Below are 69,988 nucleotides of genomic sequence, written 5' to 3'. Positions count from 1 at the left end.
TTTCTTTCTTTCTTTCTTTCTTTCTTTCTTTCTTTCTTTCTTTCTTTTCTTTTCTTTTTTCTTTTTTTCTTTTAGAGAGAGAGAGAGAGAGAGAGAGAGCATGTGCTCTCCTGAGTGTGAAGTGGGAGAGGGACAGAGGGAATCTCAGGCTCTTCCCTCAGCAAGGAGCCTAATCTGGGGCTCCATCTCATTACCCTGAGGTCACCACCCAAGCTAAAATCAAGAGTCAGGACGCCTGCATAGCTCAGTCGGTTATGTGTTTGCCTTTGGCTCAGGTTATGATCTCAGGGTCCTGGGATTGAGCCCTGGGGCTCCCTGCTCAGCAGAGAGTCTGCTTCTCTCTCCCCCTGCTCATGTATGTGTGCTCTCTCTGTCTCCCTATCTCCCTCTCAAATAAATAATATCTTTTTTTTAAAAGATATTATTTATTTGACAGACAGAGATCACAATTAGGCAGAGAGGCAGGCAGAGAGAGAGAGGAAGGGAAGCAGGCTCCCTGCTGAGCAGAGAGCCTGACACAGGGCTCGATCCCAGGACCCTGAGATCATGACCTGAACCGAAGGCAGAGGCTTTAACCCACTGAGCCACCCAGGTGCCCCAATATCTGTTATTTAAAAAATAAAATAAAATCAAGAGTCAGACGTGAGGCGCCTGGGGTAGCTCAGTGGTTAAGTGTCTGCCTTCAGCTGGGGTCATGATCTCGGGGTCCTGGGATGGACCCCTACATCAGGTTCCTTGCTCAGCAGGGAGTCTTCTTCTCGCTCATCTTGTGCTCTCTCTTTCTCTCTCTCTCTCTCAAATAAATAAATAAATAAAATCTTTTAAAAACCCACAAGAGTCAGACACTTAACGGACTGAGCCATCCAGGTGCCCCTATTCTTTGAATTTTTCTTTTTAGTATATTCATTATACAAGTTATGTAATTTTTCAGTATAGAAAAATTTAGTATATTCATTATACAAGTTACGTAATTTTTCAGTATAGAAAAATTAGCAAATCTAAATAAACCATAAGAAAAGACCTAAAGTCTTATTCACCACCTGGAGATAACCACAATTGACCTCTTAATATATATCCATCCATCTAGAATTTTTTCTTCTTCTTAAGTATACGTAAAATGTATGTGTGTATCTATATGTTTAATTAACATTAAACAAGTCAACTTTTAAAATATTACTCACTGAAATGCAACAGTGGGCACACTCCTTTGGAGATAACACCAAAAGCTTACATTTTGGAACATTTAAAAAAATTTTTGGTCTTTTTTGTATTAAGTTTTTAATTTTAATTCCAGGATAGTTAAATACAGTGTTATATTAGTTTCAAGTATACAATATAGCGATTCAACAACTCTACGTTATTCCAGGCTCATCATAAGTATACTCTTTAATCCCTACCACCTATTCATTTCAGAACATTTTTAAGGAATATAAGCGTTAGCTTGTGGAATAACCCTCATTTGGTTTTGTCTAGTGTTTTCTCATAAGACTCAGGCTTTGAGAATTTTTGGTATAAATTGCATGAGTAGAATGTGTCCTTGTTAGTACATCGCACTAGAAGAGGCACATAGTGTCAATTATTTGGCTTCCCCCAACCGCCCCCTGCACTGCACACACACCAGGCCTTTGTTCCAGCTGTTCCCTCTGTCTGAATGGCCCTCTTCTCTCTTGCCTACTTGACTAAAATTTGTTCCTCCTTTAAGATCCAGCTCAAAGTTCTCGGAGAAGACTTTCCTACCTCTTTGTCTAACCACATTCATGTGGCACCTCCCCCATGATAGTCACTTCCCTGTCATCGCCATACTGCTATGCTGAGTTTCCTGAGGACAGGCTCCCTGTCTTAAGGAGGTAGATCTGTGCTGTTTTCACCTGCTTGACATTCAACATTCTCCTGGGAGCCATACTCTGGTTTTCCTTTGGGGAGATACCCCTCATTTTCCCTATCCCTGTCCATGAGGGTGGCTCTGGGCTGAATGTATGACCTGCGTCCGGTCACTCAGTGCATTTCACTCCAGTGCCAGACAGATTGGTCCAGTGAAGAACTAGCTTCTGAATCAAGGAGGTCGCATCAGGGGCAACCAGGACTTCTGCCAGAATTGCTGGGCCAGAGAACTCCTGGAACACAGAGTAGCCCTTCCATCACGTTCCATTAGTCAAAGAACTGTGCTCGTTGTTTTGAACTGTTCCATTCCACCCTCTGGCCTCATGCTCCTCCCAAGATCCCACGAAGTTTCATTCCCCTACTACATCAGGCTTAGGCTCGAGGTCCAGAATCACGTCTTTAAAAAAAAAAAATATATTTATTTATTTATTTGTGTGTGAGAGACAGAGGATGAGAGAGAGAGAGAGCATGAGAGGAGAGAGGTCAGCGGGAGAAGCAGACTCCATGCTGAGCAGGGAGCCCAACGCAGGACTTGATCCTGGGACTCCAGGATCATGACCTGAGCTGAAGGCAGTTGCTTAACCAACTGAGCCACCCAGGCACCCCCAGAATCACTTCTAAATCAAGTCTATGTGCATGTGAGGCTCCTCAGGTTTAGTTCCTTAGGAAAGGCTGTTCTCAATCTGAACTAAAGACAAGTTATTTACCTGCACCCACCTATACACATACACACACACACACACACATACACACACAGCGTATAATAGCAAGATAAGCACAGGTCCAACGGCCTCTTCATTTTGTATTATTTCTCTCCCTTTCAGGTTGAGCTGGTGGTGCTTCTACCAATACAAGTTTTTTTTTTTTTTTTAAGATTTATTTATTTATTGGGGCGGGGGAGAGTAAGCCAAGAGCGGGTGGGGAAGGGGCAGAGGGAGAAGAGACTCTCAAGCAGACTCCATGCTGAGCACAGAGCCTGATTTGGGGCTCCACCTCATGACCCTGAGATCATGGCCTGAGCAGAAACCAACAGTCAGAAGCTTAACTGACTGCATCACCCAGGTGCCCTCCTCCCCGCAAAGAGTTAAAAACTGTGTGGTTTTTCTCTGAATCTAACTGGGGCTCAGTAACCAGCTTCATTAGACAAGTCGCCCTCATAAATCTAAGGGAAGGCCTCCTCTGTCTTGGACCCCCAGTAAAGCTGCTGAAGACTACTATCTTTAAGCTCTTGAGAAACCCCATTGTCTAGCAAAGAGGCTGTGCAAAAAACAAATTTAAGACTCTTAGGAGTACTTCTATTTGTTGGAAAGATTCTATGAGGCACCATCTTAGATCTTCCTGAGGTCTTAACAAAAGGCTGTGTAATCACACTTTTGGCCTCATCTTTACCAGGAGACTCTGTTTTCCTGATAGTGTCTTGGATTTGATTTTTGCCATGGGACCCTTTAGTACTCTGAGAATTCTTTGCTGGCTTGAAAGACTATCAGGGGCTTCTTATGTCTCCTCTAAATTCTGCTTAAAAACAGAATAATTCCTTCTTTAGCATTCCTCTCACTACCTGTTTCTTAGGATACAAAGCCAGGATAAGCCCATTGCCCCTTCAACATTCTGCCTGGAAATCTTAGCCAGATCCTTCCATTCATTAGGCACTTTCTCTGTTTTGTTTTGTTTTGTTTTTTACATTGGCACAAAGAAGAGTTTTGCTAAACTCTATCATGATGCAACAAGGGTCTTTGTTCTTCCAGGTTCCAAGTACATTTTCCTCAACTTTCCTTTGAACTTCCACCTGCCATCTCCTTGAAGCCCTCTAGGCTGCCCTACTGGACTCATTGAGGCCTGTCAGGCATCTCCTGCCAGATGTTTTAAGTTTGCTTATGGCGGTGTCTCACTTCCAGGGACCAAATTCTGTTCCAGTTATCTGTTGCTGCAAAGCAAACCACTTCAAACTCAGTGGCCTAAAACAGCAACTATTTGATTATGCTCATGGGTTATGTGGATTAGGAATGTGGACAAGGATGGTTAGTCCATGCTCCATGATATCTTGGACCAGAACTAGGAAAACACAAATGGCCGGGGGCTGAAACAGCTAAAGTTATGGACTCTACTTCCAAAATGGCCTCTTCCCTCCCGTGGTTGCCTCTTGATGGGCACGGCTGGAAGACTGGACTCAGCTGGATGTCTTGGCTGGAGCACATGGCCTCCTTAGCATGGAGAAAAGGGAGCTAACAAAGGGGCATAGAGGGACAGGATAAGGCTCACTTCTTTGGCAAGGTTTTCCCAGAAAGGAAAGCAGAGAACTTGGAGAGGATTTGGGGATAGTAGGTTGGGAAGAAAGGATCTTGGCTGTGTGTGTGTGTGTGTGTGTGTGTGTGTGTGTGTGTGTGTGTAATCAGCAAGAGGGCAAACACCCATTTGCTGGGAGTTGCTGGACTTGAGTGAAAGCAGATGGCATATTTATGAGATGGATTAAGTCCGCTCAGCTCTGTAATTTCTCCAGCCTTAACTTAGGAGCCTGGGAATGTGAATGAAGAGTCTTGGTGTGAGGACCATCCCAGGCATGGGGGTGGGGGGACGTGGTTGGAGGCCACCGCTTAAGACAGTAGCTGCCAGAAGGGAACGGATGGTATTACCAAAAAAGAGATGTACAAGTGCTAATACCCTTGTACCTGTGAATGTGACTTTCTTCAGAAATAGGGCCTTGAGGAGAGACCTTGAGACCTTGAGGAAAGATTCTCATCCTGGATTGATGGTGGGCCCTAAATCCATGACAGGCTTATGAGAGAAAGGAGAGGGAGATTCAAGGCACAGAGGGGAGAAAGACTGTGTGAAGACAAGCAGAGATTGGAGGGCAGCCCCAAGCAGGGGAACAGCAAGGATGGCAGCAGTCGCCGGAAGCTGGAAGAGAGGCCTGGAATGGCTTCTCCCTCAGGGCCTCAGAAAGGAGCCAACCCTACTGACCCCTTGATTTCAGGCTTCTAACCTCCACAACTGTGTGAGAATCACTTATTTCTGCAGTCTTAAGCCACCAGTTGGTGGTAATTTGTGACCCTAGCCCTAGGAAACTAATGAAGAATGAATGGGCAGACAGAAGTGCTGGCTGGAAGCAGGAGGAGGTGAGGAGCCTGGTGTTTCCAACCCCGCCCCCACCTCCTGCAGGGACCGTCTTCCCTCCCCTTCCACCAGTGCCCAGGCTCAGCCTTTCATGCGCTTCAGACCCTGACTTGGAGGCCCCCCACCGCCTCGCCACTGTTCCACATCTCCTCAGTACTTGCTTCCCTGCCAGGCCTGCTTTCAAGAGCATTTACTTGGGACCATGAGCTAAGTGGTTAGGAGCTGTCATCTACATTTTCTCTCCTGCAACACCGCTGTCTTCTCCCTCTCCTATCTTTCTTATCTATGGAAGTGCTTTGTACACAGTGGGTGCTTAATAAGTGTTATTTATTCTCTCTTCAGAGTCCCCTAAACATTGCCCTGCTCCTTCCCCTGCTGCGGCTGAATTTATGCCAAAACCTTGTCACAGGCGAAGATAATGTCCCCCTTTGTATCAGTGTGGTGTGTCCCCCTCCCACATGGCACCCTGGGCCCCAAGTTCCCTGAAGGAACTTGGCAATGTAAGCATCACCCCCATGTGTCTTCTAATCTCACTCTTGGCACTAATTTGTGTGTAAACTCGGACAAGTCAAGGCACCTCTGCTCCTCAGTTTCCTGTCAAGTAAAACATAAGGATTGGAGCAGGTTCATTCATTACCCCATTTATACAAAAACCACTGTTGAGACTATTTGTCTAAGTCCCATGAATTCAAGGGTGAACAAGATTTCAAGGAGCTCAAGGATCATACATACAAGCAGACAGGAGGAGAGGTTAAAATGCGCCAGGGTGTTACGGGGCAAGGGGGCTCTGAGGAGGGGATGGCCAGAGCACTGGGGGGGGAAGGGGGGCTGAGAAAGGCTTCATGGGAGAAGTGATGCCTAAAGCTGCCCGTCTTCAGGATCCTTCCAGCTACAACATAGGCTTTCTTTCTAGGGACACGGGTTTTGGGTCAATATAAGGAAGACTCTTCTAACAGAACTAAAAGGAAGGCCTGCTATTGGAAGTCACCTCCAGCCAGGCGGTGACAGGTACAAGCATCCTAAGAGCCACTACAAGGGGTATATATTGACAGAAGGACCAGTGTTTTTTAAAATTTTTATTCATCTGGCGGGGCTCAGGGAGCATGAGCAGGGAGCGGGGCAGAAGGAGAGGGAGAAGCAGACTTCCCGCTGAGCAGGGAGTCTGGAGCAGGGCTCGATCCCAGGACCCTGGGATCAGGACCAGAGCCGAAGACAGATGCTTAACTGATTGAGTCACCCAGGTGCCCCCAGTGTTTCTTTTTCCACATCAAGATAAGTGTGGAGATTTAATTTACACTTAGCTCTTTGGGGACAAAGAGCTCTGGTATGAACATTTCACATCAAATCTGAGTTAAACCTCACAAACGGCCTCCCTGGCCAACTGAGGCGACAAGCAAAAGGCAAGCGAAGGAAACGGTTCAGATACCATAATTTTATTATTTTCTCCTGTCAGTCATGGACCGGGAAGGTGATGCCAGGAAAAGGAACAGACTCGGACCCTGGGCAGCTTGAAGGGGCTGAGGCCAGAGGGGCTGTGTGTGGTGGTGGGTATCTGCCCTCAGTCGCTTGAGGGAAATCTCTGGGGCCGGGTGGCACAGGGTGGTTTCTAGATGGGTGAACAGTGTCCCAGAGATGTGACAACGGTTGGACTAAATGGAACAATTGGAGTCTGATGAGGAGAGAGGTCTGGGGAGGTCTGAGAAGGGTCGTGAATGAATCCTGTCTGAAGACAGCAAGCCACACAGCCCTTCTGCTTCTCGCCCGCAGAAGCAGGCCCTGCTTTCCCTCCAGCGGCCACCGGGAGGCAGCAAAGCGCTTGCGTGAAATCCAGCTCTCGGGAGCAAGGCTAGGTCTTGGGCTAGTCCCAGGAGGGCTAGGGAGGGAAAGGCAGAACCTTTTGAAATAAGGGTATCTGTGGGTTCCTGACTCCCCCGGGAGGAAGAATCAAGATTCCTGGGGCTTCCTCAGACAACACAGGAGCCACACACGTGCCTGGGAATTGGGGCAGGAGTCCGGGGAATTCCCTGTGCCTCCCGGGACCCCAGGAGGATCCCAGGAGAGGATCTCTTGATCTGCCTTCCTCCTGGCAGGAAACCTCCGACCTGACATCACAGATGATCAGATTCCTGGCTGCCTCGAGCTCTATAAAATCCAACCTACCCCTTCCTTGGCCCAGCCCCTCCCCTGCCAAAAATGTGAGGGCCCACAGGTTCTCCTTCTCCTCAGCAGGTTGTGGCACCTGCTTAGCTTTGGTTTCTCAGTTTCTCCTAATCCTGCATTCCTGTTCCTCCGCCCTTCCTCCTTCAAAGGCCCAGCCAGGTGTTCCTGGGCTCCTCCTGGCCTGAGTTGGGGGCGGGGAGGTGGTAAGCAGGGCTCCCAGCCCCAGCTCTGCTGCTGGCTCAGCGTGTTCTGGATCCCTCAGGGGCCTCTCACAGGACAGTCTGCGGCATACTGTCCCTGCTTCCAGAATGCCAAGTTGCCCAGTCACATTGTTTGTTGCTGAGGGCTTACCTCCTTCCCTCAACCTTTCAGAGCTCAGCCCCAGATCGGCTTCTCAAGCCTATTTCTGCATAAACTGTCCTAGGGAGAGGAGAACTTGGACAAGAGGATTCTGGGAAGCATGACCAAGGCCTGGGCTGAATGACCCTTTTGGAACTGGAGAGGAAGTGAACTGACCTTGGAGGAAAGGTGGCAACTGGACCCAGAAGTCAGGGGAAATGTGTTCTGGTCCCTCTCCCTGCACTGCCCAGGCCGAGGTCTTCCATCTCATTAATCTGGAAACTACTCGCAACTTAATACCATGAGCCCTTCGGCAGTGAGGCTGGGAATCAGCCACCAGAATCCTGCTTCCCAGCTTGTGTCTAGAAGGTGGAAACGACAGAGTACAAAATTTGGTGGTGGTAGTGGGGGGAAAGGGGGAGCCAGGGGGGACACAGAAGACAACAAATCCTCTGGAGACCTAGGATGTCTGGCCTGACCACCCGGTCTCATTGCAGCCCCAGTCTAGTAGGTGAGCTGTATGCCCTTGGTCTTGCTCCCAATCCTCTTGACCACTTCAGCTTTGCCCTCTGTGATCAGCATGTGCAGACGACTGCCTTTATAGGATTGCTTTAATGGACTGATTTAGACCAGCACACAGTAGGCATCCAGCCATGCTCCCAGTTGCCTTTGTCTCATGCACAAACACTACCATCCGTTCTTGCTTCCCTCTTTCCTCAAATGCCCAAGGGGGAACAAAATTTCAAATGCTTCTGCAATATTTCTTGAAAGCTAAAAACAGGAAGGGTGGAGAAGGAAGAGTCAAAACAGATTGCTAACATACCTAGTCACTCTCTCCAAGGGCAAAAGAGCCCCCAGCACGGGGAAGAGAGGTGAGCCCTGGAGGGAGAGGCCAAGGGAAGGTCCAGGTATCTGAACCTCCCTGACCCCACCCGGTAACTTTCCACCGCACCGGCGCAGAGCTGGCTGCGAGGTGCGGCTGCACACTTCCCCCTGGTATGGCCCCATCGTACCCTCCCCTGCAGGGGGCTGGGGGGCTGACGTACACCCTGCTGGAGTCTCAGCGGCCTGGAGGCTGATAAGGAGACCCGACCTCATCACATGGGACCAGCTGGAAGGACCGGCTCTGGCTGTTAGCATCAGCTGAATGGCTTCCAGAGTCAAGAGATAAGGAGATAAGGAATTAAGGGGGCGCTTAGGATTCTGGGCTGAGTGGCCAGAGAAGCCAGGGGGAGGGACATGGGCACTGCCAACTGAGGCCTCAGGAGGCCTGGCTTAGGGATCCACCAGCACAGGGCAGCAGTGGATGGGGGAGAGTTTAGGAAAGAAGTGTGGAAAGGCCTCAGGGCAGGGCAAGATTCCCTCCCAGTGGGGCTAGTTCAGCAGCTAGTATAACCCTTCCTCTCTATCGGAGCATCCAATCCTCTAGGGTCCACGCACTCCATTCAGCCTCAGGCCGATGTTGGGGGACAGCCCAGGGGGTCCAGGGAAGAGGGTGAGAGGAAGTCAGTCCTGCCAATTTCAAATGCGCCCCCCCCCCCCCCCAACAGTGAGATGCAGGGCTGGGTGACTTGGTGTTACTACAAAGCCCACACCTCCCAGAGGACCACCTGCCCCCCATCTCCCTTACAGCCCCTGGACAGGTCTGCTGTCCCCACCTCCTGCCCCAACAGAGCTCTTTCATGACCCAGGAGGGTAAACCAAGGCAAGTGCAGATGGTTCTGTCTTCCTGTCCCTCTTCCACGGGCCATAGGGCTCAAGTGCCTAGAATATGCTGCTAGTCTCAAAGTTGCCAGGATGGGCAGCCTGGGACAACCATTGGGTCGATCCACATCACCCCACCTGCAGAACAGCCTCACTTTCTCTCCCAGCTTCCTCACACCCCCTTATAAGTGTCAATGCCTGATTTAGAAGGAAAGAACAGAGGACAGTGACACAGTCACTGTGTACACAGGACAGTGTACCCCACACAGCTGGGGCAGCCTTAGGAGGAACCTCGGTGGGGTATAAACTTCAGCTACGGTCCTGAGATCTCTTTCCCACCTCTGGAATCCTGCTGGACTCCTCCCACTCATCCCTTTGGTCCTCAAACCCAGAGGAGCCTCCAGTCTTGACTGTCCACTTCAGGAGATGTAAGTGGGAGGAAGGAGCAGCACAGAGGGGGAGGGTGTGACCTCAGTTCCGTGGGGACCCTAATGCTGGGGTACAAGCTACAGAGGGTGAGGACAAGCATCGGGCTGAGGGGAGGCCAAAGGATGGGCTGACAGCTAGTTTCACATCTGGGCTTGCAGGAGAGTACAGGGAGGGACAGAGGACCAGCAAGGGGGACACTCTTGTAAGGAAGGAAGGAAGGAAGGGCTCCTCATTCCCGGTTGGTGCCAAAAAGCTGCAGGAAGAAGGTGAAGATGTAGATGATGTCTAGGTAAATGTTGAGGGCTCCAAAAATATACTCCTCGGGGCTCAGTGAGTGGCGTCGGTTACCCATCAGCAACTGGGTGTCGAATGCCAGGAACTGAGGGAAGGGGGAAGAGAGAGAAGTCAGAAGGTCCAGCATCTGTGACATCGACCAAGGGGGCACAGTGTCCCCATCTGGGCCCCCCCCCATCAATTTTGCTACCATCATTTGCTGCTTGGCTGCTCAGTGACCCTCCTGGAATAGCCCAGAATCTGGAACTTTCCCAACACCTTCCATCCCTAATTAACACCTATCTCCCCAAGCACCTACTATGTGCAAAGCACAAGGAAATAGTCAAGAACAAGACAGACAAGGGCGCCTGGGTGGCTCAGTCATTAAGCGTCTGCCTTCAGCTCAGGTCATGATCCCAGGGTCCTGGGATTGAACCCCGCATTGGGCTCCCTGCTCAGTGAGGAGCCTGCTTCTCCCTCTGCCTCCCCCCTGCTTATGTTCCCTCTCTTGCTGTGTCTCTCTCTGTCAAATAAATAAAGTCTTCAAAAAAAAAAAAACAAAAACAAAAAAAAACAAAGAATAAGACAGACAAGATCCCGGCCTTAGAGTCTAGAGTGGAAGTAATCATTACTACGAGTGAAATCAAGGAGAAATGGGAATTGTCCCAGGAGGGTAGCTAATAATAAGGAACTTGACCTATGTGAGTGTGGCAGGGAGTTCGGGAAGGCTTTGAGCTGAGGCCCAGTCTCCTTGCCATTGCCGCAGGGCCCTGCTTTTAGCAGATGAACAAACGCTTCATTTAACAGTGAGCAGAGGCATTTATTCTGTGTTGTGTAGACATTAGCCCACTTAGTCCTAATAACATCCCTAAAGTAGGGATTATTCCTAGAGGAAACCATGGCCCAGAGATGTTAAGTTCTTGCCTGAGGTACAGAGCTGGGAAGCAGCAAAACTAGGATTTGAACCTGAGCAGCCTAGCTCCAGAGGCCCCAGGTTTAGCCATTCTGTTCCACTGTTCGGGAATAGCACCGGGGGTAAGTGTGTCTCCTGACAGGACAAGCCTTCTCCCCAGGGCACCTTCTTGGCCTAACAGACTATGAACAGTGATTCCCTTGGGTACAGCTCTTTGCTGCCCTGCTGCTGCCCCGCCCCCTGCACCAGGTCTTCCTACCACCTACACTGACTCAAGCTCCTCCCACTTGGCAATTCTCTGGGGTCCAAGCACAGGAAGCAGAACCCCCTAGAAACAGATGATGCTTCACAGGCATAGTGTAGTTTTTGGGGAGAAGGAAACCCAAAAGTTCCACCAATGTCTCAAAGGTCATGAACTGGCCCACCTGGGATTGGAATTCTTTAAATCCATTCACATTCTTGCTAACTGGGCTGTGCCCTGCTCTTCCGTCACTCGTGTGTGGAAGACCTGTGTACCTTGGGTCCTCTGGAACATTCATTATGCAATAAATAGGTATGGGGCAAGAGCTGGTGCTGGCCACTTGCTGGCAGAGTCCCCACCATGCCGTGCCTGCCTTCCGGGGCTCATTGCTTCGTAGGGTGATTACAATAAAACTCAGTAAATGCCATCATTAGGGCAGATTGAGCGGAGGAAGGTGGGCCAGGAGAGGTGACATTTTACCTGGAGCTTGAAGGGCAAGTAGGAGTTTGCTAGACTGAGAAGGCCTGGGGAGGTGCGGGCTATGGTGTGAAAAGTGAGGAATTCCGCATGGTGGGGGCAGGGGGCAAGGGGATGGAGGGAGAGGAACTAGAGCCCTGGGGCCAGAGGTTCCTATAGGGAGCATCTTCCCCATCCGGGACATCAAGTCACGACTCCCTGGAACGTGGGGAGGTGGGGGTGGTTATGAGCACGGGCTTGAAAATCAGCCCCAAATGAATTGCGGCCTCAACTCCACTCCTCACTAACTTTGAGCGCCTGGGCAAAGCGGTGTCCCTGAGCTCTGAGCACACATCAGGAAAGGGGAGACAAGTGGGCTTGCCTCCTGAAGTTGCGAGGAGGAAGAGGCACACAAAGGGCCTGGCCTGGTGCCTGACACATGGCAAGAACCTAATGACCACTAGCTCCTAGTGTGGGTTTGTAGTTATCTGCAGAAGCAGGGGTGCCCCCTTGACAGCTTGTCATAGGCGGCTGCAGAGTCCCAGGTGTCCCATCAAGGAGGCCCATCAAGGAGGAGGAAACGTTACTAGGGGACGCTGTGTAGGCTTAACAGAAGGAATGGGGTGGGTGGGGTGATGACTGAGGAGGGGCTGAGGGGGGGTCTTGTGCGGCACAGGTCAGGCTCCCTGAGCTCAGCAGCATTGAGGGGAGGATGCAGGAGCACCCGGGACTGGAGTCAGAACACTTGTATTTGAGCTCTGGTTCCATCCCCCCGTAGCCGTCCCCTCCTGACCTCAGTGTCTTCATCTGCAAAATGGGACAGCAGCTATGACCACACTGTGGTGTGGTGTTCAGGGTAGATGTATGAATGCGTGTGGCTTCAACCATTCTCATTTCGCTCTGCTCCTTTGGATTTGGGATTGGATTCCCACGGAAGTTTGCCCTCTCCAGAGAGAATGAGCAAGGAGAGGGACTGACTCGAATGCTACAGGCTGCTTAGTGGTCATGCTGCCAGCAGAAGTTAATAAATTGCTGATCTGGCTTATCAATCAGTGGCTTGCTTCGTTGATTTCTCAGAGCCCGGTCACTCCTGGGTGAGCTAATGAAATTAAATCTCTCAACCTAGAAGGCTTGGACCTGACCAAGTACGGTGGGTGCAGGGCACTCCTCCAAGGAACCCCCACCCAGGAGGCCTCCTAGAGCAGCCCGCAGGCTTTGCTCGTGCAGAAAAGAGGAATGAAATGATTTCTACTCCTGCCCTTGGCCTGTGGCCATGGATGCTTATCAACGTGGGATAACCTGCCCCAGATTTCAATTGCACTGCCTGGTACCACCCAGCATGGCAGCCTCACACCTGTAAGTCAGCTGACAGCTTTTCACTCATTAGTCCCAACAATATTTATCGAGCACCTACTATGTTCCGGGGAGCTTGCCTTTAGATAACCGAAGGTCTAATGAAAGCAAATGATCAGAGATTCCTTTAGGAGCATGTACTCATTGCAGGGGAAAGGAACCTGATGACCTTGGGTGATGGTGAGCAGTGTTGACTAACATCTTGGTTGAGAGCAGCTATGTTGGTCATAGCTAACGTCTTGGTGCCTAAGACCTGAGTTGAGCGCTAACAGCCAGGTTGACCGCTGATGCCTAAAAGGTCCCAGCTAGAGCCAGGGGGGACTAGGAGGCTACTAACTTAGCCCTGAGTCGCCCTCTCACACACTAATCCTTTCTCTCGGCTCACTCTTAGGAGGTGGGTGTTATTATCACTATTTTACATACGAGGCATCTCTGAGCAAGAGAGTGGCTTGCTAATGATCATTTCCCTAGTGCTGGGTCCAGACCATCTGTCTCCCACTTTGATAGAGAAGCAGGTCGGGGGTGGGGCGGGGGGGCGCTGGCCGAGGCGGCTGGGCACAGAGGGCAGAGGAGCCAAAGGCCAACTTGCCTCAACTTGCCTCGTCCACCCTGTTGGCCAAGCTGGACCTGGTCAGGGCCCCCTGGCCACACACCTGGCCTCAGCCTGCTGTGTCCAGGACCTAGGCTTATGTTTGCTGTCCTCCCAGAGGACATGGGGAGCCATGCCATGCAGAGGCCCACTCAGAGCCATCAAGAAACAGGCACTGAGTACAAAAAGCTGGGGTTACCATGTGTTGAATCAGCAGAACAAAATAACACATGGATGACATCTATCCTACAGAAATGGCGGCGTGAGTGTGCAAAGCAGCACATGCCCCATGGCGCAGCATGGTTCTAACAATGAAGAACTGGAAACCCCAAACACGCAACCAGGGTTGGTTAAATAAACTGTGGGCAGCAGTACTGAGGCAGAAACAGCTCTGAAATAGGCTTTCATGAGAAAAGAACAAGCTGCAGAAAAATCTACATCATAAAATCCCCTTTCTGTAACAACAACAACAAAAACCTGCACAAAACCATGTCATAGAAGTCTAGCTAGCAGATACCTATAAAATGCATACAGAAAGATCTGGGATCTTTTTTTTTCTTTCTTTCTTTTTTTTTTTTTAGTTGATTTTTTTAAATTTATTTTTTATTTTTATTTTTTATAAACATATAATATATTTTTATCCCCAGGGGTACAGGTCTGTGAATCGCCAGGTTTACACACTTCACAGCCCTCACCCCAGCACATACCCTCCCCAATGTCCATAACCCCACCCCCTTCTCCCAACCCCCCTCCCCCCAGCTACCCTCAGTTTGTTTTGTGAGACTACGAGTCACTTATGGTTTGTCTCCCTCCCAATCCCATCTTGTTTCATTTATTCTTCTCCTACCCCCTTAACCCCCCATGTTGCATCTCCACTTCCTCATATCAGGGAGATCATATGATAGTTGTCTTTCTCTGATTGACTTACTTCGCTAAGCACTATACCCTCTAGTTCCATCCACGTCGTCGCAAATGGATTGGAAGAATAAATATTGTGAAAATGTCTATGCTACCTAAAGCAATCTACACATTTAATGCAATTCCTATCAAAATACCATCCATTTTTTTCAAAGAAATGGAACAAATAATCCTAAAATTTATATGGAACCAGAAAAGACCTCGAATAGCCAAAGGAATATTGAAAAAGAAAGCCAAAGTTGGTGGCATCACAATTCCGGACTTCAAGCTCTATTACAAAGCTGTCATCATCAAGAGAGCATGGTAATGGCACAAAAACAGACACATAGATCAATGGAACAGAATAAAGAGCCCAGAAATAGACCCTCAACTCTATGGTCAACTAATCTTCGACAAAGCAGGAAAGAATGTCCAATGGAAAAAAGCCAGTCTCTTCAACAAATGGTGTTGGGAAAATTGGACAGCCACATGCAGAAAAATGAAATTGGATCATTTCCTTACACCACACATGAAAATAGACTCAAAATGGATGAAAGACCTCAATGTGAGAAAGGAATCCATCAAAATCCTTGAGGAGAACACAGGCAGCAACCTCTTCGACCTCAGCCGCAGCAACATCTTCCTAGGAACATCGCCAAAGGCAAGGGAATCAAGGGCAAAAATGAACTATTGGGATTTCATCAAGATCAAAAGCTTTTGCACAGCAAAGGAAACAGTTCACAAAACCAAAAGACAACTGACAGAATGGGAGAAGATATTTGCAAACGACATATCAGATAAAGGGCTAGTGTCCAAAATCTATAAAGAACTTAGCAAACTCAACACCCGAAGAACAAATAATCCAATCAAGAAATGGGCAGAGGACATGAACAGACATTTCTGCAAAGAAGACATCCACGTGGCCAACAGACACATGAAAAAGTGTTCCATATCACTCGGCATCAGGGAAATACAAATCAAAACCACAATGAGATATCACCTCACACCAGTCAGAATGGCTAAAATTAACAAGTCAGGAAATGACAGATGCTGGCGAGGATGCAGAGAAAGGGGAACCCTCCTACACTGTTGGTGGGAATGCAAGCTGGTGCAACCACTCTGGAAAACAGCATGGAGGTTCCTCAAAATGTTAAAAATAGAACTACCCTATGACCCAGCAATTGCACTACTGGGTATTTACCCTAAAGATATAAACGTAGTGATCCGAAGGGGCATGTGCACCCGAATATTTATAGCAGCAATGTCTACAATAGCCAAACTATGGAAAGAACCTAGATGTCCATCAACAGATGAATGGATAAAGAAGATGTGGTATAGATACACAATGGAATACTAGGCAGCCATCAAAAGATCTGGGATCTTTCTAAGGTCGCTTACCTCTGAGGACGGTAGCAAAGGCCATGCAAGTGACATTTGCTTTATCTATATTATGTCAGAGTTAAAAACTGAAATGTTTTATATTTCATTTTATAATACATTTTATACGAATGTATTCATATATAATTTAATTAGAAATTTTGAAAAGAAGGATTAAAGTAACACACACAAAAAAGAGTTGGTGAGAGTTTTCACTGAATCATCACACAAGCCTCCAGGATGGGCGTTCTGTTATTGTGTCCATGGTAAAGCTGAGTCTGGGGCACAGAGAGAGTAAGTGACTCGCCTGATTTACACAGCCAAGAGAACAGACTGCCAAATCCCGTTCTCCTTCCACCATGTAACACTGCTTTGGGGTGTGCGTGCGTGTGTGTGTGTGTGTGTGTGTGCGCACGCACGTGCATATGCGTAGAAGGCTGGAAGAGGTGGGAAGAGAAGCACAAACAGAGCACACAGCCAAGAGCGCTGTAGGCTTCCTGGGGGGGTTGCAGTGAGCACTGGGCCCACCTGGCCCTGCCCCCACTTTCTGGGCTGGAGGGTGAGCCTGGGCATGGGGGAGTCTATAGGAAGAGGCTGCCAGCCTTAAGTCCTTGTGCCCTTGGCAGGGATACAGGACCAGGTGAGAGAGTAGGGGAGCGGAAGAGAGGCAGTGAACAGAGACCTGGGGTCCCTTGTGGTCTGGTGCCAATAGAAGATACTCGTCTTCACTGGCCTGAGTGTCAAAAGTTTCAATGGCACAGACAACATCAGCATGTGGGTCCGAGCACCTCCAGGCGGCCACTGAGGGAACAGGGTCTGGCAGGCACATAAGCCAGAAAGCCTGGCCCAAGATAAAGGGGATGAAAGTGTGTAGGAGAGTGTGTGAAAGAGCCCATGTGTGGTCCTCTAATGCTAACAGGTGATATTATTGATTAATGACCTGCCAGGCGCTTTCCAAATGCTTTGCATATATTAATTCACTCACAAGTCTCAACAACCTACAGGTGGGTACTATTATTATCTGCATTTTAAAGATAAGGAAACAGAAGCACAGGGAGGTGATATGATATTATAAGTCCTCAGGGCTAGAATGTGGTGGAGAATGTATTTGAACCCCAGGTACTCTGCTCCAAAATTTGGTGCTCTGAGGTACAAGGTTAACATTTATGGTAAGGGTAAAAGCTATTATGGGGCGCCTGGGTGGCTCAGTGGGTTAAAGCCTCTGCCTTCGGCTCAGGTCATGATCCCGATCCCAGGGCCCTAGGATCAAGCCCCGCATCGGGCTTTCTGCTTAGCAGGGAGCCTGCTCCCCCTCCACCCCCACCGCCTGACTCTGCCTACTTGTGATCTCTGTCAAATAAATAAACAAAATCTTAAAAAAAAAAAATTTGTGACCAAGGGGCGCCTGGGTGGCTCAGTGGGTTAAAGCCTCTGCGTTTGGCTCAGGTCATGATCTCAGGGTCCTGGGATGGAGCCCTGCATCTGGCTCTCTTCTCAGCAGGGAGCCTGCTTCCCCTTCTCTCTCTGCCTGCCTCTCTGCCTACTTGTGATCTCTCTCTCTGTCAAATAAATAAGTAAAATCTTTAAAAAAAGAGTAAAAGCTATCATGATAGTTTGAAAAAGTACCAAGTTCCAGGTGCTAGACTGTTTTCATTTTTCCTTTCATAAAGTATCTTATTTAATTTTTACCACAGCTTTGTGAACTAGTTCATATTAGCCCATTTTATAGATGAAGCAACTGAGGCACAGAGAGGTCAAGTAACCTGCCCAAGGTCACAGTAGTAAGAGGACGAGCTAGATCTTGATAGCACTTCTTCCCAGCTCTGATCTGGATAAGAGAGCAGCGACTGGTGCCTTCCCTGCCCCAGCATGCCAGTTAGATACTCTTCAGCCCTGCTCCCCACAGAAACTCTGAACCACCCTTCTCCCTGAGTCCCCCATCCCTGGGGGCTGGGAGGGGGGCTTCTTTTGCCTTCTCTGGGTCAAGGTGTAGGTTTCATGGGCTTGATTTGAGCAGGGCGTTGGTTGCTGAGGATATGCGCCTCAGGAAGTGAAACTGAGAAGAGTCCTGGGAGGGGGACACCAAGAGCACTGTCCCCCTGAAGGAGCAATTACACAGCATTCCGCCCTCCAACCTGTAGCCCTCAGAGGAAATAACTGTACTTCCAGAGGCTTCAGATGAGGCCTCAGGTGAGGTGTTAGGGCTGTTTTAGTGACCTGAGGGTGGGTGGCAGAACAGAGAAGGTTCCCGCAAGATCTTTCAGGCTCATGTTAAAAACTGATGCAAAAGAGCTTCTAAGCTCTGGATGAAATAGACTAAAATAAAAAAAATCACACCCTGCCTTGGGTTTGTGTAGCCTCTTTTTGCTTTTCAAAGTGTTTGTCTAATCATGAAGAAGATAAGATATATATTGTGGCCCTGACCAGAAAAGCAGGGAGAGGGGTGGAGTGGGAAGACAATCAGGAGTCTCTTTCTAGAAACTTTCAGACGCTGTGGGGGCTGACCTAGGCCAGTCATGGGGCACAGGGAACACAGATTCTCTGTTGGGGCTGGATAGAAGTAACTGCTAAAAGCCTGGTCTCAGAAGTTGAGAAAGCCTCTCTGGGTCCTTCTGCTGTGGAGGGAGTCAGTCAGGAGGACTCTGTTTTCCCTGTGAAACGGACAGGGAGGTAGAGTTGAAAGAATATTGAGCTGAGAGTCAGGAAAATGGGGCTTTCATCCAGCCTTGGCAGCTAACATTGTGTGCCTGTGTGTGTGTGTGTGTGTGTGTGTGTGTGTACATACATGGTGTGCGGTACGTGTGTGGTGTGTGTGGTACATGGGGTTGTTGTGTGGTACGTGTGGTATGTGGGGGGGTTGTGTGGTGTGTGTGGTATTTGGTGTATGTGTGGTACGTGTGCAGTGTGTGTGCTACATGGGGGGTTGTGCGGCGCGTGTGGTATGTAGGAGTGTATGTGGGGTGGGGGGCATGCTCTCTTGAGGCCTCAGCACAAATATGTCCACGCCAGCTCTGAGGACTCAGTCTCTGCCCTCCTTTCTTCCAGGGGTTGAGGACAGATGGCTGTGCACATCTTCCCCATGGTCAGGGGCCAACACCCAGGGTTGGAGACCCAGCACCTCTATAAACAAAGCATCTTCCTACCTAAGCTTCACTCATCCGAACACCATTGGGCCCTGAAGCATCCAGTTCTGACCAACATATGTTCTTCCTGCCACCCAGTCCCTGACTCTGGGACTCTGCAGTGGCCTCTTATCTGGTCTCTCTGCCTCTTGTCTATCCACACAGCTTCTTGATAATCTTTCTTAAAACACAGAGACTGTGATGTCTTCTGAGGTCCCCAGACTGGCCAGGCTGGGCAGGGGAGAGTTCTGTTCCTACTGGGCTTGTCACCTAATTTCTGAAGTCCTGTGCCTAGTTCCTTTCCTAAGTCTCTTGGCTTGGCTTCCTCATTCAGGTGGCGGAGAGACCTTAGCTTCCCCAGAGGAGGCCCAGCTCTGAGGTAGAGCCGTATAAGCACAGAAGCTCAGCCACAGTGGGCAACCAGCTGGCCAGGCCCTCGGCCCCACCTGCTCTCTCTTTCTCCCTGCCCCAACCCTCCTGCTCCGTCCCAGCCCCTCCACCTTGCCCCATCATCCCAGCCAAGCCCTCACGCTCCCTGCCTGACCTTCCATGAACTTCTACATGAAAGCACTACATGAGAGAAGAGGGAATGCAAAGGGTGAGGAGGAGGAGGCCACCCTGAGGTACCTACCTGTGGGCTGACTCACCTGCTTCTATGGGCATTTGGGTCTGGTGCCCAGTGGGGGGTATGAGATAGGGGTGAGGCAGAAAACCCAAAGCCTCTTGAGAATGCACCAAGGCTCGACAGGTGAGGTGTTGGAGGGGCCTGTTCCTCAAGGCAGGACCTCAGTTCCAAGAAGCCTAGGCTCCCCACCCCCAAGCTCAGCTTCATCCAACCTGGTGGCTCACAGATGCCAAAGACTGTCAGGGAGGTGCTGAGGTCTCCAGGAGAGGAAACGCTTAGATTCTAGCAGCCCTTCCAAGGCCTCAGCTGGGAAGATTGGGTCCGGGAGGGAGCTGGGGTTCTGGACCCTCCTCCGACAGCACTCTCCTTTCTCACACACCCTCCCTGGGCAGCTGGGCACGGAGGCTCTGAGTGCTATCTCCTCATTGGAGCCACAGTGCTGGGAGGACCCCTCATGGTGCTGAGAATTCTCCATCAGCTGGGGTGGGAGAGGCCAGGGTGAGCAGATGAAGAGACTAGGGGACCACAGTTTCCTTAGGACAGAACGGACGCAGGAAGCAGGGTCAGACTGAGGCCAAGGAGATTCCGAGTGGGGGTTAATGGAAAGGCCCCAAGACAGTTCTTGTGGGGCTGGGCCTCTGATGGCCTCTGTCCACCTGAAACTCAGGGGAGGAGGAGAACGAATCCAGGGCCCCTTCTCAGCTCTTTCCATTCCCAGGGGACCCAGGGAACCTGTGGCCTTCAGGGATTGCTTCCCCTCCTGGTGACCCAGGGGAACGAGGAGCAGGGGATGGATCTGGGGGTGTCACACAACGTGCTCCTAACCATTGTTTACATGATCTGCAGGAGGAGCTTGGCCTTGGCCTTTCTGTGTGTTGTTCTCCTAATGAAACATTAACTTGTAATAAGGCGCTGTGGTTTCTCCTCCCCTGTGACTCACTATGCAGCTGAGGCTCTTTGTCCTGCTCTGACCAGCCCCGCAGCCGGCCCCGGCCCCTCAGCCAGCCGGGCTCTCAGGCAGCCATTCATTCCACAAACACCAAGGGGGTGCCTCCTGCGTGCCAGGCACTATTCGAGGCACCGGGGATGCGGAAATCCCTGCCCTCAAGGAACTTCAATTCTGCTGCAGGGAGACAATCAACAAACCAACCAGAAAAATCAAAGCATATGTCAGAGGATGAGAAGTGCTATGGCGAGAAATAAAGCAGGGAAGAGGAGGAGGGAGTTGTGTGCATGTGTGTGTGTGTGCATTCACGTGTGGGCGTGCTTGCGGGCTCAGTCACACAAGATTGTAAACAAAGTGAACACTTGAAGGCGGGGACACGGAGAGCTGTGAGGGGATCCGAGGGTATGGACGGAGGCAGGTGCAGAGGTACTGGGCTGGGTGTGAGCCGGCCATGGTCAGGGGCAGCAAGGACAGAGTGGGGGAAGGGGGCATGGGAGGAGGTGAGGTCAGCAGGGGCTGGCAGGATTGGGAAGCGATCCCTGAAGGCCAAGCAGAGGAATGATCCGACCTCATTCACAGTTAACAGGAACCCTCTAGCTGCTTGCCATTGAGCACAGACTGTGGGGACCCCACCAGTGGGAGCACTTTGGGACATAGCCCAGGGAGTGACCACGTAGGTGGAGACAAGTGGTCAGATTCTGGCTAGAAGGTGGAGCCAACAGAATTTGCTGCGGGGCCAGATATGGTGTGTGAAGAGAGTGGAGGAGTGAAGGATGTCAGCAAGGCGTTTGGCCTGAGTGACTGGAAGGACGGAGTTGCCATTAACAGAGATGGGAAAGCTGTGGGAGAAACAGGGGTTCAGGGAGAGAGCAGGTGCTCAGTTTACTGCATAATAGGTTTGGGGTGCTGTGTATATTTCCAAATGTAGATACTGAGTAGGCAACCGGAAATTCTAGTCTGGAAGTCTGGGCTGGAGATAAGTTTTAGGGCCATCAGCATTAAAAGATGGTATTCAAAGTCTTGAGACAGTCTGAGATCCTGTAGGAAGTGAGGGTAGAGAGAGAAGAGCCGATGGTCCGATGACACTCAGTGCGAGCAGGGAGGCTAGAGGAAACCCGGACAGCTGGTGTCCAAGATGCCTGAGGCAGAAGGCACTTCTGGGCAGAGGAATGAGCAACTGTATCAAAGAGGCTGAGTCTGGCAAGGTGAGGGCTGGGAGATGACCTCTGGATTTAGAAACATGGAAGTCATGGCTGACCTGGTGAGAGCATTAAGAGGGTTGAGAGAACGGGAGAAGGATTGGGAGGAGAGAAGGGAGGAGAAGAATTGGAAATACAGGTCCCCCCTCTTGCTGAAAATTCAAGTTATGCCATTTCATTTTTACAAAAGACCTGCAGTAGCACCTGATTTCGCTAGCCAAAAGAAATCCAAAGAGGATTTTCACTTTTATTAAAAAAAAAAAAAAAAAAAGTAGCCATAGCATCTCCAGCATTTGCTTTGCAGAGAGCTGTAATGGAGACAGCATGCACCCCCAGCAGCGAGAGGAGCCCCCAAGCTCCTTGCCTGGGAACTGTACCCAGCATCTCTGTCATCAAGCAGCTGCAGCTTTGAGCTGCGTCTGTGAGCTCCTGTGCTTTATCTCTATTTATTTTGTGCATAAGGTCGGCAAGATGTGTCCTAAGACAGCAGAAAAACCTAAGAGAGGTCATTTTTGGGGTCTGGGACACTCAAAATCTCTTCCATAGAAATTAATGGTAATTGCTTCTTCACTTTTAGTTCTTCCGTTTACAAAAGGTTTCGTAGGAAAGCTCTACTTCCTGGGGGGGGGGATGCCTATAGTCAGTGTAGATTCCTTAATAGAGTCTTTGCTCTAAATGGGGGTGGCCAGAAGGGGATGTGGGCCAAGAGTGTTGTTGTGTGTGTGTGTGTTTCCAGACAGGAGAAATTCTAGCCTGTTTCCATGCTGACAGGAGTAACACAGGAGAGAGGGCAATGCTGTTGGGGGCAGGAAGCAGGGGGGTGGCTGGAGAGAACTCCCCAGCTTCTTCCCAACTTCCAAGCTAATAAGAGTTGCCTTCTTGAAGGGGGACTGCAGGGGTGCTGGAAATGGCACCAGGCTGGGGACAGGACACCTGGGTCCTGTCCTACATCTGCCACTTACTGGCAGTGGGACTCTGTGGCAGCCTGTAACACCCAGGGTTTCAGATGTGGAAAGCAGGTCTTGTAACATCAGACGCTGCCTCCCTCCCTGAGTTGTGGTGGAGATCCAATGAGGCAACAGGTGTGAAAGTGTTTTGTAAAATGTAAAGGGTGGAACAGATGACTGGGATTATTTTTATTATTCTAATAATACAGGGGATTATTAAACAAATTTAAGAGATTACTGTTTATCCAGCCCTACATGTATATACAGCCTTCCTGCTTAGCAGACACGCTAGCTGTGCCCCGATCCCCATGAAGCCACATAAGCCCCCCAACTCCCCACCGAGGCTCACCCACCTCTCACTCTGCCCAGCAATACTGACCCCTCTTTTTCCATTTGTCCCTGGCAAATGCCGCCCTTTGAAGGCCCCCAGCCTCACTCCCCTCAGTGTGACCCGGCCTCTCTCTTTCCTCCTGGCTGTATTCCCTACCCCATCCTCGTCACTGAAATCTGTTTTAAGTAGGTGCTGCCTGGAGGAGGGAGCGTTGGTGCAGGAGCCAAGAGAAGTTAGCGTGGTGGGGTGACCAACCTTCCCGATTTGCCTAGGACTTAAGGGTTCCCTCAAGAAGTGGGATTTTCAGTACTCAAACTGGGCAAGTTCTGGGTAAATTGGGATGAATGGGTTAACCTAGTTATGACCAAGGCCATGGTTAGTTGATATGCCCTTATCTTGCCAGGAAATGAGACTGGTCATTTAACTTCTTTGTGGTCCAGTTTTCTCCTCTATAAAAGGGAGGGCTTGGAGTTTCACTAGATTCCTTTTCAGTCCCTTCCAGCCTCGGGTTCCAAGCCTGAGGTCATTTCCTCATTCCGCAAATAGTTCCTGAACTCTACTATGTGCCACGCACTGTGCTCTTCCTGTTGACCACTGCACCCTGGGCACAGAGCACTGAGTCTCACACACAGCAGCTGCTCAGTAAAGACCCGTGGAGATGAATGAATGAATCTACCAAAGCCCGTTCCTTGTCCACACTCCTCAAAACCCCTGTTCCTGGTTCTGACCCTTCATTTTTTCCAGTGTGTCACCCACAAGCCTGTGGACCCCATGAATGAGCCTAGAACTCTGGCCAGACTGAGCTGAGCTGAGCATTCCAATGGGGGAGGGACAGGAGGCTCAGGTGGTAGCTCGTGCTGGCAGGGGATGTTTACCTTGTGTGCTCCCTGAGAAGTCACCAAGATGGGCTTGCCCACCTCGGGTGGTAGGGGGTGTCCCGGGGCGGCATCACATTCGGGTGCTTGGAGCCCACCTGAGCAAAGGGCCTGTGGTGGGCTGCTCTAGGCAGTTGTCTGCCCCTGGTGACCTCCTGTCTCCTGGGCCTCTGCTCCAGCCACCCCAGCACCCCCTCTCCATGTGGCCTTACACCCAGATTGGGGCTCTGGAGTCACACCATCCGGGGTCGAAATCCCACCCTCCACTTCCTAGGATTAACGATGTGAACTTGGGCAAGTCGTTTAGTCTCTGAGCTTCAAGCTCCTCATCTGAATCTGATGGTAATAGATCCTATTTTATAGAGTTACGGTGAGGATTAAATGCACATGGAGGGCTTGCTGGTGGGGGGACGTACTCAATAAATATTAGCTATTGCTCTTATTGTCATTGTTATTGTCCCAACACTCTCAGTTCAGTGAGAACCACCAAAAGTGAGCTTGAACTAAGTGCCTCTCTCACGCTTGGGATCTCCCTGGCTCCAAGAAGCCTTCCCAGATTACCCCTAGGAGAGCATTTACTAACTTAGTCCCTGTGGCCAGGGCACCCTCATTCTCCCATCCCCACAAGCAGCACTGGCCTCCCCAGGGCCTAGGGGTGCGTCTTCTCAGCTCTGTCCGAAGCTCTAATCCTGTTCTTATAACCTCCCTCCCTACCCACCCTCTGCCCAGCTAAGCTGGTGTGTCTTGGAGACCAGAGAGAGTTCCCTGAATGTGGCCTTGAGCCCTGACCCGCCCACAGGAGCTTCGTATGGTGTCAGGGAGGAGGACTGTGAGGAAGACAGGGACAGAGGAAGGACCTGGAGAGGTGATCAGAGGCTGAGAAGGCGGGCCCCCCCAGGGAGCCACACTCACCAACGTAAACACGCCTGCTCCCAGCACGGCATACACTGCGTGGAGCCAGGGCACCTGGGGAGCAGACACGAAAAGGGTTTAGGGGGATGGGGTTGACGGAGCAGGGAGGAGGGCTTTGTCCAGAGACCAAAGGACACGGCACAGACCTCCCTGGTGGATTCCATCTCTCACAAGAACTCCCGACCCTCCCAGCCATCCCTAAGAAGCCCCAGAACACAGAGGGGTCCGTGATTCTCTGTAGGCTCCAGGTGGGTCTGGGGAACCCCAGGATGGCAGTGATCATGGAGGGACTGGCAGGGCCGTTCCCAGGTGATGGTACTTGGTCCCTGCACACACAGCCCCAGATTCAGGCTGGATGAGGGAGACTCACCCTGGGGGACCCCTGTCATGCTCCCTGCCTGAGCCTGGCCTCAAGCTGCTGACTTCCCACAGGGCGAACTCATCCCTGTCCTGTGCAGGGTCTGTGTGTTCCTCTGTAGGAGCACTCCTTAGCTTTGTCTGAAGAGGTGAAGGACTCAGGGGGGTGTGGGAGGGTGGGGAGGGTCCTCTGGAGCCCCTGCCAGCCGTGCATGATGGGACTGTTTGCAGAGACAGGAACAGCACCCCTGCCCAACCTTGGCTCCCCCTAGGTCTCTGGGGCGTCCAGATGGGTATGGAAACCCTGCAAGTTTCAGTCGTGCCCCCTCCATAGGGCCTTCCCCCAGAATATTCCTGGAAACACAAGCATCCCATTAGCCTGTCCTGAGTCAATAAAGGGTTCTTTGAAGCTTTGAGGCCCCTTCCTGTAACCGCGCCCCCATCCTAGATACACAGAGGGCCCCCAACCAGCTCCGGCTCCTCCCTTTGTCAACAGGATCCTGGAAAGTGCCAAGGAAATGCTTGAACCAATCCTGATGTCCTGGACTTGAAGCCAATACCCTGGGGGCTGGGGCTGGGCAGGATGGGGTGGGGAAGGGGAGAGTGAGGGATGCTGGCCCTAGCCTGGCAGAAAAGGGGCAATGGGGGATGGGGGGATTGTGCACCAAAGGTGGCTAAGAGGAGCCTTGGGTGGGGGTTGGGGGGTAGAAGCATTGAGCCCTTAGTAGAAGTCTAATAGCCTCATCCCTTGGGTTCCCAGGATTAAACCCCAGTCCCTCCTGTGAGGCCCTCAGTCTGCCCCCTTCTCCATCAGCAGCAGCCTGACTGCCTCAGTCACCACCGGACCCTGTGCAGGTCTAGTTGGATTTCCCAGGGCCAACTGGACAGCTGAGGTGACACTCTAATGGGGTGGGAGATAGGCTCAGAGCCCCACTGCCCCACCTCCTGCCTGCCTGGCCAGCCAGATTCTGTCTCTCTGGACTTGGCTGATCCCTTGAGAGCTCCAGGGCCCTTCCCCAGGGCCCTTCCCCGGGGCCCTTCTGGGCCTTGTGGCCCTCTGGATCTCCTGTGCTCCCTTCTCTGCCTAGGGTTTAAATGTGCTATGCTCCCCCCCACATCCAGCCTCACCTCCCCCCAGAGGGGAGGATGAGAAAGGTGAAGCCGGATGTGGCTCATGGTGCAAGCAGGTGCCCAGGCCTGCCAAGGAAAGCCTCCTTGTTTGTTTGCTTATCCTGCCAACCAGCCCAGGGCAGGTGCCAGGAGGGCTGGACAGGACGGCAAGTTGGAGGCCTTTGGCTCAGGGCCTTCCCTGGGGGGCGGGGAAGGAAACAGCAGCCTTGGGCAAGGGGGGCTCTCCCTCCCTCCCCAGGGCCCGGCTAGAAGACGCGGGACTCACATATTGGAAGGGCAGGAGGACGGCCAGGATGAGGCCACTGAAGAAGAGAGTCATGAGCAGCACGAAGATCACGCTTTGGCAGGAGGTGAAGTCGAACTGCAGGGACAGGACAGGTGTCAGCTGTGGGGCCTGCCCCGGATGGCTGCGCATTTTTGCGGGCCCCCGCTGGGCAGTGTGCTGGCCAGAAGGCAGAGGCCTACACGTCAGAAGCCAGCATTCCTCTTCCAGGAGGCCTCCCCAGACCCCACTCGCCCATTTCACCTCTCCCTAGCCAGGGACCCAAACTTGGAGCTCCCCTCCACCCCCATCCCAGAGGCCTTGCCCTGCCCACGAGCCTGAAGCTGACCTTAGTCTGGAAGCTGAAGACAGTGACAGAGAGGCAGACGAGAGCCGTGATGCCCAGGCACAGCAGCACAGATGTGGTGTTGTAGTAGCTGCAGGATGCAAGGCCAGGAGCTCAGCTTCAGGCAGGCCTTCTGGTCTCCCCGGCCCTCCTCCCAGGCCCACCATCTTCGTTAAGTACCTGATCCCTTGACCTCAGGTCCTCACCCTGCCCCCTTCCCAGTGTCCTCCCTCTCCCTGCTTTCCCAGCCTCTTCCCTGAGAGCCTGCTTAGACTCAAACTTCTGTCAGAAGGATCTTGAGAATGTGGGAGTGGAGGAGGGTGGGGAGGGCTTGGTGCTGCCGCCAAGAGGTGGCTCACAGGGAATGGGGTGACCAGCCAGTCTGGGGTCCTCCAAGCTGCAGCTCAAGAGGTCACCTTGCTCCTCTCCATTCCCCACCTCTGCCCCGCTGACCTGGCCAGGTCCCGCTGTCACTGTTGAGTGGAATGTGTGAGGAGAGGGCTCCAGGCCAATGTTTCCTGCCTGCCTGAACCCCCTCTTCATCTGACTGCTGTCTGAAGGGATGTGTTCGGGAGCAAATCCCCTCAGAGTGTGGCCCTTCCCCCTCCACATGTTCCCTTTACCTGGACAACATCCCAGTGAGGTAGGCCATGGACAGGGTCTGGAAGGAGAAGCAGGATGAGGGAATGCTCCAGAACTCAGCCTTCGGGGACCAGATACCTCCAAGGCCCAGCCTGGGTCTCCACCCCTGGTGTGCACCCCTCAGCTCTGTGTCTGCCTCACCCCCACACACACTCACTTCCACAGCTCAGGCCTGGTTGAGGAGTGTCCTGACAGGCCAGCACTAGCTGTCCCCTTTGTTCTTTGGCAGCCCTGTTTCCACCTCCTCCCCACCTTTCTATGACCTACTCTTCATTATCGGTAGCTCCTAGGATGCCTCATTCAAACCTCTTAAAAACAACATCACAAAGAAGAGAGACAGTGGATAGAGTCGGGGGAGACTAAGCCCATCTGGAAAGAGAGAGTGGGACGTCTCTGTGGCAGAAGTGGGGTGAGGATGCTCTTGCTTCCACCAGTGACCTCACGTTGGCCATCCCCAGCCCAGATTTCCTGGCCCTCGAAGCCCATCCTCTTTCCCTCCCCCCACCATCTCCACTCAGTCTCTGTCCCCAGCCACCCCTACATCACTTACAAAGATGGTCAGAAGAATCAGGTTCCAGGGGAAATGCCTCCTGCAAGGCAAGCCACCAAGGTCAGAGGAGAATGGGGGGTGGGCACCAACAGGCATAGGCCAGGGTCATTGCCATGGGGAGGGGTTCTTGGTCTCGCCCCATCCCCACTCCTCAGAGCCCCTTCCTTCAGCCACATCCTCAGGCACCCCCATCAGTGGATCCATGCCTTCCTGTTGCTACCTCAGAGGCCCCAAGTGAAGGAGGGAGGGGCAGGCTTGACGGAGGCAGAGGATAGAGCCCTCTCAGACATGCATTGTACCCTGGGGGCGGGCAGGACAAGGGCCTGAACTTTCAAGACCCTGCTCTGTTCCCACAAGTTGCTCCTCGAGCCATCACCTACCTAGGTCCAGAACAGCAGGCCAGGGTCAGATAGGTCGCAAAGAATACAGCGCTGTGAGAGACAGAGGGATGGGCCAGTCAGCCCTTGCCCCAAGGTCCCTCCAGCCAATGCCCTGCTCATTTTCTCCTCTCCGCCACCCCTGCCCTCAGGTGTCAGGCAGTAGGATCGGGCGAGGGAAGGGGGTTGAAGACTACAGTCATCCTAGAACCTGGCAACAGGCAGGGGGGCCATCCAATCCCGAAAGACAGGAATGGGCATTGGATGAACTTCAGGAAATACTGGGTCAGGGGTGCCATGGAGCAGCGCAGCTCACACCCGGTCCAAAGTGGCCTCCCCAGCCGCTCAATACTCCCCAGTAAGCTTGCATACGGAATTTCCTGTGTACCAGGCAGAGTGCGAAGTGCTTTAGGACTAATAATTGATGTAATCCTCGAACCTTCTTGCCCCAGAGTCCTAGCTTATAACCACTGCCCTACACTGCCTCAGTCAGTCCTCTTCCGCTCTGCTCACGACTTGTCATCACCTTGTTGCTTTGTTGCTGGTCTCCCCAACTAGACTGCAAGTGAATCAAGGGACGGGCCCTCATCTGTCCTGCCAGCGCCTGGCCCAGGCAGGAAGTACTAGTGACGTGAATGTCCAGATCAGGAGGCCATGTCCCCCGGATGACCGGCTGGGAGCTCAGGTGCCACCCAGCAACAGGGAGGGCTGAGGACTGAGAATTTTCTAGACAGCAGTGGAGGTGAGGACCAGTCTAGGAGGTGGAAGACGAGGGGCTGAGGACTCCAAGGGTGTGTCCATGCCTACCTAGATTGGTGCCATGGTCTCTATCCCCCAGTGGGCCCTCAACAGGGTGCCTGTGCATTCTTGCCCTTCTCCCTCCTTGGTTCATCACCTATCCCACCCACCAGCAATTCCAACCATCTTTCCCCCACCCACAGACATCCCAGGCTGCCTCACTCCTGCATATCTGGCCTGACGCATCCCAGAAAGATTCGAGATGACGTGGGGCTCCCTTGGTTCCCCGCCTGCCATCTGCAAACACCGTACCGTGCATTTGTGTGCCCTTTTTCCTGTCCTTCCATCCCCGGCCCATCGCCCCAGCCTCGGCTCCAGGCCCCACCCACTCAGCTGTCCCACCATCTCTCTCTCTAATACCTCAACCTTTCTGCTGATGCCTCTCCTCCCACACAACCCTCCGCAGCTCTTTCCCATCTTCGGCCAACATCTTCACCAGTTCCAGCTACGGCTACTTCATCCACCCTCCTGGAGAAGCTTCTTGAAACAGCTGTCCCCATTTCACAGTATCCTTCTCCATCCCTGCATTACTCCCCAACCCCACAAACCCAAACCCAGCCCCACTTAATGAGAGCCGGCTTTGCCACAGCCCTGTGACCTTGTTGAGTCCCAGCGACACTTGTCAGTCCCTGTCTTAACCTGACTTTTCAACATCTGATCACTCCCATTGTTCCCCTGGTTCCAAAATGACACACTCCTGGGTCCCCTCCTATGCCCCAGGCCACTCCTTCCCAGTCGCCTTCAGAGAATCTAAATAGTCCCCGTTCCTTTGATACAGCGTCCCACCCAGGCAATGTCCCCTCATGCTCTCCCTGGGGGCTCACTCCCCCACAGGACTCCCTGTAACAGGCAAAGGCTCACGGCTCCCACACCCTTGTTTCTCATCTAGATGTTCCTTCTCAACCCCAGACCTGAACAGGCAACTGCCAACTCGGCAGACACGGCCATTCAGAAATGTGCCAAACCCAACAGGTCAGGAGTGAACTTGTCCTCCTCCCTGCCCCTGATCCTGAGTCTCCTCTTGCAGAGGACACTACGCACATCCAAGTCGCCCAACCAGAGAACTCTGCATCCTTGACTCTCACCTGGCCTCGCCTGATTAATCATGGGGACCTGCCAATACTCCTACCCAGGCAGCGTTCAGATCTGTCACCTTCTCTCCCTGCCCAATATCACCCTTTCAGGTGGGGCCGCCTCTCTCTATCTGGTCCTGTTGCCTCCAGCCCTCCCTTTCACCGTTTAAGCCCCAGATAGACCCGACCCCGGGACTCCCTTGTTTAGAATTCCCAAAGACCTGGCAAAGTCCTGCTTGATCTGCCCTACCAACCTCCTCCCTGCCTCTGCACCCTCTTAACGCGCCCGCCACCCTCTGCTCCTGCTGGGAAGGACCAGCCAGCAGGGATGCCCGAGGCTTGGGTCAGAGGGGGCTCCCTCCGTGCACCATGGACATTCCTCAACTGCAGCCCACGCCCCACACCCTACGGGCCTGTTCATCTGAACCTCCCCCCCCAAGACGTAACATCTGGTGTGACCTACTCATTTTGCATTCCTCAGATTAACCCGGGGCCTGGCAATGGTTAGGTGACCTTTAAATACATCTGGATGAAATCCAAAAGCATAGGGGATGTAAGGGTGGAGGAAAGCCTATTGGATTTAGCAAATAGGACCTCTCCATCATCATCTTCTCCTTTACTTCAGCTGCTCTCAAGTGATGGGGGACAGTTGCCCCAGTGACTGAGGGGTTCTTAGTGCCAGGGACCAGTGAGGGACAGCAGAATCATCCGGTTGAGAAACACTCCAGGATCTGCTCTCTTCTGGTCTCAACTTGAGTCACTGGTCAGTCACGTTGGCAATATTGATGATGATAATAATAATAACAACAACACCCTTGTCTATGTGCGTCCTGGGTGTGAGTCCTGCCTCCCTTGCAGACTGGGAGTATCCGAAGGGCAAGAGCCCACCCAGTCTCTTTCTCTTCCTGGCCCACAGCTCCTCAGCTCTCAAGACCAGGGATCAGAGGAAGGGCAGAGGGACATCACCCCCTCAAGGTTTACGGCACCCTTTTGGAGCCCAACACCCATATTCTTAGCCTAGCTCTACCACTTTGATTGTGTGACTTTGAACAAGTTACCTAATTGCAGAGCCCCCTCGTTTCCTCCTTTGTGAAACAGCAATACTAGTACCGATTCACGGAGCTGTAGCAGGACAGAGAGTGCGCACCCCAACACTTAGCATAGGGCCTGGCACAGGGTAAGGACTTGAGAGTGGGAGTTGTTACTACTATTAGACTGACAATTTATTAGACTGACAATCTCCCAGAGAGGCTCTGACCCACCTCTCCTGGCTCTGGTCTCACCGTTTCCTCCTCTGCCTGCCAACCTCCACCCCCCATGCCCCCAGCCCCAACTCCTTCCCACCACCAGGGCCCTGAGGGAGCAATCAGACAATAATCAGACAATACGGCAGGAGCCCTGCTAAGGGAGATGACTGGGTCCTCGAGAAGGTGGAGAGTGGAGAGGGGTGCTGGAAGGCCGCCATCCCTGGGGGCAGAGAATGAGTCACAGAAGTAAAAGAAAGAAACTTGCTTGTCAGTGCTGGGGCCCCAGGGCCTGGGCTGGAGCCAAGGTCTGTTTACGGAGTGTCAGAACAAGGGAGTGAGGCTCAGGTGGAGGAAAGCATCCAAACCCAGTGTCCTCCCTCGGTGTGTCCCACTCTAGGGCCAATCCCGGGGCAGCAGGGAGGCAGCCAGCACTTAGGGGAAGTGCGCAACACTACGCGGCTTAGGAAGCAAGAACTTCTCCACGAGCCTCACGTCTTCATCTGTAGAATGGGGATAATCCCAGTATCTGCCTGGTAGGCTTGTTTTCAGGATCAAATGATAATACCTGGAAAGCGCTGACACGGTGCCTCACCATGGGAAGAGTGGTCTTATTCTTATTGCTATTAGGGGCTTGGTATGTGGTAGGAGGTGAGACCCATGAGGTCTCAGACTCAGAAGCAGGTGCAGGGGGGCAAAGGGGAGAGAGCTGAGAAGAGAGGAGGGGCTGGGGCGGGGCAGAGCCACAGGCTGGCTTTCTGGAGAAGAGGGCAGCATCCTGGTGGTAGAATTCCCAAGTACTTCCAAGGCTATGTGACACTCCATAAAAAGCGCAGCGTCCATGCCCACTCCCAGCGTCTCTCTGCCCACCCCCTGCTCCCCCGACCTGGGGGGAATAACTCCACTTTCTGTCCAGAGACGTGGAGGTGGAGGACCATTCAATCTCGCCATCCACATCCACATGCCTGCCCTCAGTGGGGTGGACTCTGCCCCCACTTCTGAGTCTGCTCATTTCTGGGCTGTGTCCCTGCCACCGTCTGCTCAGGACGTGGAGTCCTGCCGACCCTCCCACAGAAGGCCTGCTGAAGGGCCTAGGGACTCCATTCCCGAGTCCTCAGGGCACCTGAGTCTGCCAGGCGGTGCTGACGTGCTGGGAACCATGCCAACCTGCCATGTGGGCCGGCCCGGGGGCAGTCCCTGGGGTCTCATTAGCTTACCACACAGTGCCTTCCCGTTCCCCTAGTTGTATACCTTTTCGTCTGGTCTGCAGACAGGCCCTCTGTCCTACGCCTTAAGAAAGGTTCCAGGTGTGAATGTCTCCTCCCCTGGGACTCCCAACTTGACTGAGCCACCTCTCCACTCCTCTGCTCCTCTAAGGAGCTGTAGAGGCCAGGACGACCCTCCTTCCTGTCAGTTTATGGCTGACTTGTGTTAATTCAAAGCCCGCTCTAAGACTGTTCTGGACTTGGGGTGGTCCAGGAGGCCAAGCCAACCTCTCCACCCTATCTCCACCCAAAAGCAGGCCTCGCACAGCTGGAGGGTGCAAGCTCCTCACCAGACATCCAGAACTTCCGCCCAATAAGCCTCCACGGCTCTCTGAGGTGTCTGAGATTCCCTTACATGGAGCCTTCCAGTCCTCCGCCAGTCTCATCCCTTATTTACCAAATGGACCGCAGGCTGAACAAGACTTAGGTGAGAGCAGTTCTGCTTTGAGCCCAGGGTAGTTCTGGCCTAGAATTATCCAGAATGACCCCTAATTGCCCAGATAAGAGGGTCAGGAATTAGCTACCCCATCAAATTTCTTCTCTTAAGTTACCTGCCACGCTCCAGAGGACAAGCAGGAGCTGAGTGGCTCGAGAGGAAGGGAACCTGCCAAGCAGAGTGATGAAGAGCACAGGCCTCAACCTGAACCCTGGATTTGAATCCCCAATCCACCACTGACTAGCTGTGTGACCTTGGGCAAATTACTCAACCTCTCTGAACCTTCAGTTTTCTGAGGTAACCCTTCCCAGTTGACTCGAGGATCGAATGCAATACTGTACATCCAGCACACGGAACAACGCCCAGCCCTTATTAGGCACTCCGTAAGTGGTACCTATTATGATGAATAATTCATAGGTATTAATAACAACATTAATTAGAGTAGCAACATCATCATTAGTATGGGCCAAGGTGTTCCAGGCCCCCTTCCCCTCAGGGCCAAGGTCTGGGTCTCTCCAGCTGGGGCCCCCGCCCCACCCTCCCTTCTTTGTGCAAGCACCAGAACCTCAGTCTGCTTCTTCCCTCTGCCTCAGATCTAAACACCAGAAGGGCCCTTCTGGCCATGCTCTTGTGAGGACAGTCTCCCTTTAGGGTGGAAGGAGCCATGGGCTTGGCTGCTGTCAGGGGAGATTTCCCACCTTGTGCCACTGTGGGTTCTCTGACAAGGGGCCTGGAGGCCTGGGGTATACTCACTAGGATGCCCAGTACCATCCTGGGTTGGCCTGGACGTAGTCCTTAACGGGGTCACTGCAGAGAAAGGAGGGGGGAGAATCAGAAAGTGCCCTCTAGCTCCATCTCTGCATCCACCCTCCATGGCTCCCAGGACTGGCGAGGAGAAAGGGGGAAGGCACCCCTGGGGGCACAGGGAGCCCCTGCCACAGTCCTGGGCTGGGGTGGGGAGGTGCCGGGTTGTGGGGCTGGAAGATCTGAGGGGATGACTGCCTCGTGGACACCTGATGGCCCAGAAACCACCAGGTCCTCTCCACCCCCTGCCCCCGAGTGGAGGACTCCTCTGTGGGCACTCATTGAAGTTCCTTCCCGGCATGAGGCCATCTGCTTAGCCAAATCGCTTAGCCAAACATTCCCAGAGCAGCCTGGCCTTGCCACGGCTGTCCCTGGAAGGTGCCAGGTCCATGCCACCAACTCACCAGAAGGTAAAAAGAGCCACGACACCCAAGGTCACCAGCAGCTGGATCAGCAAGATTGTATAGACCTAGGGGTGGGAGGGAGTTCTGTTCAGCTTTGGGGAGCCCCATTTGTGGCCATGGAGACTTGGCCCCCCACTGAGGCTCGGGGGACCCCAGCTTCCCAGTGACTCAGTCTCCTCTCTAGACCTGCATCCTGTACCCTCCACTCTCCTTCTTGGGGGTCGCTAGAATGGACTAAGGACAAGGTATAAAAAGAGCAAAGATGCTCCAGAGCCCACCCCTACAGGACGAGAGGCCCCAAGCATTTAGAAAGAGGATGAGACGCTGGGTTAGGCACAGCAGAAGGAAGTGGGCTGAAACCTAGGAACATGCTTCCCAGTAGGTACTGTCAGCTGGGGTCATAGGAGAGGGGGAGAGGGATGGCCTCTGTACGAACCTGCAGACAGAAGGATGGGCCAGGGCCTTCCCAAAGGACTCCCCCCACCTAACCCCGAGTCCTGGAGAGTTGGGGGAGGTGGTTACCTTTCTGATGAAGACTCGGCGAACTTTCTGGTCATCCCAGCTGAAGGTGGTGAAGAGCTCATGGTCTCCGGCGGGGAAACCATTCTCATAACTAGAGCTGCCTGGATGGACATGGGGAGGGCCATGAGGGCTCCCAGACATTTAAATCATTTAAATGCTGCTCCCAGTGGCCACCTGTCCAGAGTTGACTTTTGTCAAAGTGGCTCTCAGGACTGGGCATGCCTTTCTCTCTAGCCCCGTTCTCAAACATCTCACCCAAACCCATCCCATCCCCAGATCACTCTCCCCACCTGCTTCTCCTGTCTGAGTCCTGAGAATAAACTGTCATCTCCTCTCCCCTTCCTACATGCTGGTTGGAGCTCTCTGGGGCCAAGCCTTGGCAAACAAATAACCACCCTTTCCTCTTTACGTCCCCCACTGTTTTCCCTGAACCTGCTGGCTGTTCTCCCCTTGTGGCTGAGAACCAGAGAGGGACAGCCACTCTCCCTGAGTCACCTAGCACATCCCAGGGTCAAAGGTCCTACCCCAGCTTGCTCTGAGGTCCTTGGGGTAAGAACTGGGGACTAGCTGGGGAGGAAGGACCTGCTGGTACCCCAGCCTGGAAGCAAGGCAAGGGGAAGATCAGAGAAGGAAGGAAAGCCAGGACAGGGCAAGGAGGGTGTGGATGGAAATGAAGTTTGGGGGCTGCTCCCAGAACCCAGAGCCTAGGTATCAGGCCTGGGGAAGAGCATGGGATCCACAGTCAGAAAGACCAACATGCGGATCCTTCCTCTAAGACTGACTAGCTGTGTGACCTTGAGCAAGTCACCAGCCATCTCTGAGTCTTCTCTCTGCTAGGGTCACCGATACTCACCTCGTGGGGACCAAACTAGATGAAAGTGAAAGCCTATGGCTCTGTGCCTGGTAGGGACTCTGCTGCCCTCTCCTTTCCACCCCTCAGCTGGGCCACTCCTAAGACTCGGCTCTGTATTCGTCCTCTGTCATCTCAGTTCCCATTCTCTTCCTGCCCTTTCTCCATGACCTCACCCTCCAGAGCAAAAACGTCAGTTTTGGTCTTTCAAAGCCGAGCCTGCATCAAGCTCTTTGATGGCTCCCCACTGCCTTTTACTCAAGTTCAAGATCCTTAACAAAGCCTCCACAGCCTCCCCTGAGCCCTCAGCCCTGGTGCACATTCCTCCCTCCTACGTTTCTCCAGCTGACTCTATTTTTCCAGCCGTGTGCTTTCTCGCCTCTGGACCTCTGCAGATCATCATCTCCCAGCCTGAACACTCATTTCCCCGTCTCTTCACCAGGCTAACTCATGTCATCCTTCAGGACTCAGTGTGGATACCCCTTTGTCAAGGCAGCCTTCCCCGACTGCCGAGTGGGTTAGGTCAGCTGTCCAGGCCTCTGTCACTGCATACTTGTCTATGGAGTCAGGTCTGGGAGGGCAAGACTTGCAAATAGATGTTTCCCTAGAAATTTAACAGGGGCTGGACACAGTGCTTGGCACACACTTAAAAATGTTTGTCACATGTGGACTAAAATGAGGTCCCTTCCTGCCCCAGCAGTTCCCTGGAAAACATTACTTAAGGCAGCTAATCTTGGCAACCCGGAAATGGAAACTGAGGAAAGGGGAGAGAGGGGAAACCCACTACAAATCTGGGGCCTGGAGGCCCTCACCCTTTAATGTTCCACTTCTCTTTCACATTCTATCTACAACCCCTGCCAAAGCCTGAATGGCCAGGACACAGAGTGGGAGAACAGGAGAAAGAAAGCAGTCCTGTGGGTATCTGGGGCAGTGAGAAGGGTTCCCACAAACACCAGACCTTCATTAGCCTTCCAATATGTCACAGCAGGTGTAGGGCTGCTTAGCTCTGGGCGGAGGGGGTTTGTGGTAAGGGGTGCGGACCATGGTGGTCACTGCTTGTGAGTAGAGGCTCTGTCTGAGGCGTTATTCTTGAGGTTCCTTCTAGAATCTGCTGGGGAGGGTGGGAATTCATAAGATGGGGGTGGGAGGGTAGGTTTGAGGAGCTGCTGAGGGAGACCATAGGGGCTGAGGAAGGTTTGAAGGGGGCCCTTCCTTATAGCTTGTGGGGAGCTGTATGTTCCCAGCCCTGAGGCAAAGCTCCCACAGGCTGCTCATCTTGACAGAGGGGCTCCCACTGGCTGTGATTCTTGGTCTGCAAAGAGCTGGCATTGGTCTGGGTGAGCCTGCCTATGAATTATGCCTGGCCGTGAGAGGCACAGAGGCTGACATCCACACACCTCCCCCACATCGTGTCCTCCTATCCCCAGCAAAGGCTTGGAAAAGGAACGAGAGACAATGAAAGTGAGGGTAAAGTGAACCTCAGATCCCTGGCCCCCAACAGTCCTGGGGTCTTCATGGGAACATGTCCCCACTAAGGTTTCAGGTCAGCCCACATGGAAACACGCCACACCCACACTCACAGGGAGCCAGCCACGGCTTAATACTGCCCCTTCCTATGTCCACTCTCCCTGCCCTCTTTATGCACCCTGTTCTTTGACGAGATCCTTTCTAGAACAGCCCCTGATTCTTCCCTCCCCCTCCACTCCGATCCCTTTATTTGCCCTAGCTTGGTGACTTGAAAAAAATCCCTTCTTCCTCATCGGAGAGTACTGTGACTGCAGACACTGTGTCTCTCCCTTTTCATGGAGTCCTCCTTGACCTACCTTTGGAAGAGCCCTCCAAATCCCAAGCCTCTGACAACAGAGCCTCATATAACAACCACACAATGCATCTATTTACAGGCAACTTCCTCCTACAGGTTTCTCATCTGGTCCCAACACTCCCCTTAATACTTCTGCCTCCAGGAGCTGAGAGACTTACTAGGGTCCACATAGGCCCAGCTGGGATGGAGAGGCACGGCTGACGGGGGTTGGGGGAAGGCCCCTGCCTTCAGCCCCTCCCCAGAGGTGGCCTCCTCATAGGAGGGCGGGGCTGAGGGCACTGCTGGAGTCTCCTTCTTCTCCCCACTGGCCTGCTGCTGCCCCTCTGTCCCGGGGGCTTTGTTAGCCACGGAGATCTGTGGAGTAGAGGCAAAGAGAGACAGTCACAGACAGTCACCAAGGAAAGGGAGTCTTCCAAGTCCTTCTCACAAGCCCCTAATTTCTGGTACTTTCTCACCTGCACTAGAAAGGGTGGGGGCACAGATGAGAATCTCCCTATTTTATGCGGGATAGGAAATGTTATTCAGCCTTAAGAAAATAAAGAAATCGGGGTGCCTGGGTGGCTCAGTGGGTTGGGCCTCTGCCTTCGGCTTGAGTCATGATCTCAGGGTCCTGGGATCGAGCCCTGCATCGGGCTCTCTGCTCGGTGGGGAGCCTGCTTCCCCCTCTCTCTCTGCCTGCCTCTCTGCCTACTTGTGATCTCTGTCTGTCAAATAAATAAATAAAATCTTCTTTAAAAAAAAAGAAAAGAAAGAAAGAAATCCTTCATTTGCAACCACATAGGTGACTTTGGAGGATGGTTACACTAAGTGAAATAAGTCAGACATAGAAGGACAGAAACTGCGTGATATCGGTTATATTGGGAATCAAAAGTAGCCAGACTCAAAGAAGCACAAAGGAGAATGGTGGTTGCCAGGGGGTGGGGGGGGGGGGGCGTGGGGAATGGGAAGATGTCGGTCAAAGGGCACAAAGTTTCCATTGTGCAGGATGAATACGTTCTGGAGATCTAATGTACAGTACGGTGATTATAGTTAACAATACTGAATTGTAGATTTGAAATTTGCTGAGAGGCTGGATCTTAAGAGTTCTCCTCACACACAAAGAAAGGTAACTATGTGAAGTGACAGATAGGTTAACTAGCTTGATCGTGGTGATCATTTCACAATACATATGTATATCAAAATATCTAGTTGTGTACCTTAAATATGTAGAATTTCTATTTGTCAATTATACCCCAATAAAGCTGGGGTGGGGGGAAAGGCTCTCCCTTTTTCTATAGATGGTTCAACTGGGCTTCAGGAAGGTCAGGGTTGGCCCAGGGCAGACACCGAAGCTGGAATAAAAACTGAGGAAGGAGACATTCTTAGGAGAGCCCACCCTTGGCCGTCATCATCCCTGGAGCAGAGAATGGATCAGAATGGTTCCACTGTCTCCCTGCGGTCCAGGGAAGGGCCTGGCACAGAGTAGGCCCTCAAGAATATGATGAAGTGAGTTTCTTTTCCTTAATCTCCCTGTTACCTTTTGCTAGTTGTATTCTGAGCCCTGTTTTAAAATGAGGGAACTGAGGCTCAGAGGGGAAGAATGACTTGTCCAAAGTCACAGACCGACACATAGACCATTGGGCTGCAGAGCCCAAGCACCCTCCACTGGGACTGGTCTCCTCGGTCAGGCTGGAGATGACACTAGGAAAGTGGGGATGGGTGAGCAGGGAAACAGAGAGGGGTTGGGGGGAGACGGGGACTGGAGGAAGGTCCCTGGTAAAGGATCCTGTTTTGGCCTTGTGTATTGGAATCTTAGCCTCTCTCCCAAACCAGAACAGAATCACAGGCTGTCACTGCTAGAACGGACCTCAGAAGGCACCTGGTTCGGCCCCTTCCTTCATCTTACAGATGAGGAAACTGAGGCCCAGTGGGAAATTTTCCATGACAGGTTGAAAACTTAAGCCTATTTACACTCAGCTCTGCTCACTGCCCCAGAGTGTCCACTTACGCTTTGGTGAGAGGATGAGAGCTAGGAGGGCCTAAAGGCCACCCAGAGGGAAGACTGTGGGGGAGGGGCGGTATGAAAACTGAACCAACACCAAAAAGATTGAAACTCAGAAAATGAATGGGAGGTCGCCTGGGTGGCTCAGTGGGTTAAAGCCTCTGCCTTCGGCTCAGGTCATGATCTCGGGGTCCTGGGATCAAGCCCCACATCGGGCTCTCTGCTCAGCGGGGAGCCTGCTTCCTCCTCTCTCTCTGCCTGCCTCTCTGCTTACTTTTGATCTCTCTCTGTGTCAAATAAATAAATAAAATCTTAAAAAAAAAAAAGAGAGAGAGAGAGAAAATGAATAGGCGTCAGGTCTGGCTGCAGAAAGAATGTGTTAAGCCTGAAGGGCCCTAGAGCAAGGCCGCAGAGTTCGTTCTTCGCAGGATGCTTCTGGCTAAGGCAGCCCAGAGGTGACTGAGCACCAGAAGATCTCTGCCTGCAACGCAGCCCCAAGGACCCCTGAACTAGAGGGTTCTTTTCCACCCCCAGAAAGCCTGTGAGTAGGTGGGGGGAATCAGTGGGGGGGAGGGGGGACGAGGGAGGAGTGGGGGTGAAGTTCTTCATTTTCACCAGCTCTTCATTTCCCCCCTTAGGGAAGGGCTTTACAGAGCCCAGGCCTGTGGGATTGGGGCCCTGGCTCACCCAGGGGCCCTCCCGCTCCCCATCCCCCTTCATCACCCAGACCAGAAAGGTCACATCCAGGAAAATCCAGTTCAGCCCACCAGAACCAAGTCCTTGGAGCCCAGATCCAGGAAATGGGTTATCACCTCTGATTTCAGCCCTGTCCAGAACAGGTGCTGCTCACCAGCCCCCACCCTGCTGATCAGCTCCAGAGCCTCCAGGGCCCTGCCCCCCTACACACACACACACACACACACACACACACACACACCCATCTGGCATTCCCAAGTGAGGTCTGCCCAGTGGCAGGAGGTGGTATCACCCAATGACATCATTTGGAGGTCTCATGAGATCAAAAACAGAGAGAGGAGGGTCTGAGAGCCCAGGGAAGGATGTCATTGGCTCTGAGGCTCATCTTGGTGAGAAGAAGGGGGAGTGTAGGGGAGGGTCCTTTTCTGTTTCCTCTGCCCAATCCTTAGCACCCCCAAAAACAGAGGGCCAGAGGACCCTCCCCCTTTACCCCAGGCCCTGGCTGTTGTATAATTCCACAGGCTGTTGACGTTATGTAACTGTACTAGGCCAGCCAAGTCTCTGCCCCAGCCCCTCCCCTCCATTTCAAACCTAAAAATGGGGAAAAAGAGACGTTTCATCTGGTCCCATCTCGTCCCATGCCTAGCAAAAACAAAACCAAAAATCAGCATCCTGAGGCAGGGTTGTCATGGTAAATGCCTCCCTGGCCCAAACACAAGGGCTGTGTCCAGAGGGGGACTAATGGCAGGGAGTTGGGTGGGGGGTGTCTCTGTGGGGGTGTGAAAGATGAGCGGAGCGGGAGCGGGATTGGGATTGGAGCAGGGGACCGGGCAGGGGAGGCATGGCCCCTCGGACATTAACCCAGGTGCCCTCCACCACTCCCCCCACCACACCGCGGACACCCAGGCTGATTCCTTAAGGGAACCAAGGCACCTGTGAAGGGTCCTAAGATGCCAAAGCGCACGGGGGAGGGGGATATGGAGGTGGGGGGTGGAAGGGAGGGGAGGTGGGCCTGTTGGGCGGGAAGAAGCCCTAACCCATTCTTTGAAATGGGCCTTTAGGTCCTCTGACTTCAACAAGGACCACAGAGGACCTTCGCACAAGCGCCAGGGGCGGATGCTCGAGTGATCCAGAGAGTTCGCTCGGGATGACAGGGAGCTGGAAACCTGAGGATGGAGGGTGGTGCAGGTGGGGGAGATGCCGATACCTTTCCTTGGGTCATGGTGCCGTGTCTCCGGGAAGGGGTCCCTGAGGCAGGGGCGGCCGCTTGGGTCACCGCAGCCTGCCTGCGTCTCTTCCCTCCTCCGCGTGGGTTCTAGCAACATCCACTGCAGCCGGGCCAGGCGGACCGGAACGTACCATTCCAGCGCGGGAGGAGGAGGGGGCCGGGGGCGGGCTGGGAGGCTGCTGCGGAGGCCGCTGCGGATTTACAAGCCCAGGGGGAGGAGGCGGCGCACCTTCCCCTCCCCCGTCCCCTCCCTCCGGTCCCCTCGTCCCGGGACCAGGGAGCGCGCGCTGCGGAGCCGCCCAAGTGGATGGGTCCGCGGGGAGGGAGGAGGCGCGGGGCTCCGTGACACCCGACCAGCTGATGCTGCCTGCCTGGAACCGGAGCTGCGTGTCAGAGCCTCATCCCTCCACCATCTCTGCTGCTGACAGGCTCTCTCCAAGCCTCAGCCTACCCCCTTCCCCCCGCCTCTGGATGCAGCCCCAGATTTCTCTGTCCATCTCCACCTTCCTTCTCCTCTGTTTCACCATCCACCGCAGAGTGGGAAAGTCTCCCACGGCTCGTCTACCTTCCCTGGCTTCTAACAGGGCCCCTGGGCCCTAAGTTCCTAGGGGCCTTTGGGCAAGCCATGTGGGCATCTCTCTTGCCTCCATGTTCCTTCCTGTGAAATGGGAGCAATAGGCTCCTCCCCACCTTGTCACTGAGGCCTGGTGTAGGAGGATGCAGCTGCTGTTTTTTTCAACCATGCTGGACCATTTGACCAGGACTTTACAGAAGGACATCTAGTTCTGTCTCAAAGCCTCTCCAACCTTCATCCCTACCCCTAAACTTCTCCCTTTATGCCTCCATTCTCCGCCTCCATCACCCCCATCTTCCTCCCACTCAGGAGCCTGTCTCATCCCCTTTCCCAGGCTTCTCTTCTCTTCTCTGGGAATCAGCCATCACCAGGCTCTGTTTTCCAAAGCTGCTGCAGCGTCACTGTGGAGTTCGCAAGCTCCAGAGCTGGGCTAGATTCCCAATTTAATCACCCACTGGCCTTGTGACTCTGGCAAGGCCTTAATGTTTCTGAGCTGCAGCATCTCCTATGGAAAGGAGGCACTCTGTCCATCCCAGATGGACCATAAGACACATAAGGTATGGCAGGAGAAGGACACTGAAGGCCACCGAGTGCTGTCAGTATGTGAGTTGTTATTAACTGAGAAATCTCCTACGGGAGTGTCTTGGGGTGCCCCAGGGTGAGGACTCAGAGATCTGCCTAGAAGGATCTGAACCTTATTGGATGGGAATGGGAAACCAAGACCCGATGCAGGGGTGGCCGCTGACCTCCTGCTTCTCTGTCACCTCCTAGCTAGAACCACCTAATGACGGTGAGAAAACAGGTCCCTAGGTGGGCAGGTGGATTACTGAATCTTGATTCCAACTCTGCTCACTCTTTGTGCCCCACCCCATAGCTACCAACTGCCCGCATGCTTACTTAAGCCTAGGCCTTCTTGTCTAGAGGCTCTCTCAGCCCTCGAAACCCCGAGGCCCTCTCCATCGTCCCCACTGTCCCCTCATGGTCCCCCCCAGCCCCTCTCCCAAACCCTTCCTCCTGCAAACTGTCTTTATAAGTCCCCACCCCAACCCGGACACCACTGTGGCCCAAGGGCTAGCTGGTCTACGCTTCCCCTCTCCGAACATGTGTTCTGCAGTGGTTTTCTTCTCCTGTTTGATAGCTCAAGCAACCCCTCCTCCAGGAAGCCCCCTTTGTCCCTGATCCAGGTTAGATGTTTTCTCCTCTAGTCTCATAGCCCCTGGCACATGGCACTGTGGAGTTTCTTTGTCTATCTCCCTGGTACATCCTAAGAGATCCTGTCTAGCAGTTTTCCCATCAGTAGGACTGAGTACTACTGTGCTAGGCACGCGGAATGAGCTCAATAAATCCTCACCATGACTGTTACCCAGACATATGGTGTTACGCAGAGATTGAATTTAGGTAGGCCTGAATTTATTTGTGAATCTCACGTGCTCCCCCTCACCCCATTTACTCCATTCCTGCCACACAAGCCTCTTGGCTGTTCCTGTGGGCTAAGCATGCTGTCAGCTCAGGGCCTTTGCACTTGCTCTACTATCCTCTGCCTGGAATACCTACAGATTACTGCATGGCTCACTTCCTCACCTACTCCTCGGCTCTGCTCACACATTAACTTGTTGCGGTGTCTTCCTGCTCCTGTATTAGTAGCCGTGCTGCCAACACACCCACACCCAGCTCATTGGACAGGCTCTTCCCTGACCCAGCTTTATTTTTCCTTCCTTGGCAATTGTCACCTCTGACACATACCTTTTGTTTAGATTTTTGCTTTCTCTCTCTCTCTTTCTACTAGAATGTCTGCTATATGAAAGGAGGCACTTTGATGGGTTGGTCTATGCCGATGAGTTAAAATACTAGCTGGAATGGATGTGCCAGGTGTCTATAAATGTTTGGATGAGCGAAGTACAATAATATACAAAATCCCTATATTCCTCAGATATTTTTACATTGTCTGTGCTATGATGGCTCTCAGATGTTGGACTCTATTATCTTGACATCACTGATATGTCCCCATTTCATGGTCTTTGGCCAATGCCTGGAGTTTGGAATGTATGTTTCATACTCCGCTGGCTTCTGGAGGCAGTAGGGTGTGGTGTCATGAACTCACACCCCCGAGTCAGGCAGCCTGGGTCTCCCTTCCCAGCTTCTCGACTTGAAAGCTGTATGACTCTGGACAAGTCAGTCCTGTTCTCACAGCCTCAGTTTCCCCATTTGTGAAATGAGAGATAGTGATCGTAGGGACTTCCTAAAATTATAGAGGGGATTAAATCATGATAGAGAGAGAGCTCTCCACACGGTACCCAGAACCTGATTAACTCAGTGTCAGCAGCTAGCATGAGCCTTAAGGGTTCCATAAATGTTATTTAAAGATTTTATTGTTTTATTTATTTGACAGAGAGAGAAAGAGTACAAGCAGGAGCAGCAAGCAGAGGGAATGGGAGAAGCAGACTCCCTGCAGAGCAGTTAGCCCGATGCGGGGCTCCATCCCAGGACCCTGAGATCATGACCTAAGCCGAAGGAAGATGTTTAACCGACTGAGACATCCAGGTGCTCCACAAGTTTTTTTTTTAAAGATTTATTTATTTATTTATTTGTCAGAGAGAGAGAGAGCACATATAAGCAGGCAGAGTGGCAGGCAGAGGCAGAGAGAGAAGCAGGCTCCCTGCGGGGCAAGGAGCCCAATGCGGGACTCAATTCCAAGACCCTGGGATCATGGTCTAAGCTGAAAGCAGAGGCTTAACCGACTGAACCACCCAGGCGCCCCACAAATGTTGTTTAATGAAATAATTAATTTCCACCCTTAGAAGGCAGCTCAGTTCCACTGGTATTCATTCATCACGTGTGTCATGCCTACCTCTCTCTGTGTGACTGTGACACTGCGGTAGAAGCTTTGGTGGTTCAAAGAGCGTTCAGACATGCAGCCATTCTTCAAAGAGGAAAGGTCCATTCAGAGCTCGGCCCTGTGCCATGCTGGGGCGGGAGCAGGCATGGGCAGCCCCTCCCCCCCAGAGGTGCCTGAGGGGAGCCAGGGACAGGGAGGGGTTCTCCAGGGGAGTTGGGAGCTTACTGGGATCACATCTCTGAATCCCTAGCCCAGGGAATGGGCTTTATTCTGTTAACATGAGAAGTGGAGGTGGAGAGAACTTTCAAGGGTTTTTGAGCAGGGGAATAGCAGGTTCAAAAATCATGCTTTAGAAGGACCAAAGTGCTATAGCAACTTTTGTCATTAAAGCATTTTCTTCAGCAAGAAGGGCAGAAGGATCAGCCTGGGAGTAACGTGGGGAGGGCCTGGAGGGGGGCAAGACTGAGGTGCAGAAAGGAGCTTGCAGACTCTGTGAGCTCTTGTGACAGCCCGGAGCCCAGACTTTGGAGCAGACTGGACGAGCCCAAATCCCAGGCCTGGGCAAGGCTCTTTGCTGTGCCTTCATTCCTCATCCGTAGCCTGAAACCTGTGAATTAGTATGCTTAAAGCACTGAGAGCAGAACCAGGCAGCGGACAAGTACCCATGCATATCTGATCATTCAGAAATGAGACAAAAGATCCAGGAGCAAAAAAGATGGAGAGGAGCAGACGGCTTGGGACAGGACCTGAGAAGCGGTTGGATGTGGGATAAAGGGAGAAGGGGGGTCAGAAGAGATGGAGCTTGGAGGCTGAGTCCCTGGGAGAGTCGTGCTTTGGTAAAAGAAAGGAAGGAGCTGATGTGTTTGGGTGGGGTGGTTGAGTTTGTGGTGCCCATGAGACACGTAGGTAGACATGTCCTGTAAGTAGTTAGCTAGAGGCTCCTGGTGCCCAGAAGAGAGGTCCAGGCAGGGCCTTACAGAGCTCAGGGGGCACCTGCATCGCATCCTAGGGGAATGCCTCATCCCTTCCTGCCCCGGAGCCCAACTCTGGGCCCCATCAAGCTGAGCAGTGCAGCAGCTGGGACCAGGCTGGGTTTGGGAGTTTGGGACTCCCTGGTCATTGGTAGAACAGTGGCTGAATCACAGAGTACACAACAACGTCTTGCTCAGTGAGGCCAAGGAGAGAAGAGGGGAGAGCAGGCCCAGAGCAGCACCAGGTGGTGGTGGTGGGGAGTCGGAAGGAAGTTCTTCCCTCTCTCCAAAACCCCCTCACTGTTTCCAATGAGGTGAGAGGGAGAGACTATGGTGACTAATATAACATTAAAAAAATAATTACAAAAAAAAAAAAAGAGAGAGATCACCAGGCAGTGTTGTCAGGACTGCCTCTCAGGGCAGGGGAAGTTGAGGACCTCTGTGTTTCCTCCCCGCTCCTTTCAGGCCAACAACACAAGGCAGCCCACCCCCACCCTCGCTCTGCTCTGCTCATCAGCCAGCTCTGCAGCAAGTGCAGGGGTGGGTGTGAAGGTGTGGACAGAGGCGAGGCTTCTCTTTTCACAGCCATAGCAGCAAAGGGCCAAAGAGAGTGTGTGACTAACTCCAAGTTACATGACATGTTGGGGGCCAAGCCAAGATGAGAGGAGTGCACCTAACCCCAGCTCTGGGGCCAACACGTCAAGAGTGTTTCAGCAACAACACTTATTTTGGGTGTAGATGCACTTGGAGGGTGGTTCTTACATGGACAAAAGCAGAACTCTCCAGGCACTTCTTCCCAGATCCTCATCCATAGGTATGTCTCTCCGAATCCGCAGTAGCCCCTGCCCCCCCAAGGATGGAGAGAACCTGAGGGGTGGGGGAGTCAGGAGGGCATTTGAGACCAGTGAGGAGGAAGGGCAGAGGCAGGGGCTAGAGCCCAGGTCACTCATAGCAGACAGGTGTCTCAGGGCGCTGTAAGAGCTGAAACGCCCTCCTGGCTTTACTGAGCCTCAGCTGTGGCTGCCCACCACCACCACCACCACCACCCCCCCTCGCCCACGCCCCCACCAAATTTCAAAGCCTCTCATTGCCCTGCAAGGCCCTGGCCCCCTGCCCTTCTCACTTCTATCCGTACAGGCCCTTCCCACCTCCCCCTCCAGCAGCCCAGCAGCTAAGATGTGGCCCTCCTATCATGGCCAGCGGTAGCCTGATTGTACCACTCCCCTGTGCTGGGGTTTGCATTCCTGCCCCAAGACCCCTTTTCCCCACGACACACTGCCTCCCCAGATATGGTCCCAAAGCACAGGGACAAGAAACCTTTTGTTTCAGCACCCTGAATCACCCTTCTTCCCAGATGCAGGGATTGCTTACAAATGTGAAACCACATTCCTGTCCCTCTCCTCCCTGCCTCCCAACCCCTGGGCTTTTGCTGATTCCTGGCATGGTCATGCATTCTGTTAGGATCCAGTGTTGAGCTATATAATTTCTATATGAGCATTTCTGCTTCTCCACCGAATGGAAAGCTCCTTAAAGGTAGGACTGCGTATCTCCATCCTTCCAGCCCTGACTCCTCCTCCTCCACCTGGTCCAGAGCTCCGTGATAAGATAGGTTTTGGAATTAGGTCTGTGTGGGTGTAGATTTTGACCTTACCACTTAGGCAAGTCATGAAACCTTTCCAAGCTTAGTTTCCTCATCTGTAAATGGATATTCACTAATTAATTCACCCATTCAGCCAATATTCATTGAGGGCCTACCAATCTCCAGCAACTAACACAAAAGACACAAATCCCTTCCCTGTGGGGTTTGCTTTTCAGTGGGGGCTAGAAGCACCTGTCTCAAAGGGTGATTGGGAGGGCTCGATGCGCTCACTTAGGAAGAGCTTAGCACAGTACCTGACATGAGAGGCCCCACAGATGAGAGCCCTTGTTACGAACATCCGTGCAGAGCCCATTTTGGAGACTTACCAGTGTGCCAGCTCTGTGCTGGGTGCTAGGAGACAAAGATGTGGAACAGCCATCCACATTCTCAAGGAACTCACAGCGTAATGCCCCGATGGCTGTTGAATCAACACTACCCTCATCATTGTTCAGGAGCTTAGGACAAGCACCAGCCTGTATTGCAAACGACAAAGAACCATAACATTCTAGAGTGTCGGGTGTAGCATGGAAGGGTTTATTCCCCGATACCCTTCAGACTAAGTCATATATGATTGATGTACTTGGGGAGGTTCAGAGAAAGGAGAGAGGTTGTATTTGGTTAAGGGATCAGAAAGGATTTGGGGGAGGTGACTTTTTGAACCTCATCTGAAAGAAGAGAATAGGATTCCACAGAAAGAGACAGTGGTGTAGAGATAGGAAGGGCGGCCCTTCAGGGGACCAGAATGGCACACAAATCAAGGCTAGGAGGAAGGAAAACAGGAGGCACAAATGTTGTCCTTAATCCCAACGTGGCTTAGCCCAGGGTAAAGATGGAAGTTGATTCAGGCAAGGCAGTTGTATTCACAAGCACAGGAGGCAACCCTCTGAGAGGTGGGGCTTGACGGACCCCCTGCCTCGCCCTCTACCTTGGCCAAGACTCAGGATTCCACCATTAGAAATTCATTTCTTTGGGCAAGCAGCAGCTTCCAAGAGGCCCCTGGCAGAAGAAAACCACCCCCAGAGGAATAACATGAAAGGGTGGTTCCAGGAGGAGGAGGGAGCAGCGGGGAAGCAGGGCAATGACAGGAATGGGTAACATTTATGCACTGTTCCGTTTCAGTCCTGAAAACAGGGGGAGGTCCCCTTAGCATCTTCCTCTGACAGCAGAGGAAATGGACACGCAGGACCTTACGTGACTTGCCCAAGGTCTACCATAGCTGCCGGTCAGCAGGCAGACCCTAAAGCCGGGCTCTCAACCACCATGCGGGCTCACCGTGCTCAGTGGCCTCACCAATTAAATGGGGTTAATGGCTGCTGCTTCACGGAGCCATGAGTCCTCCAGGATGAAAGCAAACCACCCCCCCAGAGCGGGAGGACACGTTGTAGATAGTCCACACGTACCGTGTCCCTTCCCTGGCTCCTCGGCAGAAAGCTCCATTTCAGGAGCCAGGAGCCTTGTAAATATTTCAGTGGTGTCTGTGCGGCTGAGGCTGTGAAGCGTGTTCTCCGCAGCACTTGTGACAGTGAGGTCTGCGACGTGTCTCAGGCCCTGTTACAAGTGTCTGATCAGCCTCACGTTAAAAAAAAAAAAAGAGCGTTCCCCCAGAACAGTTGACAGTCACTGGCATGAGACAGATCTGCAGACTTTTTCCGGAAAGAGACCAGGATGTGAACAAACAGAGGGTTTCATCTTACCAAAGAGGCCATGGCTGAGGCTGGCCAGCCATGCGTGGGTTCCCCACACCACCCCCCCCACACCCCCGGCCTGTAAACTGGGCCAGGCAAGGGCTTGGTCACACTAGGGGTCCCAAAAGGACTGCAGGGAGCCCAGGAAAGAAAACAAGGGAAACGGGCTGTGCCCATCCATCCCAGACTGAAGCCAGAATTGACAGCAAGCTGACCCAGTCAGTGCCTTTGAATTCTTTTTTTTTTAATAAATGTTTTATTGTGATAAGAACATTTAACACAAAATGTACCCACTTAACATTTTTAAGCATACAATACAATATTGTTCATTATAGGCATGATGGTGTGCAGCAAATCTCTAGAACTTATTCATCTTGCTTAACTGAAACTTTATACTCATTAAACAACAGCCCTCCTTTTCCTCCTCACCCCAGCCCCCCGCAACCGGCATTTGACTCTGTTTCTATGAGTCTGACTACTTTAGAGACCTCATAAAACTGGAATTGTGCAGCATTGCTCCTTTAACGGCTGGCTTATTTCTCATGACATAACGTCTGCAAGTTTCGTCCATGTTGTTGCAAATGGCAGGATTTCCTCCTTTTTGAAGGCTGAGTACTAGTCCATGGTGTGCAAGCCACATCTTCTTCATCCACTCCTCTGTTTGTGGACATTGACCTTGTCTCTCCATCTCGGCTATTGTGAACGACGCCACAACAGACCCGAGTGTCTACATATCTCTTTGAGACCATTTCGCTTCCTAAATTAACTTTATTTTGAAACATTGTCTTCCTTTTGATGTTATTATAAAAGTGATTGCCTTCTTAATTTCCTTTTCAGACACTTTGTTGTTAGTGTATAGAAAAGCAACTGGTTTGTATGTTGATTTTGTATCTCAAAGCTTTACTGAATTCATTTCTTAGTTCTGACAGAGGTGGTTTTTTGTTTGTTTGTTTGTTTGTTTGGTCTTTGGGGGTTTTCTGCCTATGAGATTGTGTCATTTGCAAGCTGATGATTTTGCTTCTCCCTTTCCAGTTTGGATGACTTTTATTCCTTTTTCTTGCTAATTGTTCTAGCCAAGACTTCCAGTACCATGTTAAATAGAAGCAGGGAGACTGGGCATCTTTGCATTATTCCTGATCTTAGAGGAAAAGCTTTCAGTGTTTCAACATTGAATATGATATTAGTGATGAGATTTTCTTTTTTTTTTTTTAAGATTTTATTTATTTATTTGACAGACAGCGATCACAAGTAAGCAGAGAGGCAGGCAGAGAGAGGAGGGGAAGCAGGGTCCCTGCTGAGCAGAGTCCGATGCGAGGCTTGATGCCAGGACCCTGGGACTATGACCTGAGCGAAGGCAGAGGCTCTAACCCACTGAGCCAGCCAGGCGCCCCATAGTGATGAGATTTTCATATCTTCCCTTTATTATGTTGAGATAATTTCCTTCCATTCCTAGTTTGTTGAGAGTTTTTATCATGAAAAGATGCTGAATTTTGTCAAATGCATCTATCGAGATGATGATCATGGGATTTTTTTTTTTTTTTAATCTTTCCTTCTGGGGTGCCTGGGTGGCTCAGTGGGTTAAGCCTCTGCCTTCGGCTCAGGTCATGATCCCAGGGTCCTGGATCGTAGTCCCGAATCAGGCTCTCTGCTCAGCAGGGAGCCTGCTCCCCCTGACCCCCGCCTGCCTCTCTGCCTACTTGTGATCTCTGTGTGTCAAATATATAAACACAAATCTTTTTTTTTTTAAAGATTTTATTTATTTATTTGACAGAGATGACAAGTAGGCAGAGAGGCAGGCAGAGAGAGAGAGGTGGAGGCAGGCCCCCTGTGGGGCAGAGAGCCCAATGCGGGGCTCGATCCCAGGACCCTGGGATCATGACCTGAGCTGAAGGCAGAGGCTTAACCCACTGAGCCACCCAGGCGCCCCTAAATAAAAATCTTTTAAAAAAATAAATAAATATTTCCTTCTGTTAATGTGGTGTATCACATTAATTGTTTATTGTATGTTGACCCGTCTTTGGATCCTGGGATAAATCCCACTTTTAATGTGTTGAGTTAGGTTTGCTAGTATTTTCTTAAGGACTTAAGGACTTAGGAATTTAACATCTATGTTCATCAGGGATATTGGCCTGTGGTTTTCTCTTCTCATGATATCTTTGTCTGGCTTTGATATCAGAATAATGCTGGCATGATAAAATGAATTTGGAAATGTTCCTTTCTCTTGACTTTTTGGGAAGATTTTGACAAGGATTGGAGTTAATTCTTTTTTAAAAAGTTTGGTAGAAGTCACCAGCAAAGCCATATAGTCCTGGGCTTTTCTTTGCTGGGAGGTTTTTGTTGTTGTTGGGTTTTTTAAATTTTGTTTCTGTTTTTTTGTTTGTTTGTTTGTTTTTGCTTTAAGAGAGAGTGGGGGGATGGGAGGGCAGAGGGAGAGAGAGAATCTTAGGTAGGCTCCATGCCCAGCACAGAGCCCAACGTGTGGCTCGATCTCATGACCCTGAGATCATGACCTGAACCTAAATCAAGAGTCGTACACTTAACCGACTAAGCCAATCAGGTGCCCCGTTTGGGAGGTTTTTTGGTTTGTTTGTTTGTTTGTTTTTAAGATTTTATTTATTTATTTGACAATGAGAGAGAGATCACAAGTAGGCAGAGAGGCAGGCAGAGAGAGAGGGGGAAGCAGAGAGCCTGATGCGGGGCTCAATCCGAAGACGCTGAGATCATGACCTGGGCCGAAGGCAGAGGCTTAACCCACTGAGCCACCCAGGCGCCCCTAGGAGGTTTTTCGTTACTGATTCAATCTCCTTATGAGTTATAGTCTGTTCAGATTTTCTATTTATTTATGATTCAGTCTTGGAAGGTTGTGCATTTCTAGGAAGTTACCCATTTCTTCTAAGCTATCCAGCATTTTTGGCACTGGGGGACTTTGAATACTGACATGCTCATAACTAACCCAGGTTGGACTCAAGTGGCTAAAGCATGTAACTACCCAGGAACAGGGAGAGGAGAGGAAGGGAGGAGCATGACCCCGGGTTCACACCAGGGACAGTGTGAACTCTCAAGGTGTGTCCCTGGCTCCTGTAGACTTTGTGACTTGATATATTGGGTGATAGAAATCAGGGAGCCGAGGAGCTTTGCTGGTCACCGCAAAGAAGGAACGGCAGGACTCTGTCAAGCCCTAAGGTGTCCAGTCCCGTCGGAACCCTCTGGGCTCTAGCTTGCATGAATCGTCCATCCCACAACAGGTAGAGAGCCCTGCTGGGTGGCAGACACTGAGGCAGGCGTATGGTGATGCCAAGATGGGACCTCACCCTTGGGAGGCTGGACAGGAAAGGAAGGCCGGTGGTTACACTCAGGACTGGCCAGGCTGTAGTAAGGACCATAACAGAGGAAAGTGAAGCAGAAGGAGGCCCGGGGAGCCCTCAAGGGAGTTGGCATTTTACCTGGTCTTTGAAGACCAGACAGGATTGGCAAAATCTATATATTAATACAGATTTCTTTTTCCAGTTATATATGTCATTGAAATGTGCTCATAATTTTAAAAATTTTAAAGAAAAGGTAGAAAAGTTAGAAAAAAAGAGTTACCGGGTTCTACAACCCAGAGAAAATCATGGTTAAAATAGGGACGTCTGGTTGGCTCAGCAGGTTAAGCCGCTGATCTCGGGGTCCTGGGTTCCCTCCCCACCCCACTCTCTGATTGGTTAATGGGCCACACCCTTAGCCCAGCTTCAGCCCATTTTCCTGCCCAGCACCCTGAGGCTGTGTTCTGGGCAGGAATGTGAGGCTGCAGCTACCCTTCTTCCCGGCACAGGAGACAGAGCCTGTTTCTTGGGTAATGGGGATGCATTTCCAGTGGCAGTTAAGTCAGGTGGACCAAATCCCAAGACTGACCATCTAGATCCATGCTGTCCGATTTCGTAAACCATGAGCCACATGCGGCGGTCAAGCACTTACTACGTGAACAGTCCAAACAGAGGCGGACCTTAAGTGTAACCACACACTGGATTCCCAAGAGAGTATGAAAAGCTAACAACGTAAACTGTCTTCTTCGCAATTTTTTTATATTGACTACCTGTTGAAGTGGTAATATTTTGGGTATATTGGGTTCAATAAAATATATTAAAATTAATTCCCCTTGTTCTTTTGCTTTTTTTCATGTAGATATGAGAGCAACTTAAATTACAGACATGACTCGCACTTGTGTCACATATTTCTTTCTATTGAACTCAGCCGATCTACACGGTTCTATTCTCTGTGCTCTTTCAAAGGGAAAGCCGGTGGGTGGCAGGGAGGTATGGCAGGAGGGAGCTCCACAGAGGGACTGTGACCCATCCAGAGAGGTCACAGGCAGATGGGCTCCCCGGGAGAAGGAAGTGTGGAGCAGTATTCTGTCTGTCGGCCTCCTATTTCTCCGTTCCTGGGTCTGCCGCCCTAGAAGACTGTGAGCTTCCCCAGAGAAAGAAAACCTTGTTCGATGCACACTTATATCATCAGTGCTGGGCCTGCCATCTTGTAAGCCTTTGAAAGCAGGCACTGAATTAATGAAGGAGGGGAGGGAGAGGACAGGGAGAGGGATCAAACAGCAGAGAACTGTGCTGAGATGGGGCCGGCCTGCCTGGGGGTGGGGGGCACAGCACTCAGAATATCTGGAGATTTTAATCCTCCAGTCCTTTAGATTGTCGTCTCCAGAGAGCCAAGAGGCCCCCAAGACAACTGGGAACAGGCAGTGAGAACCCACAGTGTCATCCTCTCCAGCCTCCTGCCTCCATCCCCCCTCACAGGGGAAGGCTCTTCTCATTTCTGCGGTCAGCCTGATGGCTCAGCTAATCCTCCCCATAGGCGCTCACACCTAGGTGAGGGCTCATGGAGGCTCCCCACACTCAGGCCAGGATGGGAACGGCTGCCATAGCAGCCCGGGGAAGGAGGAAATGTTCAGTTACTCCTGCTTGGTGCGTCTCTGCCCCCCCACCCCTCAAGCCGGTGCCACGCCCTTGCCCAATGCAAGTGTTGAGGATTCTCAGAAGCTCTCTTCTCACACACCTCCTCTCTTGAGGTGGGGTCCCTCTGGCAGCTTCCCATCACGGCCTCCTCCTTCTGCCTGGCAGCAGACAAGCTGGGTACAGGAGGGTCAGGGAGTGCCTGTGAATTTGGAAAGCAGCCGGAGGGGCTCTGAGGGACGTGTGGTTAGGACCGCATGCTGAGGCCTCTAGCAGAACTGAGCACCAGGGCTCTAGAACTGGAAGGCCTGAGTTCAGATCTCACGTTCTGCACTTGCTGTGTGCGACCTGAACAAGGGAACTAAGCTCTTTAGTTAGACCTTAGCGTCCTCACCTCTAAAATGGGCACAATACAGGTTTCCTGTCCTTCCAGGGGTTCTGAGAGTCACTGACTGAGATATGAGATCCTAGCACTGTGCCTGGTACATGACGGACACTCATTGCTGCAAACAGGCTAGCTCCCTCACTCCACGGCTGGGGACATGAAACCCCGAGAGGAATAACAACTAGACTCTGTTATAAAGACAAAATTATTTTATATCATTTGGGTTTTTTTCTTGTAGCTTTTATTATGGAAGATTTCAACCATATAAAAATGGAAAGAATAATAGAGTGAACTCCTACGTACTCATTACCCCACTTCAATGATCATCATTGCTTGGCCTGCTGAGTTTCACCTATAGCCCTGCCCTACCCCAGGGTTCTTCTGAAGCAAATCTCAGTTATCACATCATTTCATCTATAAATATTTCAGTATGAATCTCTAAGAGATAAGGACTTAAAAATAGTTCTACTGTCATTCTTATACCTAAAAGATTAAACGACAGCGTGTCAATGTCCTTAAACTATCTGATTGTTCAAATTCTCCAGTTGTCTCATTTCGGAAAGAATCTGCTCAAATTGGGGTTCCAAAGACTCTATATATAATGCACGTGATTGATGTCACTCCAGTTGTTTTTAAATGACAGGTACCCCCTTTTTCTCTTTCCTCCCCCGCCTTGCACTCTATTCGTTGAAAAGACTGGGTCATTTGTCTGTTGGAGTTTCCCACAGTCCGGAGTTTCGTTGTGTCTCTCTCTGTAGAAACTTCATGCAATTCAGGTTCAACATCTGGGATGATTACTCCATAGGTGGTGGGGTGTTTTTCTATCAAGAGATGCACATTGTAAGCAGCTGTTGATAATCAGCGCTCAGCTCCGTGGTTTCATTAGGGGTTGCAAAACCGTGATGGTCTGTCATTCCTCTGGCACCTGCTGGCCAAAACACCTTCACTAAGAGAAACCTCCCCCTCTCAACTGACTTCGTTAACCTGAGTTAACTTTTGTAAACTATCCAGGAAAAGCAGATGAGAGCTTGATTCTTCTCCCTTTCTTTACGGTTTTCAAAATAATGAGTTACTTTCTTAGCCTCTCCAAAAGTGATCCATTTTTTAAAAAATCATAACTGCATGGATTTAAATATATTTGGAGTGCTTTAACTCGTTGTCATTATAGCTAGCATATATTTTTAAACTGTCTTCTGGCTTAAGTTTATTGAAGGAAAGCAAGAAAAATAAGGGAGGGACAACATGGGAAAGCCAAGAGAATTCTGACTTTGGAGCCAAACAGCCCGCGGTGGAATCTTGGCTCTAGTACTTTTAAGTTGGGTGACCTCGGTCAGGTTACTTCATTAATTTCTCTTTTCTTCTGTCTCTTCATCCCCCAAATGGAGAAGTGGTTGAGACCTGCTGAGACGGAGACCTCCTCTCCAAGAATGCAGCTGTCCTTGGCCACTTCTATTTCCACTGTCATTCTGGCTCTCATCCTAATTGCTTTATTAAGCAGTAAAGGCAGGAAAGTTCCCTCTGCTTTCCCAAAGCCTTCCCTCGGGTAGTCTTTGAGGGGTTGGTAGGGAGGGCAGAGATCCTGGGTGCAGCTGGGATGGAAGAGGTGTCGGTAAGCACACTCCAAGCAGCAATATTAGCTGTCATTTCCCAAGCATCTGCGTGTGCCAGGCAGGGGTCAGGCCCCGTGTTATCTCAGTTCATCCCCACAGTGCCCCGAAGAGGTGGGTCTTGTTATTATCTCTGTTTTGCGGATGAGCAAACTGATGCTAAACGAGGTTAAGGAACTTTGCCCGAGGTCACTTGGTGGGGGCAGGTGGCAGAGCCCAGAGTTTAACCCAGACTGTCTAACTCCACCTTGGGTATAGGGAGTCAAGGAAGAAGGTGATGCAAAGGGAGGGGGGCATTCCCAGCAGGAAGAACGGTCTGTGCAAAGGTGTGGAGGCAAGAAAGGGTATGGCCTGTTCAGGGCGGTGACTAACTTTGGCCAGAGTGAAGGGTGTGTAGGGAGGAGTGGCAGCACATGGCTTTGGGGGTTGGGAGGTGCTGGGTAGAAGAACCTCACCTTCAGGACTGCAACTTTGTTCTTGGAGGGTTGGGGGGACGCATGGGAAGCGTTGAGTTAGAGGGCTGATGCATGATAACTGGGGTTTGTATGATGATCTGTGGTTTGCAAGGAACTTCCAGGAGTACACGGTCACATGGAAGCCTCAAGTGGATCCTGGAAGTTAGCCCATTTTACAGATTGGCAAACAGACTTGGAATGGTTATGGGATATACTCAGGCCACAAAGCAATTAATGAGTGACCCTAAGCCTAGTGCTCCAGACACTAGAGAACTTAGCTCCCAAAGTCAGGGCATAATGAAAGAAAGAGGCAGAGGCATCCTCAGGTCCGGATTCCTCCTGCCCTGCTCCTGCTCAGCCTTCTTGGGGAGGGCAAGATGAAGATTAGCTGGGTTGATGTCTAGGTCCCAGGCATCATGGCTTACAAAGACCATAACAGTAAGTAATAAGAACCAATTCACTGAATTCCAACCATGTGCTAGGTTGGCCGGGTTAGGAGAAAGCTAGACAGAGATCAGTACCACCAGGGAGTCTAGTAACTAATATTCTAACCTGAGGGTTCCCACACTGGATTAGGAGGTGCCCAGATCGGCCTGAAGAGTTAGAAAGGGCCCCAGTAGGAGAGAATTGCCAGAATGCTGGCTTGAGCCCTAACTATGCCCTTCTGGGGGCCTGCCTTGCTAAGTGCGGGGACGGCAGCCAAGAACGTGTTTTTATATAAGAAGCCTTAGCAAGCCTTAGCAAGCATCTCAAGCTCACTCAGAAGGTCCAGGAAAAGGTTTCTGTTTGGAGTATTTTATTTTATTTACTTATTGTTTTTTGGAAACATTTTATTTATTTATTTGTTAGAAAGACAGAGCACAAAAGGGGAAGCGGCAGGCAGGCAGGCAAAGGGAGAGGGAGAAGCAGGCTCCCCGCAGAGCAAGGAGCCCAAAGCAGGGCTCCATCCCAGGACATGACCTGAGCTAAAGGCAGACGACTGAGCCACCCAGCCGTCCCCAGTTGGAGTATTTTAATGAGCTCCATGGTAAACTCCAAAATAGAAACATCTAGATTATCAAGGTCCCTTCAAATCCAGTTCAAGTTCAGCACCCACTATGCCAGCTGTTATTCCATAGGTTGGGGATACATTAGTCAACAAAACAAAAGATAAATAAGTAAAATTTCTGGGAAGGAGGAAAGGAGTGCCAGGCAAGAGTGATGAGGCATGTGAGCCTGAGGAGAAGTCACACCATTTGGCAGTGTGGGCAAGGGCCTGGCTCACTGAGAAGCTGATCTGAAGGAGGTCAGGAGTAGCTGGGTGGACTTCTGGGGGGAAGGGCGTTCTGAAGACCAACAGCCCATGCAAAGGCCCTCACGTGGCAGCATGTGTGCAAGGGAACCAGTGTGACTGGAGCCTGTGGGCAAGGGATGGGACTGCACTGGGGAAGGGGACAGCCACGGAATGTGGCTCCAACCCGCTAAGATATTCAGCCCTACCTGAGCATTTTGACCCCGATCTTCATCTTGAACCCAGCCCTGCCCTAACTCCTCTTCCACTGAACTTTAATTTTAGGGACCCACCATACCCTAATTGCCAGAACTGCTAAATCAAGCATAATGTTATGTGCCTAGGTATGCCTAGGTATGCTTTTGATATTTTACCTCCTTAATCCTGAGTGTCTCCAACCTGTCCCAGTCTTCTATCCCACCCAGGTATCTGCCCTTCCTCGACTGACTCCTCTGCAGCCTGAAGGTAAGGGAGCAGAGCAGCTGGAGAGCAGTGGCCAGCAGAAGCCTCACTGCCCTCAGAGAAGCAGTGGCTTAGGGTATAACATCCTGGAAAGAGAGAACACCTTCAAGTAACTTTTTCTGGAATACACAGTTACTAAGCACGTACTCTGAGCTCCAGACTGGGAAAATCTCAAGGGGAATAAGATTTTCCCTGCCCCCTGGGGGCGCAGCCTGAGGTGGGGTGGGAGGAGTAAGCTGGGTAGGGAAGGAGACAGACAGAAAATTCTAATTCATATACAATGGATTGCTTAGGCTTCTCCAGAGGCTGGCATTGTGAGAAGGAGGAGAGGTAGGTGACCCCCAGATTGCAGAGTTCAGTCAGCCATTATCTCCAATGGGAGGACCTGTGCAAATCCCTTCTCCTCTCCTCTAGGGCCTCAAGAAGCACTGAGCTCTATCCATATTTTTTTTTTTAAGATTTTATCCATTCATTTAACAGAGAGGGAGAGTACAAGCAGGGAGGGCAGCAGGCAGAGTGGGAGGGAGAAACAGGCTCCCCGCTGAGCCAGGATCTGGATGTGGGACTTGATGCCAGGACCCTGGGATCAAGACCCTAGATAAAGGCAGCCACTCAATGAACTGAGCCACCCAGGCATCCCATTATCTATATTTTTAAATGAATACACTGCAGTTTCCTTGCATGTAAATGGAAGTAATAATACTGTGGACTGAGGGATTCCCAGAGCCAATCTCCACCCACTTCCAGCTCACTCTCCTGTCGTCACCTCAGCAATGCCTTCATGTCCCCCCACTGCGGTGTCCAGTGTGACCAGCTCACATCTGCTAAAAGGAGGATCATACCAACTGGCGGATGTGACCTTGGCCGCAAAGGGCAGCACACAGCTGATGCAATAGTCATTAAAGTGTCCTACAGGGACGCCTGGGTGGCTCAGCCGTTAAGGGTCTGCCTCCAGCGTAGGCTCAAGGTCATGATCTCAGGGTCCTAGGATCGAGCTCTGCATTGGGCTCCCTGCTCAGCAGGAAGCCTGCTTTTCCCTCTCCCACTCCCTCTGCTGTGTTCCCTCTCTCACTGTCTCTCTCTCTCTCAAATAAATAAGTAAAATCTGTAAAAATAAATAAATAAATAAATAAATAAATAAATAAAAAAAATAAGGTAACCTACAAATGTAAGCTGTGATGGCCCCAACAGACATCATCACGACAGCTGATCAATGGCTAGGGTTGCCAACTTTAGCAAATAAAAATCCAGGACACCTCATTAAATTTGAATTTCAGATAAAGAACTATTTTTTTTCTTTAGCATAAGTGTGTCCCACGCAATATTTGGGACTGCAGGGGAGGCAGAATTCTACTTCTTGCCTCATAGGGGTGTTTGGCCGGGCCTGAGAATGAGATTGACGTAAGACAGATGAATGGGAACAAAGCACACACAGGTACATAAATTTTCCAGGACACAGGGAGCCTCCTAAGGGAGGGAAGACCCAAAGACATGGCAAAAAACCACATGCTTTTATACTGGGTTGAACCAGAGAGAGGCAAATGGGGAAAAGTAAACAAACCAAAATACGGGAAGCGGGGGAAGTTATCTTATTTTTAGCAAAGTCTCTTGGCTTTGACTCACCTTTGAAGAATGTTTCTTGTTTTCCTGGTACAGGGAGGGCATCTTTCACACGGGAAGAAAAGGGAGGTGAGGCTGCTCTTCTCGCATCTGTTGTTTTTCAAGGGCCTTTAGCTCAAAATAGTCTTCACGTCAGAATGGCATCTCGGGGACTGGCGTGTTCTGACACCCTTCAGGACATATTTATACAAAAATACGATTTGTTTGGGGCTCCTGGGTGGCTCAGTCTTTAAGCGTCTGCCTTCAGCTCAAGTCATGATCCCAGGGTCCTGGGATCGAGCCCCTCATCAGGCTCCCTGCTCAGTGGGAAGCCTGCTGCTCCCCTCCCACTCCCTGCTTGTGTTCCCTCTCTTGCTGTCTTTCTCTGTCAGATAAATAAAATCTTAAAAAAAAAAAAATTAAAAGGTGAGTTTCTAAAACAAATATATGATTTGTTTATCTGAAATTCAAATGTAACGGTGCATCCCTGGGTTTTATCTAGAAACCGTTTTGATGACAGTTTATTGGCTGGCTGGGCATGACAGGGATGTGGGGCCAGGAAACAGCTCTGCCAAGGCTGTGTAGACCTGAGTCAAATGTGAGGATGAATTGCCAACATGTCTGCCGGGACCTCAGCATGATTGTCTTAGGCCCTTATCCATTAGCGGGCCCCTCACACTCAGGCCTGTTGGAGTCAGCCTCTCTCCCCTCCAGGTCTGGATGCCCCATCCTCCTATCACCTACCTGGACGCTGCCCTGGGCGACCTCCCAGGCTCCGACAAGGTACGGAATGGTGACATGAATACCTCTCAGCGCATGCTCACAGAGGGCCAGACACCATGCTGGGTGCTGAAGGGATGTGAGCTGACAAAGCCCAGCTCCCTCCTCAGGGCAACACCCTGTGGTCTGTTCAAAGCCTCGAGCATCCAGGATGGTGAGGGAAGGAGCAGGAGTGGACACGGAGTATCCTGAAGTGGCCTTCCACTCTGTCCCAGGCACTGTGAGAATTCACTGAGTTTTCTCACAAAAATCTTGTGAGGTTCATTCTCTAGGACACTCTGGGAGTTAAGTGTCTTGCCCAAGGTCACAGAGATTAAGTGATGGGGCAGGGATTTGAACCCAGGTCTGTCCCACCTCAACACCTAAGTAATTTTGCTCTCCTTTGTGTGTATGCATTGTGGGATGAAGCGGGTACACACTCGAGTGTGTGTGGTCACCTCTAACCTCCAGAGTAAGGCTTTCCAGGCCTCTACGGACCTTCCTGTCTTGGGTTGGATTTAGGGCCCTGGAGACAGGCACACTCCAGCAGTGCTCTCCTGGGGCAGGTTCTCTCGGGGGCTGTGTCATCTGCCCACAGACCCTCAATCAGCAGCTTCTCTTGGGCCTTGTCTTCCAGGCCAACATCTCTAGGGATGGCAGGCCGTTGGTTCCCAGGCCCTTGGGCCTTAAGCAGAGGAGATGGGGGCATGAATCGGTGAGAGGGGGGTGTAACGTTGGCACTGGAGAGACTGAGACACACCACGATCCCTCCATCTCCAGCTCTCGCTCGCACTCTCAGGTGCACGTGCTCACTGTAATGCCTGGAATCAAACAGTATTAGAGCTGGGGGTGTTAGACCTCAGGAACTATCTAGTCTTACCACCTCATTTTATATGTTCTGCCACAAGGCAGAAATGAATTATTAAGATCCCTCCTCCAGCTAATGGTAGGGAGGCTTGGGACCCAGATTGTCTACCTCCCAGCCCAGTGCTTGCATCCACGCCTGTCTCTTCCTGTGCATTGACATCCATCCCAACATACTAGGGCCAAAAGGAGCTTTAGGTTAGGGAAAGGGCTGGGAATGCTAGTGAGAGGTCTAAGCATTTCCACTTCCATCGACAGAGAAAAGAGAATATTCCATAAATGGTGTTGGAGTACCTGAATTATTGTTGGGGGTGGTAATAAAGATGGGCCCAAAACAAGTTCTATTTGGATCAAAGGTTTAAGTGTAATAAATAAAACCATAGAAGTTCCACAACAAAGTGTGGGTGAATTGATTTATAATTTTTTAATTAAATTTTTTAATTTTTTAATAAACATATAATGTATTTTTATCCTCAGGGGTACAGGTCTGTGAATCGCCAGGTTTACACACTTCACAGCACTCACCATAGCACATACCCTCCCCGATGTCCATATTGATTGATTTATAATTTCTAACGCTATGAGACAGGTGCTATTATTATCTCCACTTTTTAAAAAGATATTATGTCTTTATTTGGGAGACAGAGAGAGCACTAGTGGGAGGAAGGGTAGAGGCAAAGGGAGAAGCAGACTCCCCACTGAGCAGGGAGCCCGATGTGGGGCTCGATTCCAGGACCCCAGGATCATGACCCGAGCTAAAGGCAGATGGTTAAATGACCGAGACACACAGGGGCCCTATTATCTCCACTTTATAGATGAGGATCCAAAAGCAGTTTAAAAAGATAGTTGAGGAATATAGACAAGTAGTTTTCAGAAAAAGAACTATCAATAAATCAATAAAAGTATCGATGTATTTACTGAATATAAATAAGGCCAATAAATATTGTGAAGGATGCTTGATATGACTCATAATTGAAGAAACAAAATCCAACTAGAATTTAGGCATCACTTTTGCACCATTTGTCAATACTCAAGCTCTGATGGCTTGGGGAAACACCCTGTTCTGTAACCGTTCCTCTATTCAGAGTTCTATGTTGGTATCAGTAGTTGTCAGCAGAAAACTGTACAACTGAACCACATCAGCTTAGCTGATGATATGCAAAGATGCCTTCAGCCCAGTTCCAGTTTAATGCTGTACTCACAACATCCACTGATGTTTGGTGGAAGAAATGATCATGTAAAAATCACTGCATTATTTTTGCCCTGGAAAAACTAATCCTAAAGGCATTATCTACTCTGGTAATCTATATAACTGCTAGAAGGAAGGACCCACACAGCAAATTATCTTTATTATTTACTACCAGGAAAAAACGATCTCTCCCGAAAACCTGATATGTTTTATTTTACCAGATAATGGTAACTATAAGACCCTGTCTGTTTCTGTCTTTGCTTTGGCTACCAGGAAGCTCAGAGTCATATTTTATGGCCCATTACAGCAACACTCTAACTAGGGAGGTTGACATCTGACTTCTTAACCCAATCTGAGCTCATTTTAGCTGTTTTTTCCCCTCTCTCCTTCAATTTGTTTCTCTCCTTCTACCTGCTTTTCAATTTCCTAATTCTAGTTTAACAAAGCTATTGTAAATGTATAATTAGTTGGAAGTAATCTCAAAATCTTTTGGAAGCAGGTGGATGTAAGTAACAGTCAAATCCCCTCATTTTATCAATGAGAAAACAAGTGATTTACTCCAATCACCCTGTTACTTAGCTCTGACCTCTGTGCACAGGTGACTCTGACACTCTATGGTAAGCTCTTTAAAATTGTACTTAATCTTTGAAACCCTGGTGGCCAACTCTAAGCCAGGTATATGGTAGGTGCTCAATAGATAAATATCTTAGTTGAAAGCAACATAAATGCTATGAGGAAAGAGACCACTTTTGCATGGAGCAAGGTCTGGCAGGTAGTAGGTGCTCATGAGAACTGAATTAGCAACAGGTTTGGCCACAGCCTCTGACCCTCCCCACCACACCCTAGGGTCCCCATCACTCAGGCCTCTTTGGGCTGGGACCCAGAACAGTCAGTCTGCCTCTTACCCCAGCTCTACCTTTATCTCCACCCTTCTCCCTCAGCTCTTTTGCCTGATCCAATCAGCTCCCAAATCTTTTTGAGTTTCACCCTGGGTGGTGACTGGTGTATCTTACCTCCTGGTCTCCTAACCCTGAGATGCCTGAGAGGTAGGAAATGGCATCACCTTTGAACCTTGAGTAGCACCCAATAGAGGTAACTGGTGATGATGATGATGATGAGGAGGAGGAGGAGGAGGAGGAGGAGGAAGAGGAGGACCCAAGGCCATGGCTTTCTCTGTCCTTAACAACACTCAACTGATATATGTTGAGCACAGGGAACAAAAGAGGTTGACAGGGTCACTCTTCTGCCACTTCCTATCCTTCCTTCTGGGCTTGGAGACAAAAATGTGAGACAAAACAAGGAGGTCAAGCTGGACCATGAAGATGAGGTGAAGGGGACAGAGCTTCCTCTGCCGTGCCATTTCCTATGGTGCGAGACACTGAGCTGGTTTCCCATTGGGTGCCCACCGACCAGCATCCTCTATCCCGGGCTCCCCACCTGGCCCTTTTCCTGAGCAGCCCCTATGGAGATGTGGAGAGAGAGAGCTAAGGTCTGGGCAAGGCCTTCTGACCCAGATTTCCTGAGCTGACAGGAAACCCATGTTGAGAAACTGTGCAGGTGATCTTGGGTAGCCACACCTGGCAAGACTCAGGGAGCCTCCAGCCTGGAGCTGCTCTAGCTAGCCACAGCCAGAGACCAAGCCCCACGCAGGGATGATGACTGTGCTCAAGGGAGATGCTCGCCCTTTGTTCTCATTCTGGACTTCATCCTTGCAGCCCACATGAGAGTGCTGGGGGACGGGAAGCGTGAAGAGTGTCCCAGCTGATCTCCCTGTCCCGGTCTCTGCATATATAAAGCGTTTGCCCTACATCACATGCTCCAAGAGGTTCTCTGTGTCTGGATGGACACACGGCTCAGGCAATTCCAGGGAGATGGAAAAGGTGGCAAGCACCACGATTCCAGCCGGGATGTGGATTCCACACCTTCTTGTCTTTTGTTGATAGCAGAACTTCCAGCTTGAGTGGAAAGTGGCTGATTGGGGCTGGGGTGTTGGGATCTGAACATTCTGAAAACTCTTGCCAACTTCTCTAAGAAATGATGACCCAGCGTTTAAGTACCAGGCCCGTTCTTAAGTTTTGCGGGGCTCAGGAAAGTTTCCCAGACCGTGTGTTTAAATATCGAAAAATTATCAGTCAAGCTGACATAGTGTCAAAGTGTTCAATAAAACGTGTTCTATCAGCCTACCTTGATGATAGAGTTTCACAATGACAAAAAAGTGTTTAAATATGTAAAGCTATGGTTATTATAGAGCTGAAAATTGACAGAACATTGGAAACTTAAATTTAATTATTATTGTTCTTGTCTGGGGGTGTTGTTGATGGGCTGGTAATGTTTGGTTGAGTAATAAATGTGTACATAATTATACAGAATTCATAAGCAATGACACGTTTGTTCCATAAAATTTATTTTTCTTGCCTTTGTCGTAGGAAAATCACCAATTATATGGTTACAATTGAGATTTTCACATAATTTGTGTTCTGTTGGCGGTCATGCCACATTAGACAAACTTCCCTGAGTCATTATAGTTCTTAAGTCTTTTATTAACTTCAATTTGGAGAAACTTCATTCTGCTGAGGCTGGAAATTATCAATTTACTTCTCCAAGCAATACTTGGATTCAGAACTCAGCCACAAATTTTATGTTTCATGTACAAACAAAATAATGGGATGGCATACAATACATTTTCACTGTCATAACAAAATTACAATTTTTTTCATTATAGAAACTGCTACCCCTTATGTGGTGAAAATTTTCTAAAAGTAAAATCTAGATCTATAGAATAGCAGTTTTAATTTTTAAAAATTTTTTAAATAAGCCAATTTATTGATTGATTGATTTGAGAGAGAGAGAAATTGCAAGCGGGGGAAGCAAGCACACTGAGCAAGCAGGCTGAGCTCGGAATCCAACACATCCCTTGACTCCGAGATCATGACCCGAGTGGAAATCAAGAGTCAGACTCAACTGACTGAGTCACCCAGGTGTCCATCCCCAAACATTTTTATGTCAGAATTCATTTACACTCTTAAAAATTGAGGGTTCCAAAGAAAACTTTTGTTTGTGTAAATTATAACTATCAGTATTTGTCATATTATAAATTAAAACTGTTAACTTTTATTATTATTATTATTTTAAAAAATTTTTTTTTAAATTTTATTTATTTGACAGACAGAGATCACAAGTAGGCAGAGAGGCAGACAGAAAGAGAGGGGGAAGCAGGCTCCCCGCTGAGCAGAGAGCCTGATGCGGGGCTCAATCCCAGGACCCTGGGATCATGACCTGAGCTGAAGGCAGAGGCTTTAACCCACTGAGCCACCCAGGTGCCCCTTTTTAAAAATTTTTAAGTAGGCTCCACACCCAGCGAAACCAAGACCCTGAGATCAAGACCCGAGCTGAGATCAAAGAATCTGATGCTTAACCAACTGAGCCACCCAGATGACCCAAAACTGATAGCTTTTAAAACATAAGCACACATTCCATTTGCCATCAGAGCAGAGATGACATCACATGCCACACAGCCTCTGGGAAACACTGCACACGAGAGAGTAGGCGTGAAAAGGGCAAATAATGTCTTAATATTACTATGAAAATGGTTTTGACCTTGTGGACCCTCTGGAAGGGCTCAGGGATCTGCAGGAGTCCTTTGACCACACTTCGAGAATGACTCCTGTAGAACAATGTAAAGAATTGGAATCACATTGCCTCCATGTTACGCCTAGACCTGTAACTGTACAGATAAAAGAGTTTAAAGAACTAGTCTCACTGGGGCGCCTGGATGGGTCAGTCGGTTATGCAGCTGACTCTTGATTTCTGCTCAGGTCATGACCTCAGGGTCCTGGGACGGAGGCCGATGTGGGGCTCCACGCTTAGTGTGGAGTCTGCTTCAGGATTCTCTCTCTCCCTCTGCCCCTCCCCTACCTGCATGCCCTCTCGCTCTCAAATAAATATACAAATAGGGCACCTGGGTGGCTCAGTGGGTTAAGCCTCTGCCTTCAGCTCAGGTCATGATCCCAGGGTCCTGGGATTGAGCCCCACATAGGGCTCTCTGCTCAGCAGGGAGCCTGCTTCCCGCTCTCTTTCTGCCTGCCTCTCTGACTACTTGTGATTTATCTCTCTGTCAAATAAATAAATAATTCTTTAAAAATTTTTTTAAAAATAAATATATAAATAAAACTAAAAAAAATTAGTTTCACAAAACATTCCCCAACTGCGGTGTGCAACATTTGTAAATTTTGCTCTAAAACATGCAAAAACCAGGAAGGGGAACATGAAGAGAAGCAAGAAAACGGCTTTTCTGTGCTTTGTCATGTGTCAAATACGGAAATGCCTCTCAACCTCTCAGAGTTTCAGTTTTCTCTTTTGTGGAATGAGGATGGTATCCATCTCTGCTTCCCACCTAGTTCTGTAGATTGCTTGACAGCAGGCCCTGCCTTGGTCTCCACTCTGTCCCCAGCACCCAGGCAGCGCCTGGCCCAGAGCAGGAACTCACTAAACACGGTCAAGGTGAGCACATGTCTTGTGGCTGACGACCAAGGCTGCCCTTATGTGCACCTTGGAGTCAGGCTGATTCCTAGGCGGAAGGCCGACTACTTCCAAGCCTAGAAACTTGGGGAAGCTGCTAACTTCTCAAAAGCTCAGTTTCATCATCTATAAAAGGGAATGATAATAGTACCAATTACCTCATATGGCTGTTGAGAGGAGCAAGTGGGGTATTCTAAAGCACTTGGCACATGACACATAGAAATCACTTGAACTATTTACTTTACTAGGTAGGCAATTTCAGTATGGGGCAGATAGATTTGTTATAAACCAAATCCTAGCTTGGCAAGGGCAAGCACTTTTTCTCAAGTCCAAGTGAACTCCAGAACTGAGCTCCCGGGTCTAACGCCCAGCAGCTACTCACCAAACAGGTGGATGAATGAACGAACAAAGAAATATATGAGTGGATGAAAGTTCTTTCTTATGCTAAAGTGGTTTTTTTGTTTGTTTGTTTAGATTTTATTTATTTACTTGCCAGAAAGAGAGAGTATAAGCTGAGGGAGTGGCAGGCAGAGGGAGAGGCAGACTCCCCGCAGATCCAGGAGCTCAATGTGGGTCTTGTTCCCAGGACCCTGAGATCATGACCTGAGCCAAAGGTAGATGCTTAACTGACTAAGCCACCCAGGCGCCCCTCTTATGCTTAAGTGTTATATCTTCTGCCTGCTAGCAGTGTGGACCTGCCTACCCTCTTTAGCTCCCAAATACTGAGAAACTCCACTCTTGCCTTGGTCCTCTGAACTCCTGGCTCTGCCCGGTTGCTGAAAGTAAAAACCAAATTGCTTTTGAGTTATTAAGGGATGTGTTGATATTGTCTCCCCTTACCCCTGGGTTCACTGGATTCTCCCATGAGTAACCAGAAAATTGGCAAAATGGGATTTTTTTCTCTACCATTTTATCTAAGTTAATGTTTATCTTTATGCCTTTAATTAATACATGTTCATCAAAGAAAAATAATTTTTAAACAGAAAACACAAGACAAAGAAAGTCAAGCTAACTCCACCAAGCAGAGAACTACCAGTAACATTTTAGCTTACCTATCTGCACTCATATATAAAGATGGGGGTTATAAATAACTTTTTAAAAATAAAATCAGGGTCTTACTGTGTTTGCTTTTGTCCCTTAATGTATTTTGAACATCTTCCCATGCGACATTCTCTCCTCCAACTGTAGAGATCCTATTGTTGGACACTGGTGTGGTTTCCATTTTCTCTCTATCATAAATAATGCTGCCATCCCCATTCCTTGTTTACTGTGCATACACACAATGAACACTCACCTGTTTACAGTAAGAACATATTTTCAGCATTCAGTGGGATCCATCATCTTGAAGCCTACATCTGGCCCAGATTCTTGCATGACCTCCTAACTGGGGCCATCTTGGTCTCTCCAGAGCTCTTCATGGCTCCTCCTTGTCCCACATGTTGTCTAAGCTGGCATTCAGGCCCTCCAAAGGTCTGTGCCAGTCGTCCCTGACACCAGCTACACTCTCCCATCTTTTCCCACCTCCTTTGCTGATGTGTCCTCTAGCCTTGACATCATCCAGGTGAGAATCTGGGAGGTGCTTTTTCTTCTTTTTAAAAATAATTTGTTTCCAAACTTACTATGATAAGCATGTTGGTGAAGGTCATTAAGAAGATGGGATCACCCGTTGACCCATGATCTGGACCAGGGTGATCAGAAGCTCCTGCCTCCTCCCCTGTCTTTGGAATGTGGTTCTGCTTATCTTTTCCACTTCCAGAAGCAGCCCCAAGGACATAGCCTTGAGAAAGTGATGTGGTGTTGAAAACACCCACAAGATATATGTGACTGAATCCAGTTAAGGCCTCTTTAAAAACTTTTAAGATTTGATGGTCAGGTGCAGGGATCCATTCATCTTGCTGTTGCCCAAAACAAGCCTTGTTTGTAAGTTCCCTTTGCTTATTAAAACCATCACCTTCCAACCTAGTGTGGCCTGCCTCCGGGCCAGGGGCGGGTTTTTTTGTTTTTTTGTTTTTTGTTTTTTGTTTTTTCAGATTTCATACAGGAAATTCCCAGGAAGGTTATGAACCAAAACTATCTTTTTTTTATCGACAGACAATTCACATAACATAAAATTCACTCTTTTAAAGTGCACAATTCAGTGGTTTTCGTATATTCACAAGGTTGTACCCCCATCACCATGCTTAATTCCAGAATGTTTTCATCATCCTAAAAAGAAACCCTGTACCAGTTAGCAGTCACTCCCCATTCTCCCTCTCCCTAGTCCCCCGACAACCACCAATCTACTTCCTATCCCTGTGGATTTGCTTCCTGGGATATTTCATATAATTGGAACAATGAAATAGGTGGCCTTTTATGTCTGACTTCTCTCACTAGCACAATATCTTTGAGATCCAACCATGTTGCAGCAGGTGTCAGGATTTCCTTCCTTTTTAAGGCTGAATAATATTTCATCATGTGGATATATCACTGAGCTTATCCATGAAGCCGTTGTTGGATACTTGGATGGTTTCCATGTCTGACTATTGTGAATATTGGCACACACCGATCTGTTCAAGTCCTGGTTTTCCACTCTTTTGGGAATGCAAAAGATCCTATAGTCTATATATAATCAATTTAATTAATTAATAAGCTACCACACTGTTTTCTATAGTGGCTGCACCATTTTATACTCTTACCAACAATTTCTGAAGGTTCCCATTTCTTCACACGTTGTTAACACTTGTTAATGTCTGTTGTTGTTTTTTATTAAGCCATCCTAGTGAGTGTGAAG

The 69,988-nt window shown here is 50.4% G+C and overlaps 1 protein-coding gene across 1 annotated transcript; it reads right to left on the bottom strand.

Annotated features, from left to right (window-relative positions):
- Positions 1-9,445: 9,445 nt before the first annotated feature.
- Positions 9,446-41,636, bottom strand: FAIM2 (Fas apoptotic inhibitory molecule 2). Its single transcript, XM_032876839.1, has 12 exons — positions 41,448-41,636; positions 37,722-37,917; positions 34,892-34,992; positions 34,370-34,434; positions 33,915-33,968; positions 28,349-28,399; positions 27,969-28,008; positions 27,400-27,437; positions 26,780-26,867; positions 26,434-26,529; positions 24,681-24,734; positions 9,446-10,003 (listed from the first exon to the last, which is right to left on the bottom strand). Exons 1-12 carry the CDS (start codon positions 41,460-41,462, stop codon positions 9,854-9,856), a joined length of 948 nt encoding a protein of 315 aa, XP_032732730.1. The 5' UTR covers positions 41,463-41,636; the 3' UTR covers positions 9,446-9,853.
- Positions 41,637-69,988: the final 28,352 nt, after the last annotated feature.

The sequence above is a fragment of the Lontra canadensis genome, unplaced genomic scaffold (assembly GCF_010015895.1).
Source record: "Lontra canadensis isolate GAN:19392208 unplaced genomic scaffold, GSC_riverotter_1.0 scaffold59, whole genome shotgun sequence".
Taxonomy (NCBI): domain Eukaryota; kingdom Metazoa; phylum Chordata; class Mammalia; order Carnivora; family Mustelidae; genus Lontra; species Lontra canadensis.
Note: the sequence above shows the minus strand (reverse complement) of the source record. Positions and strands in the feature narration are given on the sequence as shown.

Coding starts and splice junctions, on each gene's coding strand:
- FAIM2 (XM_032876839.1), bottom strand. Junction 34,993..37,721: donor CTGGGCCTATGTGGACCCTA/GTAAGTCTCTCA, acceptor ATGTCCATCCAG/GCAGCTCTAGTTATGAGAAT. Junction 24,735..26,433: donor TCCTCCTGCCCTTCCAATAT/GTGAGTCCCGCG, acceptor TCTGCTCCCCAG/GTGCCCTGGCTCCACGCAGT.